At 37.8% G+C, this 72,089-nt stretch overlaps 1 protein-coding gene across 1 annotated transcript; it reads right to left on the bottom strand.

Moving 5' to 3' along the window:
* Positions 1-3,715: 3,715 nt before the first annotated feature.
* On the bottom strand, positions 3,716-38,605 carry LOC127104362 (uncharacterized). Its single transcript, XM_051041543.1, has 3 exons — positions 38,464-38,605; positions 37,062-38,376; positions 3,716-3,872 (listed from the first exon to the last, which is right to left on the bottom strand). The coding sequence occupies exons 1-3, from the start codon at positions 38,603-38,605 to the stop codon at positions 3,716-3,718; spliced, it is 1,614 nt and encodes a 537-aa protein (XP_050897500.1).
* Between the last annotated feature and the right edge of the window lie 33,484 nt (positions 38,606-72,089).

A 72,089-nucleotide genomic window follows, 5' to 3' on the forward strand; every position in this document is an offset into this window, starting at 1 on the left:
TAAATTTGATATGTTACTGCATTTAATGATTTTGATATTTTGGTATAATTCTTGCAAACCCCTTTAGCTTTTGGTTTCTCCATTCTATAATCCTCTTCCGTCAATCGATTATCTTCCAATTGAACTTCTGACTCAGTGGCAACCTTAATCGTATTAGATTCAATTTGATCCACTGAAAGATGGACCTTAGTGCTATACGGATCCAAAGAAGGCCTATTAGTAAATTCCCCAAGTTCAAAATCTCCTATAAGCAACCCAATTTTCGTTGTATGCCTTTGGACCGTGGTCATTGTTCAAAATCTGTTAGCAATATATCCAATGTCCGTTTACCTTGCCACATATTGATTCCAATTTGTCCTTGACTATACCCTTGGAGGCTATTTCTAGCTTATTATTATGATTGTTAACTTTTCTACTATCTTTTCTTTTTCGTTGTATCCTTTTTCCTTCCACATGCATACTTTCTATTACCTCTTTTACTCCCATTTCCTTTAATTCCTCCATGTTTTACTGGCTTGATTAATCTGCACGATTTTTTACCTAATTCTCTTCTTCCATTACTCCTGGAACTTCCTCTTCGTGTAATAATGTGAAGCTTGACCCCATCACTTGCTTGTTACTTTTTTTCGTGCTCTCTTTGAATCATTCAGACTCCTCATTGATCTTGCATGCCTTTTCTATTTCCATTCCTCCCGGTCTTCTGCGCCACAGACAAAGGTTTCACATTATGTTCAACATTCATATTCGTTCCTTGCTTTTTCTTCTATTCTACTTATTTTCTACGTGTTTCTATAACTGCTTGCAATTTGTGTACACACCCTACAGTTTCATGACCGTATCTAGAACATTCGAGACACAACATATGTCGGCCCTCATATTCCACTTTGTAATGCTTTCCTTTAATGGAAAACATTGCAAGAAATGATTTATTCAAATTGACCTGAACGCATAAGCGTGCATATTTCCCTCTTTCTCTGTATATGGTGGTTTTATCAACCTTCACAATCTTTCCATTATGATTCCATACGAAGGAAAGAACATGATGATCATAGTATTTGATGGGAAATCCAGAGATTCACATCCATACAATAACTTGATCAATGGTCTCAAAATTCAGACAAAATATGGCTTTACATTCCCTCACAGTGAGGTAATGAACATAAATGAGCCATTGCCCATTGATAAGTGCAGTTTATTAATATTCTTTGTTAGAGAAAGTAATGAGATAATATTCTTGCCCTAAGTCGATAATGTTCAGAGTTCCACGTTTCACCCATAGTTGATTTAGTCGATTTTCCAGAGCCTTGAAACCGATTCTCTTACCTAACATCTTCACTATAACACCCTTCTTCCAAGGACGTGCAATTCTTTGTTCTTTTCCCTCTTATAAGATGAATTCCAGACACTCAAATTCCCCCACTTGTCGCTTCTACACTTGTAAACCTCCAAAGATGTCTTCAATTGTTACTATCTCATCCTTTTGCATCTTCTCCCCTACTTCATCCGTCGCCATATTTTTTGTAAGAAATTGTGTTGCTTGGAAAGAGTTGTGAGTCTGCTTTCGACTGAATCTCTTTCTCGAGTTGAGATAGAGATTCTTCTTCTCCTCAATCTTTGACCTTCTTCGTTGACTTCTCAGGTTTATCATCTTCTTGCACACTATAGTTTGCATAGGCAAACCCTAAAGAGGAATTGGGCATTAGAGCCCTTTAGGAGGTCACAAAGTTCTTGACAATCTTGATGTTTTTTCTCTTGTGATTTATTTATTTTTATTGAAAGTTTTCATATATTGTATGAATAATTATTTTAATTTTCAATACTGCACCTATTTTTATTTTTTAAAAAATCCTTTCAGATCTTTGAAAATACCTCTAAAACACTCATTAACATTTTCTTTAATTTTTTTATAACTAAAAAATATGTTGAAGCATCTTCAAGTTTTTCAGGATAAAAAGTTATATATTTTGGTAATCTCACTTTTTTTAATCTTATATAACAAATATAATGGTTATTTAGGAGATAAATAAATACAAATTAATAATTATTTCTCTAAATTTGAAATTGCAATTAATATTCACTTGAGTTCAATAACTTTATTAATTAATTACAGTATGCCGTTATTTTAGTATATGTGCATCATAACATATGTTCTTTATCTCACTAAATAACTTTTTTTTATCCATCCTATTGTGATCAATACATTGCTACATTGTTACCGTAGACTTTAACTTAATCTTAATAGTTGGACTGTTTATCAATGCAAATATTAACCTTTCAATTTTAGAATTTTTTTATATTTAGCAAATCATAAAAATTGATTCCCAGTAACTAACTTTAAATTTTTATTTTTATTTTTTTATGTTATGTTTCCCTTTTGTTTTAAAAAGGAGAGGAGAAAGTCACTTTGTCATATTCAAAGAGAAGCATCGGAGGCGACGGAGTGCATTGGCTCGCACGTGGGAGGCAAATATTCGACGAGGAAGAATTAAAAGGGAGATAAATATGTGAAAATATATTGAGGAAGGAGATGGTTTGTCTTTGTGGTGTCTGTAATCAGACGTTGGTTATAATGGATTAAGTCCTTCTTGAGAAGGAGAAATCACCTTGGTAGGGTGGATGTTGAAGGTAGCTTCGTTAACAGTGAACCAGTATAAAAATAACTTTGTTATTTTTCTTGTTTGTGTTTTGCTTGATTGAGTTGGTTTTGGAAAAGCTTTTGTTTTTAGAAACCCAATTCAAACCTCCCTTTCTTGTGTTTCTTGCCACCTTCAAATTGTCGGTGATGTATTGTTATGTATTGATATGTTTATATGTATATTGGTGATGTTATCATATGGTGTTGCATTATGGTAAATAATGAGGTTCAAATAAAAATTATTGGTGATGGTTTTCATATTACATTGTTATGGAATTTTCATGCATCATGTATATGAGAGATAAGGATTGGTGATGAGTCTAAATCAATAATATAACTCTGATGTCTAAATATTGGTGATGAGCTTGTTTAATAACATAACTCTGACATCCAATTGGTGAATAGGTTGGTACCACATGCATTTAGTGACGGGGAGATGAGTATATCACATATACATATCTACTTATGAATTGGTGATGATTGTGATTGTTTTATAAATATGTTAATGATTAGTGAGAGATGTGAATGACATGATCTTGTTGATGTTTTGTGTGTACAATCCCTTATTAGTTTTTCACCGTTAACATATTTTGAGCGTATTCTCACCCCTATTTACTTTTTTTTTTAGTTTTATGTACTCTCTTGGAGTACAAATAATCAGATAGATGAGTAGTTGCTTTTGAGTTGGAGGATGGCGTTGAGGCTTATTCATTCTTTTACTATTTTCCAAGTTATTTAGTTTTTGTTGAGGTCTAATATGTAACATTGGGGACGAGTTGTTTGTTACAGTTTATGTTTTCTCGAAGATGTTTTGGAATTATTTCATTATTCTTTTGGTGTTAAGACTTGTTATGTTAAATGGTGTTTTTATTCTGCTGCATTAATAAATTTGATATGTTACTGCATTTAATGAATTTGATATTTTGGTATAATTCTTGCAAACCCTTAAAAAAGCCTTATTCGCCGCACCACGACAATTCCATATAATTTTTTTGTTTAGATCCCCAATCATGAAGAAATTGAGTTAACAGTTTAGTTACCTTGTTGCTGACTTGGGGTTTCCTCCACCAACACCATATCTCATTCATCTTCATCCTTGGAATCGCCTTTAGCTTTTGGTTTCTCCATTCTGTAATCCTCTTCCGCCAATCGATTATCTTCTAATTGAACTTCTGACTCAGTGACAACCATAATCATATCAGATTCAATTCGATCCACTGAAAGATGGACCTTAGTGCTATACAGATCCAAAAAAGGCCTATTAGTAAATTTCCCAAGTTCAAAATCTCCTATAAGCAACCCAATTTTGTTGTTGTATGCCTTTGGACCTTGGTCATTGTTCCAAATCCGCTAGAAATTTATCCAATGTGCCTTTGACCCTGCCACATATTGCTTCCCATTTATCCTTGACTATACCCTTGGAGGTTATTTCCAGCTTATTATTATGATTGTTAACTTTTCTACTATCTTTCCTTTTTTGTTGTGTCCTCTTTCCTTCCACGTGCACACTTTCTATTACCTCTTTTACTCCCATTTCCTTTAATTCCTCCATGTTTTACTAGCTTGACTAATCTGCATGATTTTGTACCCAATTCTCTTCTTCCACTACTCCTGGAACTTCCTCTTCATGTAATAATGTGAAGCTTGACCTCATCACTTGCTTGTTACTTTTTTCCGTGCTCTCTTTGAATCATTCAGACTCCTGATTGATCTTGCATGCCTTTTCTCTTTCCGTTCCTCCCGGTCTTCTGTGCCACAGACCAAGGTTTCACATTATGTTCAACATTCATATTTTCGTTCCTTGCTTTTTCTTCTATTATACTTATTTTCTACGTGTTTCTATAACTGCTTGCAATTTGTGTACACACCCTACAGTTTCATGACCGTATCTAGCACATTCGAGACACAACATATGTCGGCCCTCGTATTCCACTTTGTAATGCTTTCCTTTAATGGAAAACATTGCAAGCAATGATTTGTTCAAATTGACCTGAACGCATAAGCGTGCATATTTCCCTCTTTCTCTGTATATGGTGGTTTTATCAACCTTCACAATCTTTCTAATATGATTCCATACGAAGGAAAGAACATGATGATCATAGTATTTGATGGGAAATCCAGAGATTCAGATCCATACAACAACTTGATCAATGGTCTCAAAATTCAGACAAAAAATGCTTTACATTCCCTCACAATGAGGTAATGAACATAAATGAGCCATTGCCCTCGATAAGTGCAGTCCATTGATATTCTTTGTTAGAGAAAGTAATGAGATAATATTCTTGCCCTAAGTCGATAATGTTCAGAGTTCCACGTTTCACCCGTAGTTGATTTAGTCGATTTTCCAGAGCCTTGAAACCGATTCTCTTACCTAACATCTTCACTATAACACCCTTCTTCCAAGGACGTGCAATTCTTTGTTCTTTTCCCTCTTATAAGATGAATTCCAGACACTCAAATTCCCCCACTTGTGGCTTCTACACTTGTAAACCTCCAAAGATGTCTTCAATTGTTACTATCTCATCCTTTTGCATTTTCTCCCCCACTTCATCCGTCGCCATATTTTTTGTAAGAAATTGTGTTGCTTGGAAAAAGTTGTGAGTCTGCTTTCGACTGAATCTCTTTCTCGAGTTGAGATAGAGATTCTTCTTCTCCTCAATCTTTGACCTTTTTCGTTGACCTCTCAGGTTTATCATCTTCTTGCACGCTATAGTTTGCATAGGCAAACACTAAAGAGGAATCGGACATTAGAGCCCTTTAGGAGGTCACAAAGTTCTTGACAATCTTGATGTTTTTTCTCTTGTGATTTAATTTTTTTTATTGAAAGTTTTCATATATTATATGAATAATTATTTTAATTTTCAATACTGCACCTATTTTTATTTTTTTAAAAATCCTTTCAGATCTTTGAAAATACCTCTAAAACACTCATTAACATTTTCTTTAATTTTTTTATAACTAAAAAATATGTTGAAGCATCTTCAAGTTTTTCTGAAAAGTTATATATTTTGGTAATCTCACATTTTTTATCTTAAAATAATTATTTATTTTTGTAATAATTATCTGGTTTATCAAATATAATGTTTGTTTAGGAGATAAATAAATACAAATTAATAATTATTTCTCTAAATTTGAATTTGGACTTAATATTCACTTTATTAATTAATTACAGTATGTCGTTATTTTAGTATATGTGCATCATAATCATAACATATGTTTTTTATCTCACCAAATAACTTTTTTTATCCATCCTTATTGTGATCAATACATTCTTACATTGTTACCGTAGACTTTAACTAATCTCAATAGTTGGACTCTCAATGCAAATATTAACCTTTCAATTTTAGAATTTTTATGGATTTAATTGAAATACACTGACAGGTTAAAATGATTTTACACCGTCAGTTAATTTTAGACGTTGGATATTGAAATATATTTGACTTTTATTTTAAAAACCTATAAAATAATACAAACGGGTGAGGGTGATGAATCGATAGTGTAAATCTTTTTACCCTGACAGTGTATAGTAATTAATCCCAATTTTTATTATATTTGGCAAATCATAAAAATTGATTCCTAATAAAAACTGAGTAAATAACTTAAAATTTTTTTTATGTTATTTTTTTTAAAAGAAGGAGAGGAGAAAGTCACTTTGCCATATTCAAAGAGAAGCACCGACGGAGGCGGAGTGCAGCGGCTGGTATGTGGGAGGCAAATTTTCGATAATGAAGAATTAAAAGAGAGATAAATATATAAAAATATATTGAGGAAGGAGATGTGAATTTTATATTGCCATTGCATCCATCAATGCAATGAAATCAAATAAATATATTGAGTTAGAGAGTATTACACAAAAATATTCGTTAAAGATCCACTTCCACGGATGATAATGAATTATATTTAATCATAAAAATTTAATAATAAATGTAATAGTTGATTTTTTTTAAATAACTAATTTAAAAAAAAACGAAAAATAATCAATAATTAAAAAAAATACCAAAATAACCAATTTTATAAGAGGATGCGTCAGATGAATTGGTGTACCCCCTAAGCATGAAGAGGAGGCGCCAATAGCATTGACGCATGCATTGGGCTCCTCATGATGAGACTCCTCTCCGTCATGATGAGGCGCCAATGCTATTGGCGCATGCATTGACCCTCATGAGGAGGCGCCAATGCTCCTGGCGTCTTAGTGTAATTTGTAGCGTGGAGCATCACATGCAGGCGCCATAGGGATTGACGCCCACACTACAAATTGCACTAAGGCGCTAGGAGCATTGACGTCTCCTCATGAGGGTCAATGCATGCACCAATAGCATTGACGCCTCCTCTTCATGGTTAGGGGATGCGCCAATTCATCTGGCGCATCCTCTTGCAAAACTGGTTATTTTGGTATTTTTTTTTGAATTATTGATTATTTTCGATTTTTTTTAAAAAAAAAATTCTGCAATAGTTGTTTGATAATTTTTTTAATATTTAATTATAAAAATTATATTAAAAAATTCTGCAATAGTTATTTGATAATATTTAAATTTAAAAATTATAATAAATAATTATTGAGAACAAAACTTGATTTGATGACTCACTATCAATTTCGAAAGATTATATTAAAAAATCATTTATACTTGAAGATATAAAATAAAAATGCATTAAATATCACAAAATTATAAAATAAAAATTTAAACGGGCAAGAACAAAACTTGACTCAAACACTTTATATGTTACTTATTATCTTTTATAAAATTTTTAACTCTTATTTTGAATTTGAGGCCATGCACCGTGGATCTGCTTGCCCTGGTCAAAGATCGATTTTGTTGTCTCGTTAAACAACTCAATTGATAATGTTCAAATATAAATGCGCGAGTTCGAATTCGTGACATTCCACATATTCATTTTTAAAATAAAATTTTAGCAATTAAATTATTTAATAAAAAATAATTTTTTATATTTATCGTCTCTTTCTTTCAAACGAATTATAATTTGAATCATAATTTCATAACACATAAACATCGCAATTTAGGCAAGTGAGATCACTCAACTCCGTCTCCAATGGAAACTAGTTTTTTCCACCGCTCCTCACCCATTATTGTAATAATGTTTTAAAAATGTATTAAAAATAAAGATAATAAAATGAACTTAAAGGTAAGGAGATAATTAATTTATTATTAAAAATATTAAATGAATAATTTCTCACAAACATTTAATTTTAAAAATCAACATCTTTAATCTATTTCTTATTACTATTTTTATAAAGATTTTGTTATTACTATTATATTAAATTGTAAATTTAATAATCTTTAACATTAAGAATTGAAGAATTAGTTAATTTAGGAAGAAAATAGGTACATACAATACGGAGTGTTGACCGTTGACTGAGTAGCAAGAGACGCCAATTTTGATTCAAACGGAAAATATTGAAATAAAAATATCTAGATCCATCCGGAACGTTATTACTGTGGTTGTCACCGGAGATAGGATTCCTTAAACGAGGAAAAATAGAAAATGATCTACACGGCTGGTGACGTGGCGTTCTTGTTGGGATTTTTTTGGTCTAAACATTAATTAACAACTTTACTATCTTATCATAAATGTAGTCTTGGGTCTTGACCATTGTGGGCCCACTGCTACTCCACTTTTCACTTTCACGCTTCCTTTTTACTTTCCTTCTGTCTAAAAAACCGGACCGGACCGGTCAAATTAACCGGTTAAACTGAGAATTAGACCTGCATCCGGTTTAATCATGTACACAAACCTCTCTGTCAAAAAATTGGAGAAAAAACCGATAAACCAGTAAAAAACCGGATAAAGGCGGTCTAAGAGGTATCTCAGTTTAGACTTTTTTTTACACCCAATTCAATTTATATACAGTAAATTAAAATGTGTTATAACAAAAAGAAATATATAAAAATTGAAAGATTACCACTTTTAGATCAGACAAATAACAAACATAGAATGAGAAAGAAGTGGAAGTGGCGGCTGATTGTTTCCATTAAATAATTATAGAATTTCTTTGAATTAATTATTTTAATAAACCCGGAAGTAATTTTTTTAAGTTTAATGGTGATGTACTGACAGTAAATTTCTTTTTATATTATCATTCAATAAAAAATATATCATTTTATTATGTCATATCAGTATTTTAAAATTTTCAGTCTCATTTGGTGGGATGCATGGTCGTTATTGATTGATAGTGTAAAATAAATTTATACGGTTAGTACATCATCCCTTTTATCTTCTTTTTTTAAAGAATTGAAAATAATTTGATCAAAATTTATTTTTTAGATAAAAAATATGAATAATAGTTAAAATGATATATATTTATGTAATATTTTATTAAAGTTAAATTTAAGAAATTTTAAATGATACCAATATATAAAAAAATTTAAATTATTTGTTCATTCTATATATAATGCAAATGTTAAATTATTTATTATTGTGTTTTTAATTTTTGTAAGATGGTCTTCATATTTTATTAAAATTTTAAATTCACCTCCATTTTTTCAAAAATTGAAAATAAATCCTTAAATATTATCAAATTTTACAAATTAGTTTCTTCAAATTTTTAAAAGTTGCAAATTGTTCCTACTTTTTATATTTTAAATTTGTCTAAAAAATTTAAGTTTATAAAAATGACCTCAGAGATATGACAATGAATCATTTTAATACTCCTTTCAAACAAAAGAATTAGTTTCAATTAAATAATTTAAATTGTTTAAAATTTTAAATTCTGTTAAAAAATTAAATTACCTCATCGAAACACACTCTTAGGATTAATATTATAGAGTTAAAACTATTAAAATTCAATAAATTGAGATTTTATCCTGTTACCCTTAAAATTTGACTTGACACCCTTCATTTTTCCATAATATCCATATTACCGTTGTTAAAATTTTGTCAAAAAGTCTGAACGAAAAATCTGGTAGAACAAATGAAAATTCAATACAAATAAAAAAATCCAATAAGTAATTATACAATTTTTAAAAAAAAACCGGTGTGTGAAAAAACTTATCAATTTTTTAAAATCCACTTTGTTGTATTGATTTTTTTGCAAAACGTAAAAAAAATTGGTAGTTCAAAAGTACCGACTTTTTAAAAATCCTTTTGCAAATACCAAATTTTTAGAAGATGTGCAAAAAATATGGTAGTGTATTTTCAAAGATTGAGATTTTGCCGATAGTTTTGTACGAGTGTCATTGCACCGACCATTTTGTGTGGTCCAGAATGAATCCAAACTTGTATAAATTAGGATCACACGTTATTAAGAAAATCATCTTACAATGTCTCACTATTTGTTTACGGCAGAAATGTGTTTCAATGGGGTGAAACCTTCTATTGAGTTTGGGCTCCCACAAGAACCACCTATCTCACTCTTATGAGATCCAAATTGAATAAATATGTTGTCCGATATCGAAAACAGAAAGGTGAGTAAGATCAAGTTTCTTGCACCATGGATTGATACTGGTGAAAGAGTGAAATACAATTGTGTTGAGTTGAAGAATGATGAAGATTTGAAGGTTATGTGGATAACATATCATCGTAGGTTAACTAAGGGACTGACCGAGTTTGATGCAAAAATTTCTAGATCCATCGACGACATAATCAAGATGTTGAGATGTCCAAAATTATCTCGTAGGGTTTAAGTTTTGTTATTTATTATTGTTTTATTAAGTTATATAATTGTCTATCTAAAGTTATGTTAATTGTCATGTGTTGTGTTATTTGTCAAATGTTAAGTTATCCTGATGGAAGTGACAAAATGTTATCTAATAAAAATTATGATGCAAAAGTCTGAGTAATAATACATATAATATACAAATAATATAGAAATGATAATAATTTCTAAATAGGCCCCCACAGGCTAAGTGTGTTGCATGCGATGCCAAAGTATAAACCTCATCATCTAGGTTTACCAAACCCATGAGGTTATCCATAATGATTGTTACCATCTACATGCGTTGAATGTCATCCGCACCATGTGGAGGCAGTGGAGGTGGCGACATGTTATCAGAAGGTCTCCCAGCATGAGAATCTTTAGCATCATCGTCATGTTACCCAGGTGGAATGATGCAAGGGTGTGATACAGTAAGGTACCACTCCAAGTATCCATCTACACGCTACGCGTGGAACTGAACCTCCACTGCACGATCTCTAATGACACGAGTAGAATCGAGAATGTTCCCAAAAATCATATATTAATGCTCTCATATGGAATCACCAAGAGTGGTCGTGGGATTTATTTAAGGAAAGAAGTTACTGAGAGAATTAATTTGAAATTGGAATTTTTCCCTTTTTTTCAGAGTTAATCGGTTAACACTGAAACAAAATTTAATTTTATATCTGTGCAGAATTTGTCACCAATGAGGTTCAAACCCAGGACCTCCTTGAAACTGTACATGCCTTACCACTAGGTTAGAGAGGTTGTTGTTGAATGCTTATGCAATGAATAAATATTAATCTAAATCTTGATTAAGATAGATTAATGAATTAATTGAGTGGTGTAACTCCGTTTTGGACACGGCCGGATGCGTTAGAAAGATAACGTAAAGGGCTATTATTATTGTTCCATGTTATAAAATATTATGTGATTTATAAATGCCATGAATTTTATCATGATGAAAATTAAATATTGTTGTTATGTGAAAGGTGAAGTAACATGATTAAAACTCTACAAAGATGAGTGAGGAAATCTAGGAGAATGACGTGATTAATAACTTAGAAATATGATCTAGGTTATGGAACATGTGAGATACATGTACGAGGATACGGTATTCATTCGTACGACGCTTATGTGAGGTCGTGGACGAATTGTTGCCATGATTAAGAATGAGACGCATTGTATGGAACATGCCATATTATTATTTGTGTATTATGGTGAATGAAGTCACCTATGATTGATGAATTTGTTATGGTTCGTGGAACCAATGGTTATGGAACCGATCATGTATTCAGAATGTGTGTTTTTCTGTGGTGGTACACATCTCTTGTGGTATGCTTAGATGAGTAAGCATTGGGATGTGGGACCAATGATTCGAGCCTCAATTGGGTTTAAGCCCCAACCATGGCGGACATGGGGGAAAGGTGGAAACCTATGTGGGTTAGAGTCCCATACGGTGAAAGATACCCTAGGTGGGTTAGAGTCCCATACGGGTGATGGTTCTTAAAAGTAGGTTTAAGTCCCATAGGGGAACCGGATATCCATGAAATTCTAGTTATCAGACTTTCGATGTCACACGGGTTGTTATGACATCCAAATCTGCACAAACAAGAATTATGCAGAACTTAAAAGTAAGTGCAGTAAATAACACAAGTAATTGTTTACCCAGTTCAGTCCAACATGACCTACGTCTGGGGGCTACCAAGCCAGGGAGGAAATCCACTATTAGTAGTATTAATTCAAAGCTAAACTCACCCGTTTACAACTCTTCACTTAATCCCTACCCAATGCAATTTCAATCTTACACTAAGATCAGAGTTCCTACTCACTCCCCCTCAATCACCTCAGTGATTACTACCTTTAATCAATATTAAAGACAATTTTGAAGTCACACTTCAAACAATTCTTGATTGTGCTTAACAGCTTTAATCAAGATACACAGCATTCACGCTTAAAAGCTTAGAGTGACACAACACTTACAACTTAATGAACACCCTACACCAAAGCAATCATCTACGAGATAACAGCTTGGTTTACAAGATATGTCTAATACAAGACTCACAAAAATACAGCAGTGAAGTATGATGGACACACTAAATCTTCACGCCTCAAAATCCCCAGTTTTGAATGAAGGAACGACTTCCTTTTATATTGCAGTACTTGGGCCTTTGCACTTGTATTCTCCTGAATTTAAGGTCACGCGAGTTCCCCTAAATTCCACATCTAGGTTACTAACAAATAGGCTATTTGTTAGGTTCATTAAATGTAGCTTGGTTGTTGTTTTCCTGGATTTTCTCTCAGCTGTTGAATCCCTGAAGAATAGCCTGAGAAAAAGCTGAAATAGAAAACTAAACAACCTACAATATAGCATATGCTGTCAGGAGTGAATGTCACAACATTCAGCTTGACATCAAGGACCATATGCTAAGTCTGTTTTTCCTGAAAACAGACTGTACATAATTTGCTGAACTGTACAGGACCAACCTGTCCATTATACAGTAGCAGCTTACAATAAAAAATGTCAAAGCATCCAATTTGACATTTACACATTTAGCCTTAAGTCAGTTCTGTTTTACTCTTGAAGAACAGACTAAGAAATATACTGAAGTGTAGCAGAACTCCACTCTGTTTATTGTTCAGTATATGCTATCAATGATGAATGTCATAACATCCAGTTTGACATTCACACAGTAGGCCTTATGCCAGGTCTGGTATTTCCTTGATAACCAGACTGGAATTAAACACTGAGTTCTAACAGAACACCAACTGTTCTATTCCTCAGTATTTGCTGACAGGGATGAATGTCACCACATCCAATTTGACATTCAACAAATCTTGTATTAGCTAATCCTGCAGTAAACTACTCAAGTGTGTCATGACATCAGTCAAGACATCAGAGTACAGTTAGATATTCTAACCTACAATGCAGTCACACCTTCACACCATGTCATGACATCAGTCAAGACATTAGAATCCAGCTAGTGTTTTACCATACAATGCAGCCAATTAAACACCTACAAACTCCCCCTTTGGCAAATTTTTGGCTAAAACACTTTGATCCCCATAACGGAGTTCATAGCAGCGGAAATCACACATCTAGCAGGAAATAGACCTAGCTAATACACTCAGAGTGTAGCTAATACACTCAGAGTGGCAGCACACTCACACATATGGAAGTTAGGTAAAAACTTCATCACACATCAGCTGCAGGGGAGGGGATCTTGAATCTGTCATGAATATCTGTTTCAACACACTAATCTGTTGTCCTGGGGTATCACCTGTTACTCCCCCTTTTTGTCAAAAATGTTGCCAAAGCAACACTTTAAATTACAGACCACAGAAAAAAAATAGAATTACACACAAATGACAGAATTACAGACTTGGTTTTGTCTCACAGTTTCAACAAAGTTAGCACCCACTTGATCTTGCTTCACAACTTTGATCAAGTAAATACCCACTTTTGCTTTACAGTAGGTACCGCCATATCAGATGCCATGACTTTGTGTCTGACATCCAGAACCACTCCTGCATGAACAATGTCCTTGAACTCCTGCAGGTGCATAGGCCGCCTCACGTTAGGATATCTCCTTAACATCTTGTTGCCACACTTGTTGCAAGTGGCATATCTATGATCTGTTGACCAATCAGAGCATAGTTCCAATTGTTTAATAGGCAAAGATATTAAACAATACGTCCCAAACATCATTGGTTGCTATAAGTTCTCAGAGAGACATATTCCCAGTTTGCCCCTTAAGTTTTCAAACTGAATAGCATCCAGAGCCTTTGTAAATATGTCAGCCAGTTGGAGTTCAGTGGCTACATGTTCCAAGGTAATCACCTTGTCTTCCACCAGATCTCTGATGAAGTGATGTCTAATGTCAATATGTTTGGTCCTGCTGTGTTGGATGGGATTCTTGGAAATATTGATGGCACTGAGATTATCACAGAACAACGTCATGACATTTTGAGTGACATTGTACTCAGTGAGCATCTGTTTCATCCAAACCAGTTGGGAACAACTGCTTCCAGCAGCTATGTATTCAGCCTCTGCAGTGGACAGAGATACACAATTCCGCTTCTTACTGAACCAAGATATGAGATTGTCTCCCAAGAAGAAACATCCTCCTGATGTGCTTTTTCTGTCATCAGCACTCCCAACCCAGTCAGCATTACAGTACCCAGATAGTACAGGTTCAGAACCATGTGAGTACAGCATCCCATAGTCACAAGTCCCATTGATGTACTTGAGAATCCTTTTGACTTGATTCAAGTGGCTCACTTTGGGCTATGCTTGGTATCTAGCACACACTCCAACTGCATAGGAAATGTCAGGTCTACTTGCAGTTAGGTATAGCAGACTGCCTATCATGCTTCTATACAAGCATTGATCAACACTAGGCCCTCCATCATCTTTGGTTAACTTTAGATGAGTAGGAGCAGGAGTTCTCTTGTGCCTAGCACTATCCATACCAAACTTCTTAACTATGTTTTTGGCATACTTGCTTTGCGAGAGAAACATAGAGTCCTCCATTTGGTTGACTTGCATTCCAAGAAAATAAGTCAGTTCCCCAACCAGACTCATTTCAAACTCAGATTGCATTTGGTGAACAAAATGTTTTACCATTTGTTCTAACATTCCACCAAAGACTATATCATCCACATAGATTTGAGCAATCATGATTTTCCCTTCTTCATCTTTCACAAACAGGGTTTTATCTATCCCACCTTTTCTGTATCCATTTGAGGTAAGAAATTCAGTCAACCTTTCATACCATGCTCTAGGAGCTTGCTTCAACCCATACAAGGCTTTCTTCAACTTGTACACATGCTTAGGTTGGTTAGGATCACAGAACCCTTTAGGTTGTTCCACATAGACTTCTTCATTCAAGTAGCCATTCAAGAATGCACTCTTCACATCCATTTGGAACAGTTTGAACTTCAGAATGCATGCTACACCTAACAGCAATCTGATGGACTCAAGCCTAGCAACAGGAGCAAACGTCTCATCAAAGTCAACCCCTTCAACTTGAGTATATCCTTGAGCTACTAGTCTTGCTTTATTCCTAGTAATTACTCCTTTCTCATCAGACTTTTTTTTGTAGATCCATTTGGTACCAATGATATTGGTCCCTTCAGGTCTTGGAACTAACTCCCATACTTCATTCCTCTTAAACTACTCAAGTTCCTCTTGCATGGCATTGATCCAGTATTCGTCAGTCAGGGCTTCTTTCACATTCTTTGGTTCAACCTTGGATACAAAACAGGAATTTGAGCTTATTCCCCTTGACCTGGTAGTCACACCACTATTGGGATCCCCTATGATAAGATCCTTAGGGTGGTCTTTCTGAATTCTGATAGATGGCATTTTGGTGGTTGCATCTACTTCACATTCAGGAGGAGGTTCCTGTACTTCTTCAGACTTGACTGGAATGTCTGTTGAACTGTCAAGGAATGTTTCCACATCCTCTATGACATCGATTCCTTCCTCTTTATCATCCACAATAACATTTATGGATTCCATCAGGACATTGGTCCTGTAGTTGAACACTCTGTAAGCTCTGCTGTTAGTGGAGTATCCTAGAAATATACCCTCATCACTTTTGGGATCCAGTTTCCTTCTCTGTTCACGATCTGTGAGAATGTAGCATTTACTTCCAAAGATATGAAAGTACTTCACAGTGGGTTTTCTGCCTTTCCATATTTCATACAGAGTGGAGGAGGTTCCTTTTCTCAAGGTGACTCTGTTGTGAACATAGCAGGCGGTATTCATAGCTTCAGCCCAAAAGTGCATAGGGAGCTCCTTTGCATGAATCATAGCTCTGGCAGATTCTTGAATAGTTCTATTTTTCCTTTCAACTATCCCATTCTGCTGGGGAGTTATAGGGGAGAAGAACTCATGACTTATTCCTTCAGACGAGCAAAACTCATCAAACTTGGAATTTTTGAATTCCGTACCATGATCACTCCTAATTCGGACAACACAGCTGTCCTTTTCCCTTTGGAGTCTGATGCACAGGTCTTTGAAGACATCAAATGTATCTGACTTCTCTCTGATAAAGCTTATCCACGTGTATATAGAATGGTCATCAACCACCACGTATGCATATCTCTTTCCACCCAGTCTTTCAACCTGCATAGGTCCCATTAAGTCCATGTGCAACAGTTCCAGAACTCTGGAAGTTCTAGGATGTCCCAACTTCGGATGTGACATCTTGGTTTGCTTGCCCACCTGGCATTCTCCACAGACTCTTCCTTCATCAATAAGCAGCTTTGGAATTCCTCTGACTGCTTCCTTGGATATGATCTTCTTCATTCCCCGTAAGTGGAGATGTCCAAGGCGTCTATGCCACAGCTTCACCTCCTGTTCTTCCTTGGCTGAAGAGCAGATTGTGGAGAAGTTTGAGACTTTAGGTTCCCACAGATAGCAGTTATCTTTGGACCTGGATCCTCTCATAACTTCCTGATTGTCACCATTCGTCACAATACATAGCTCCTTAGTAAACTGAACATAGAACCCTTGATCACACAACTGGCTTATGCTGATGAGGTTAGCAGTTAGTCCTCTTACTAACAACACATTATTCAGTTTTGGAACTCCAGAGCAGTCCAGCTTACCCACACCTTTTATTTTTCCTTTAGCACCATCACCAAAGGTCACATATCTGGTAGTGTGAGGTTGAATATCTACCAATAGATTTTCCATACCAGTCATATGTCTTGAGCATCCACTGTCAAAGTACCAGTCTTCTTTGGTAGAAGCCCTTAGAGCTGTGTGAGCTAACCTAGCATACCATTGTCTCTTCTTGTTTGAGACATGGTGCCTATATGTCTTATGCTTAGGCCTGACATGATGGACTTGGTTCGAGTAACCATGAAGCCTGTAGCAGAAGGCTTTTATATGCCCAAGCCTACCACAGTGGTGATATCTCCATTTCTGGAATTTCCTCTTCTGATGATTATTCATCCTGGTACCCCGATGTTGAGACATTGGATGTGACCTCCGTTTGGATTTCTGAACTTTAGCCTTTGGGCGATTGTGTTCAGCTGAGGATCTTTTCCCAAGGCCTAAACCAGATGTGGTTCCAGACTTCTGTCCCACCTTTAGGATCTCTTCCAAGGTGTCAGTTCCTTTATTCATCATTCTGATGGATTTAGTCATCTGATTCAGCTTGGAGGTCAGCTGGGTTATCTCACCATTTAGACCCTCTATGGCCGTCAGATGCTTCTGTCTCTCATCTTCCAGCTCCTTGATGAGTTTCTTCTGCTTTTCTCCTTGTACACGCACTTCTGCACTGGTGACACATAGCTTCTTATAAGCTGCAGCAAGTTCATCAAAGGTCAGTTCATCTGCACTTGAGTCATCATCAGTGGCACAAACACTGGTTAGTGCAGTGACATGTTTAGCAGATTCTCCTTCAGATTCACTTTCAGAATCTCCTTCAGACCATGTGATAGCTAGCCCCTTCTTTTGTATCTTGAGGTAAGTAGGGCATTCAGCTCTGACATGTCAATACCCTTCACAACCATGACACTGGATTCCCTTGCCTTGGTTGAACTTTTCTTCAGAAGTTGATCTTTTCTTGATGTCAGGCGAGATGTTCTTGACATTAAGTCTACCTCTTTGATCAATCTTCTTCACGAACTCGTTGAACTGTCTCCCAAGCATGGCTAAGGCTTCTGATATGCTTTCATCACCTCCAGTATATCCTGCTTCTGACTCCTCTTCAGCATTAGATACAAAAGCTATGCTTTTCTTTTTCTTTTTAGCATTCTCACACAAGCCCATTTCAAAGTTTGGAGAGAACCAATGAGCTCATCCACCTTCATATTGCAGATGTCCTGAGCCTCCTCTATGGCTGTGACCTTCATAGCAAATCTCTTAGGCAGGGACCTGAGAATCTTTCTTACAAGTTTCTCTTCAGCCATTTTCTCACCTAATCCACCAGAGGTGTTTGCAATTTCAAGAATATTCATGTGAAAGTCATGAATAGTCTCATCCTCTTTCATCCTCAGATTTTCAAACTTGGTGGTCAGCATCTGAAGTTTGGACATCTTCCCCTGGGAAGTACTTTCATGAGTTATCTTGAGGGTATCCCAAACTTCCTTAGCTAGCTCACAGTGGTGTACCAGCCTGAAGATGTTCTTACTGATTCCATTGAACAATGCATTCAAGGCCTTAGAATTTCCAAGGGCTAATGCCTCTTGCTCCTTGTCCCATTCTTCTTCAGGAATTTGCACACTGACTCCATCTTCACCTGTCTTCGTTGGATGTTCCCATCCTTTGTTGACAGCTCTCCAGACTTTGCTATCTAGAGACCTTAAGAAGGCTATCATACGAGGCTTCCAGTCATCATAGTTAGAGCCATCCAACATGGGTGGTCTATTTGAGTGTCCTATATCCTTGTACATGGTACTAGAAAGTAACTTCCCTAGATCTCACCCAGAAATTAACAGGCAGGGTGCCTGCTCTGATGCCAATTGAAATTCTAGTTATCAAACTTTCGATGTCACACAGGTTGTTATGACATCCAAATCTGCACAGACAAGAATTATGCAGAACTTAAAAGTAAGTGCAGTAAATAACACAAGTAATTGTTTACCCAGTTCAGTCCAACATGACCTACGTCTTGGGGCTACCAAGCCAGGGAGGAAATCCACTATCAGTAGTATTAATTCAAAGCTAAACTCACCCGTTTACAACTCTTCACTTAATCCCTACCCAATGCAATTTCAATCTTACACTAAGATCAGAGTTCCTACTCACTCCCCCTCAATCACCTCAGTGATTACTACCTTTAATCAATATTAAAGACAATTTTGAAGTCACATTTCAAACAATTCTTGATTATGCTTAACAGCTTTAATCAAGATACACAGCACTCACGCTTAAAAGCTTAGAGTGACACAACACTTACAACTCAATGAACACCCTACACCAAAGCAATCATCTACGAGATAACAGCTTGGTTTACAAGATATGTCTAATACAAGACTCACAAAAATACAGCAGTGAAGTATGATGGACACACTAAATCTTCACGCCTCAAAATCCCCAGTTCTGAATGAAGGAACGACTTCCTTTTATATTGCAGTACTTGGGCCTTTGCACTTGTATTCTCCTGAATTTAAGGTCACGCGAGTTCCCCTAAATTCCACATTTAGGTTACTAACAAATAGGCTATTTGTTAGGTTCATTAAATGTAGCTTGGTTGTTGTTTTCCTGGATTTTCTCTCAGCTGTTGAATCCCTGAAGAATAGCCTGAGAAAAAGCTAAAACAGAAAACTAAACAACCTACAATATAGCATATGCTGTCAGGAGTGAATGTCACAACATTCAGCTTGACATCAAGGACCATATGCTAAGTCTGTTTTTCCTGAAAACATACTGTACATAATTTGCTGAACTGTACAGGACCAACCTGTCCATTCTACAGTAACAGCTTACAATAATAAATGTCAAAGCATCCAATTTGACATTTACACATTTAGCCTTAAGTCAGTTCTGTTTTACTCTTCAAGAACAGACTAAGAAATATACTGAAGTGTAGCAGAACTCCACTCTGTTTATTGTTCAGTATATGCTGTCAATGATGAATGTCATAACATCCAGTTTGACATTGAGACAGTAGGCCTTATGCCAGGTCTGGTATTTCCTTGATAACCAGACTGGAATTAAACACTGAGTTCTAACAGAACACCAACTGTTCTATTCCTCAGTATTAGCTGACAGGGATGAATGTCACCACATCCAATTTGACATTCAACAAATCTTGTATTAGCTAATCCTGCAGTAAACTACTCAAGTGTGTCATGACATCAGTCAAGACATCAGAGTACAGTTAGATATTCTAACCTACAATGCAGTCACACCTTCACACCATGTCATGACATCAGTCAAGACATTAGAATCCAGCTAGTGTTTTACCATACAATGCAGCCAATTAAACACCTACAAACTCCCCCTTTGGCAAATTTTTGGCTAAAACACTTTGATCCCCATAACGGAGTTCATAGCAGCGGAATTCACACATCTAGCAGGAAATAGACCTAGCTAATACACTCAGAGTCTATCTAATACACTCAGAGTGGCAACACACTCACACATATGGAAGTTAGGTAAAAACTTCATCACACATCAGCTGCAGGGGAGGGGATCTTGAATCTGCCATGAATATCTGTTTCAACACACTAATCTGTTGTCCTGGGGTATCACCTGTTACTCCCCCTTTTTGTCAAAAATGTTGCCAAAGCAACACTTTAAATTACAAACTACAGAAAAAAATAGAATTACACACAAATGACAGAATTACAGACTTGGTTTTGTCTCACAGTTTCAACCAAGTTAGCACCCACTTGATCTTGCTTCACAGCTTTGATCAAGTAATCACCCACTTTTGCTTTACAGTAGGTACCGCCATATCAGATGCCATGACTTTGTGTCTGACATCCAAAACCACTCCTGCATGAACAGTGTCCTTGAACTCCTGCAGGTGCATAGGCCGCCTCACGTTAGGATATCTCCTTAACATCTTGTTGCCACACTTGTTGCAAGTGGCATATCTATGATCTGTTGACCAATCAGAGCATAGTTCCAATTGTTTAATAGGCAAAGATATTAAACAATACATCCCAAACATCATTGGTTGCTATAAGTTCTCAGAGAGACATATTCCCAGTTTGCCCCTTAAGTTTTCAAACTGAGTAGCATCCAGAGCCTTTGTAAATATGTCAGCCAGTTGGAGTTCAGTGGCTACATGTTCCAAGGTAATCACCTTGTCTTCCACCAAATCTCTGATGAAGTGATGTCTAATGTCAATATGTTTGGTCCTGCTGTGTTGGATGGGATTCTTGGAAATATTGATGGCACTGAGATTATCACAGAACAAAGTCATGACATTTTGAGTGACATTGTACTCAGTGAGCATCTGTTTCATCCAAACTAGTTGGGAACAACTGCTTCCAGCAGCTATGTATTCAGCCTCTGCAGTGGACAGAGATACACAATTCTGCTTCTTGCTGAACCAAGATATGAGATTGTCTCCCAAGAAGAAACATCCTCCTGATGTGCTTTTTCTGTCATCAGCACTCCCAGCCCAGTCAGCATTACAGTACCCAGATAGTACAGGTTCAGAACCATGTGAGTACAACATCCCATAGTCACAAGTCCCATTGATGTACTTGAGAATCCTTTTGACTTGATTCAAGTGGCTCACTTTGGGCTCTGCATCATCTTTGGTTAACTTTAGATGAGTAGGAGCATGAGTTCTCTTGTGCCTAGCACTATCCATACCAAACTTCTTAACTATGTTTTTGGCATACTTGCTTTGCGAGAGAAACATAGAGTCCTCCATTTGGTTGACTTGCATTCCAAGAAAATAAGTCAGTTCCCCAACCAGACTCAATTCAAACTCAGATTGCATTTGGTGAACAAAATGTTTTACCATTTGTTCTGACATTCCACCAAAGACTATATCATCCACATAGATTTGAGCAATCATGATTTTACCTTCTTCATCTTTCACAAACAGGGTTTTATCTATCCCACCTTTTCTGTATCCATTTGAAGTAAGAAATTCAGTCAACCTTTCATACCATGCTCTAGGAGCTTGCTTCAACTCATACAAGGCTTTCTTCAACTTGTACACATGCCTAGGTTGGTTAGGATCACAAAACCCTTTAGGTTGTTCCACATAGACTTCTTCATTCAAGTAGCCATTCAAGAATGCACTCTTCACATCCATTTGGAACAGTTTGAACTCAGAATGCATGCTACACCTAACAGCAATCTGATGGACTCAAGCCTAGCAACAGGAGCAAACGTCTCATCAAAGTCAACCCCTTCAACTTGAGTATATCCTTGAGCTACTAGTCTTGCTTTATTCCTAGTAATTACTCCTTTCTCATCAGACTTGTTTTTGTAGATCCATTTGGTACCAATGATATTGGTCCCTTCAGGTCTTGGAACTAACTCCCATACTTCATTCCTCTTAAACTGCTCAAGTTCCTCTTGCATGGCATTGATCCAGTATTCGTCAGTCAGGGCTTCTTTCACATTCTTTGGTTCAACCTTGGATACAAAACAAGAATTTGAGCTTATTCCCCTTGACCTGGTAGTCACACCACTATTGGGATCCCCTATGATAAGATCCTTAGGGTGGTCTTTCTGAATTCTGATAGATGGCATTTTGGTGGTTGCATCTACTTCACATTCAGGAGGAGGTTCCTGTACTTCTTCAGACTTGACTGGAATGTCTGTTGAACTGTCAAGGAATGTTTCAACATCCTCTATGACATCGATTCCTTCCTCTTTATCATCCACAATAACATTTATGGATTCCATCAGGACATTGGTCCTGTAGTTGAACACTCTGTAAGCTCTGCTGTTAGTGGAGTATCCTAGAAATATACCCTCATCACTTTTGGGATCCAGTTTCCTTCTCTGTTCACGATCTGTGAGAATGTAGCATTTACTTCCAAAGATATGAAAGTACTTCACAGTGGGTTTTCTGCCTTTCCATATTTCATACAGAGTGGAGGAGGTTCCTTTTCTCAAGGTGACTCTGTTGTGAACATAGCACGCGGTATTCATAGCTTCAGCGCAAAAGTGCATAGGGAGCTCCTTTGCATGAATCATAGCTCTGGCAGATTCTTGAATAGTTCTATTTTTCCTTTCAACTATCCCATTCTGCTGGGGAGTTATAGGGGAGGAGAACTCATGACTTATTCCTTCAGATGAGCAAAACTCATAAAACTTGGAATTTTTGAATTCCGTACCATGATCACTCCTAATTCGGACAAGACAACTGTCCTTTTCCCTTTGGAGTCTGATGCACAGGTCTTTGAAGACATCAAATGTATCTGACTTCTCTCTGATAAAGCTTATCCACGTGTATATGGAATGGTCATCAACCACCACGTATGCATATCTCTTTCCACCCAGACTTTCAACCTGCATAGGTCCCATTAAGTCCATGTGCAACAGTTCCAGAACTCTGGAAGTTCTAGGATGTCCCAGCTTCGGATGTGACATCTTGGTTTGCTTGCCCACCTGGCATTCTCCACAGACTCTTCCTTCATCAATAAGCAACTTTGGAATTCCTCTGACTGCTTCCTTGGATATGATCTTCTTCATTCCCCGTAAGTGGAGATGTCCAAGGCGTCTATGCCACAGCTTCACCTCCTGTTCTTCTTTGGCTGAAGAGCAGATTGTGGAGAAGTTTGAGACTTTAGGTTCCCACAGATAGCAGTTATCTTTGGACCTGGATCCTCTCATAACTTCCTGATTGTCACCATTCGTCACAATACATAGCTCCTTAGTAAACTGAACATAGAACCCTTGATCACACAACTGGCTTATGCTGATGAGGTTAGCAGTTAGTCCTCTTACTAACAACACATTATTCAGTTTTGGAACTCCAGAGCAGTCCAGCTTACCCACACCTTTTATTTTTCCTTTAGCACCATCACCAAAGGAACCTCCTCTCTAGGTTACTAACAAATAGGCTATTTGTTAGGTTCATTAAATGTAGCTTGGTTGTTGTTTTCCTGGATTTTCTCTCAGCTGTTGAATCCCTGAAGAATAGCCTGAGAAAAAGCTAAAACAGAAAACTAAACAACCTACAATATAGCATATGCTGTCAGGAGTGAATGTCACAACATTCAGCTTGACATCAAGGACCATATGCTAAGTCTGTTTTTCCTGAAAACATACTGTACATAATTTGCTGAACTGTACAGGACCAACCTGTCCATTCTACAGTAGCAGCTTACAATAATAAATGTCAAAGCATCCAATTTAACATTTACACATTTAGCCTTAAGTCAGTTCTGTTTTACTCTTGAAGAACAGACTAAGAAATATACTGAAGTGTAGCAGAACTCCACTCTGTTTATTGTTCAGTATATGCTGTCAATGATGAATGTCATAACATCCAGTTTGACATTGAGACAGTAGGCCTTATGCCAGGTCTGGTATTTCCTTGATAACCAGACTGGAATTAAACACTGAGTTCTAACAGAACACCAACTGTTCTATTCCTCAGTATTTGCTGACAGGGATGAATGTCACCACATCCAATTTGACATTCAACAAATCTTGTATTAGCTAATCCTGCAGTAAACTACTCAAGTGTGTCATGACATCAGTCAAGACATCAGAGTACAATTAGATATTCTAACCTACAATGCAGTCACACCTTCACACCATGTCATGACATCAGTCAAGACATTAGAATCCAGCTAGTGTTTTACCATACAATGCAGCCAATTAAACACCTACAATCCACCGTGAAAGTCGAATCATACGGACATGCGTGAACCAAGCCTTGGCCTAGACGTAGGTCCGGTTGGGGATCGATGTTGCGTGAATCTGAATAATGATCGTGGTTGAGTTATGAGAACTCAGATGCATGTTACCATACAATTGCGAGATAGTCCCCCCATCGCTCAAGTCTTTGTTCCCTTGTTGACTTGAGTTGGATATGAGTTGAACATTGATTAGAACCCTATAGAGCCGAGTGGACCCATAGGATAGGAGAACTCACTGAGATTATTATCTCATCCCATCATTGTTGTTATTTTTTCAGGTATTCTTTACAGGTTGAATCTAAGAGAAACTGTTATGGATGTTTCAAGGGTTGCTGTTCATTATGATCTTCCGCTGTGGATTTGTGTGCAATGAAGATATTGTACATAGTTCTTAGATTTTTATTGTTTAGGCATTATTGTATAACATGTTCCATTGATGTTTTAGTTTGAACATGTATATATATTGATGCCATTAGGCACATATGTTGTGACAATACCAAAATTTAACACTTGTATGATATTATTCTAGATATATATTATACGGGTTGTTACAGTTGGTATCAGTATTCCTGCCTCATATGTGTGTTTAGCCAACATGATTCTTAATATCACTGTATATAGTATTGGGCCTGATCAACCTAATATTATGTGCATGGTAGGTAGGATCATGGTTGAGCGACCACGAGGACTCCGAAGTGTGGGTTGAACTTGCGCTTTGAGAATAGGCTCAAGCCAAGAGTTAGAAAGTAAGGAGAACTAGATGGCCCAGTTGAAGTTTCAGAGGCGTTGTGATTTGGGTATTATGGAATTGAAGAGTAGTGTATCATCCAAGCGATTCTGCGGTGGTAACAACGTTAAGAAGTTAAGGATCTCTATTGGATAAATTATCAGAGCTTTGAGAGAGGTGTGAATTGCTAGTGGAGTAAGATATACTCACTAACATGGAATAGTATTGCGAGTGATTCTGTATGGTAAAGGGGAAGGGATGGTTATGTTACGCATGTCATAAGGTCTGGAAGTGAGGTAGTGTATTAATGTTTCAGTTTCTAAGGCCACTAAAATATTTTTGAAGAACAAGAGTACTTAATGGAATATATATATTTGGAATGGTACCTTGCAAGTGATTGAAGACTTGAGGGATAAGGACGTTCAGTTTTGTTGGGAGCCTAAGGTAGTGGTGAAGTCTAAGAAGAGACTCGAGGACATGGTTGCCTATTCCAAGTGAAACATGTATGGACCAAATGGGGGTTAGAAGATAAACCAAGTATGTTCAGTTTTAGAAGGGAGATCGGATTTGAGATAGCTCGTCAGCGGTTCAGTGTTAGTAAGAGACCATTATGGAATGATGAGTTACCTAAAGATCAATTATAAGAGTTTGTGTTGGAGGCCGATAGCGCATATTATATAGTAATGGAAGCTCCAGTGGGATTTGGTTGTATGAGAACTGGTTGAGGATAAGAGCAATTAAGTTGGATTTAAGGACTTCTAGTAGAATGGTTTTGTAATTGGAACGGAGAGAATTACCATAGGGAGACAAGTCAACACCGAGTGCGGAAGTAGTGTGGATGTTGCAATACAACTGTTGTAATGGGGCATATTTTAGATAGAGGCACAATGGGACCATTAAGATTCATTAAGACAAAGTTATGGGCGTGTAGTTGATGATTGTTCACATCGAGGATTTCTAGAGTATGTAGTGTGTAACACCCGAGGTCGGAGAGGCCGAAGAGTGGTTACATGTAACATCCGAGGGCGATGGAGTGGTTGTCGATGCATGATGCATGACAATGAGACACTCCTAGCAACTTCTAGGGGAAAAACCGAATTCACATCGGAATGAGAGGGATCCTGAGGCTGTGCAGGTATGAGACTACATGGTTGAAAGAAGGCTTATAAGGATTAATTGGTACTACCTATATCAACAAGATGCATCTTCTTTTCGGTATCCTAATCAATAAGAACTCCGTAGTTAAGCGTGCTTGACTTGGAGTAGTATTGGGATGGGTGACCTTCTGGGAAGTTTCCTGGAAAGCGTGCGAGTGAGGACAAAACATGTTGAAAAGGCCCGTGTTGATTTGTGGGGTTAGTTGATAATCCTGAAAGCAGTCTGGGGTGTTACATAGTGGAATAGAGGAAGTTAAACCTTGGTGTTAAGAGAAGTATGTGATAGCCGTATTATGGTCACAAGTAAGTGTAATGGATTCCTTGTCTTGAGATGGATGTAAAGTAACATGCATTTTTTGAGCAGTGAGTCTTGTATTCTAAGAATTTTAGTTGATGATAGCCAACAAAAGATAAGCTAAGCTGGAGCATGTGGACTAAGTGTAGAATGTGGAATATTTTATGTTGCAAGAGTTTATTGGGAGGCAATGAGGATTATTCGTGGGAAGTTATAGAGACAAGTAACCCCGGTATAATGCAGTGTGTAGTAGGTATTGGTTTAGAAGAAAATTCCAGTCATAAGTGCGTGGCAATGATAAGGTTCATCTTAAGTGCATTTTATTTGGATTGAAAGAGTAATATTGGCTTATTGGAAGTCTGGTTGTTATTTATCTTCTTGAGAAGTATTTGGTTGGTTGGTTAGTTGCGGAGTATAAACGTTCACACCGTGTTGGAGCTAAGGATGTCCTAAATGTCATAAGTGTACCTTTGTGGATGTACAAATTGAGGATGGAGTTGCAAGTCACCACAAGTCAGATTGGTAGTTTTGAGATTGGGATTTCTGAAGGTGTAGTGCGTAGTTGGTCATCTGAGGAGATATCATGGAAGTCAGACGCGTAGGAAAACCAACCTGGTAGACCATGCTCGGTTTAAGTAAGTATGGGAATTACCACTATTATGATTATGAATAACTATACGGAACAGACTTGGAAGAGACCTACTAAGCAGTGATCTGAAAGAAATTAGCTAGGTATGTGGTATAAATTGATAAGGTGTGAAGTGGTTGGTCACGGTATGAAATTGATTAACTCATTTGGATTCATAGCCTTAGATGTAGACTCCCTGAGAGTGGTAATGGATGTGTACGATGATACTCTACCCTACTGGAAGGATTCATGAGTTTTACTTCCCAGGAGGGACGAGAATCAGTTATTCCTAAAGTTAAACATGTAACTCGGACTGTATGTTAGTAAGGGCATGAGCTAAGATTATGGAAGATGGGACAGGATGATTGAGATGAATGATTTTGGATACGAAGTGATGTCATCTCTAGATATGTGTGAAGTATATTTTTGTGTGACTCTATGAGGTGTATGGACACTCATAGTTATGTTCTAGATTGCTTAAGTTCCTTAGAAGTGGTGTCTCATTGATGAGTTAAAGTTCCTTGATGGTGTTATGTTGTTTTGGTCATGACCATGTGCCAGGAGAAATCATGAATGAATCAAAACCCTATGAGAGGATTTAATATGGAATATAGTAACCAGAACCGGATGTTGTCAAACTAATTTGGTTTAGCTGCACCAAACACATGATGAATTTGGATGTTCTATGTTTTTATGGTTGTAGTAATGTAACCCCTGGATACCTATCTTCTGAAGAGTGTTGGTCTTATTCTACACTTTTGTGAGTCATCAAGGAAGTTATTCTACTAATGGAAGTCGGTAAGGTTCTAGTACCATTTTGGACAGTAGGCACTCTGAGGGTAAGTGTGTTTCTTTGAAGATTGTTAGCTAAACAGTAGTGCCTAGGAATCCCAAGTGTTCCACTGTCGGAGTCAGAGTAGCATAATTGAAGGTGATGGATGAAAGAGCTCAATCAAGTCTATGGGGATCATGGAGATAGTAACTCGTAAGAATGGAGGTAAGGATGAGAGTAAGACAATCTCGTGCTAATGGTTCTATCTCATTGGAGTAGTACGAGAGAAGTGAAGCAGTTGGAGTAAGGGCTTGTAGCATACAGTAATAAATCAAGGGAAGTTTATGAGATTATCAATAAATGGATTACAAAGTTGTCGCATTTGTTGAAGGAATAATAAGAAAAGAGTAGTCAATATTGTTTGTGGTCAGGGAATCAATAAATTTTCTTATGAAGAATTAATGAGTATTGATTAACCAAGTCCAAATAAGGTGTTGTAATTATGTTTTGTGTAATTTAGTGCAAGGAAGGGAAGTCATGGTTTCCAGGAAGGAAGTGACCCACTGATGTTGAGCGGTATATAAGAGGAATTAAGTGGGAGAAAGTCTAAATGTTAATCCAATATCAGAATGAGATTGTGATGGAAATCAAGAAGTTTCGAGAGTTCATGAAAGAAGGAAATTTGATAGCAAAGACAAGTTAGAAGAATGAGTATGTCAGGGACTTGGAATCGAAGAGAGGTCAAGTGTTGGTTTAAGACGTGGATACAAGGATTGTTTGTTTGTTGAGTGAAGGAAATTCGGGGGCGAATTTCAATTTAAGGGGGGGAGAATGTAATATCCCATATTCCCTTAAATGCTCAATTAGTTGTCAGTTGAGATCAATTGAGTTCCTATGTAAATTATCTATTATCATTTGTAACGATTGGAGCTCCTATGTGCTCTAAATGTTGTCAATTGGGACCAATAGAGTAACCAATGAACCCTGAAGGGATTAATTATTAATAAAGAGACAGACTGATATTAAAAAGTACAAGAGAGGACATTTTGGTAACATTAATAATTGGTCAATTGGTACTGGAAGACAAAATATCAATTGGGATATTTTGTATTACTACTTGATATATAAATATTATATATGTGTTTTGTGTGGTTAGAAAGAAAGAAAAGAAGAAGTGGATAAGAAGAGAGGTGGTAGGTAGGATAGAAGGAGGGAGAGAGTTATCAGAAAAGGGAAAAGAAGAGAAAGAGAAAGAAAGAGGAAAAGAGAAAGAAAAAGAAAGAAGAGAAGAGAAAGAGAAGAAGAGGAAGGAAGAAGATGGAAAATCATCTTCATCATCACCAACTTCGTCTTCTTCTACTAGGTGAGTTCTTAGATAGTTTTAGCATTGGGGGAAAGTAATCTATATTTGTGGGGTTCGAAAAGGTTTAGGTTAACCGGTTAACACTAAAACATAATTTAATTTTGTATCTGTGCAGAATTTGTCACCAATGGGGTTCGAACCCAGGACCTCCTTGAAACTGTACATGCCTAACCACTAGGCTAGAGAGGTTGTTGTTGAATGCTTATGCAATGAATAAATATTAATCTAAATCTTGATTAAGATAGATTAATGAATTAATTGAGTGGTGTAACTCCGTTTTGGACACGGCCGGATGCGTTAGAAAGATAACGTAAAGGGCTATTATTATTGTTCCATGTTATAAAATATTATGTGATTTATAAATGCCATGAATTTTATCATGATGAAAATTAAATATTGTTGTTATGTGAAAGGTGAATTAACATGATTAAAACTCTACAAAGATGAGTGAGGAAATCTAGGAGAATGACGTGATTAATAACTTAGAAATATGATCTAGGTTATGGAACATGTGAGATACATGTACGAGGATACGGTATTCATTCGTACGACGCTTATGTGAGGTCGTGGACGAATTGTTGCCATGATTAAGAATGAGACGCATTGTATGGAACATGCCATATTATTATTTGTGTATTATGGTGAATGAAGTCACCTATGATTGATGAATTTGTTATGGTTCGTGGAACCAATGGTTATGGAACCGATCATGTATTCAGAATGTGTGTTTTTCTGTGGTGGTACACATCTCTTGTGGTATGCTTAGATGAGTAAGCATTGGGATGTGGGACCAATGATTCGAGCCTCAATTGGGTTTGAGCCCCAACCATGGAGGACATGGGGGAAAGGTGGACACCTATGTGGGTTAGAGTCCCATACGGTGAAAGATACCCTAGGTGGGTTAGAGTCCCAAACGGGTGATGGTTCTTAAAAGTGGGTTTAAGTCCCATAGGGGAACCGGATATCCACCGCGAAAGTCGAATCATACGGACATGCGTGAACCAAGCCTTGGCCTAGACGTAGGTCCGGTTGGGGATCGATGTTGCGTGAATCTGAATAATGATCGTGGTTGAGTTATGAGAACTCAGATGCATGTTGCCATACAATTGCGAGATAGTCCCCCCATCGCTCAAGTCTTCGTTCCCTTGTTGACTTGAGTTGGATATGAGTTGAACATTGATTAGAACCCTGTAGAGTCGAGTGGACCCATAGGATAGGAGAACTCACTGAGACTATTATCTCATCCCATCATTGTTGTTATTTTTTCAGGTATTCTTTACAGGTTGAATCTAAGAGAAACTGTTATGGATGTTTCAAGGGTTGCTGTTCATTATGATCTTCCGCTGTGGATTTGTGTGCAATGAAGATATTGTACATAGTTCTTAGATTTTTATTGTTTAGGCATGATTGTATAACAAGTTCCATTGATGTTTTAGTTTGGACATGTATATATATTGATGCCATTAGGCACTTATGTTGTGACAGTACCAAAATTTAACACTTGTATGATATTATTCTAGATATATATTATACGGGTTGTTACATCCAAATTGAAGAAGACACCTCCCAGGTAAGTGTCTAGCCACTAAGGCCTCCCATCTCAAATAACCTGGAAAAAAAGTGTCATTAAACTTATGATGCAGTCTATGGTCTGCGCAGGGTGTCTAGATGACATCATCTACAATTAGCACATCAATCCTCTTCTCATACTCCATAACACCTCCTGGGTGTGCATGCCTAGACTTCTATCTCTTGGCCCATGTGGAGCCAAGAATGGTAGGAGGAACCCACCACTCACAAATGGAGGAAAATGTTCATATATCCAACTGACATAGGGAAGACTACTAAGATAAGGAAGATTAATAAACAACCACATGTACTTTGCATCAATATATACATGAGAATTATCCTCTAAGATAGTACATCCTACAAGATGTAACATGTATACCCTAGCGTTTGCCTCATACATAGACTGACACACTAGGTCACCATACCTATCCCATAGCCAAGATAGGAGAAACTGGGCACACATGTTAAGCCTAATCTTTAATATCATCAGCTCCTCAATAACTCTCAAGTCCTGTACAACAGTAATACGTGTTAGCTGATGGCTAATGAGAGGACCGGTGAAGAAACTACCTTCCAGGGGAAGATGAAATAGAGAGGAGACATCATTTGAGGTAATCTCATCTCACCAAATGGAAGACGGAAGGATATGTCTCCTTATGCCATTGCTCATCAAACACTATTAGTGTAAGAACAAATTTAATATCTACAATTTATCTCTAAGATTTTGATGATAACAAAGGAAGAAACAAAAATGGTACCCTAATAAAGTTCATCTAAGTGTGCAGGACTCTAATCAAAAAGAAGTCAGATACACATTCATCAGATATAGACATAAGTTCAGAATGACCACTTAGAAGATACTCAAGCAGAAGCTCTGACTCTGATTAAAGGAAGTATACAAAGCGTAAACAAAACAAGAGACATTAGACACTCTGAAGCGAAAGAGTGCACTCTAGGATCTAAAGCTTTTACACTCTGACGTAATCATTAGGAGGACATCAATAACCTCTGAAGAAAGTCAGTTGTAAGCAACTATATGAAGATGTACTTGCAGAACAGAAACTCTGATATATGAATCTTCTGATTCAGAAACGCTCTCTAAAGACTTAGCTATGAATACTTCCACTTATGGCAAGAATCTAATTTTGGAAGAAAATTATAACACCCCAAAACTGCTTTGGAAAGAATACAGAGATTAATGACATTAATCATCCATCATTGCCAAAGATTCTCATTCAACGGACTCCTCATCAACTCCTATATATAGGATGTATCACTTCAAAAAGACAACAACGGAAACACACGAGAATACAAACACTACTTTCATATATTTTATTCATTCTCTTTCTCACACGAGTTGCTGCTCTAAAAAGTGAGAACAATTCTTTTGCTCTTACCTTGTGTAATATCTGCTTACCTAGAAGCACTAAGCATTACTGTAATTCTATTTATTTGTTGAATTCTCCTCAAGTGACTTGTGAAGTCTGTAAACTTGAGAGGGCTAAGAGATATTTATCCTCTTAGATGATCATTATTGTAATCTTTCAAGATTAATGGATTAAGTCTTTATTGAAGGCGAAATCACCTTGGCCGGGTAGACTGGAGTAACTTTGAATTTCAAGCCAACCAGTATAAAATTCTGTGTTGATATTCTTTATTTTTCGCGTGCGTTTCATTTCCAAAAAGTTTTTATTATCAGTTAAAACAATTCAAACCCCCTATTTCTTGTTTTTCTCTACCTTCAATTGGTATTAGAGCTTCGACTCTGTTATTGATTTTCTAATCAAACACTTAACAATGTAGAGAGATCCAGCGTGAGAAAAACACTATGGCCAACACCAATGAAAGAGATAGTGACAATGTTAAACCTTCAATCTTTGATGGAGAAAAATTTTATTACTGGAAAGACAGAATCGAAAGTTTCTTTCTGGGTTATGACGCTGATCTATGGGACATAGTTACTATTGGCTACATACCTCCTGTATCTGATGTTGGTATCGCTATTGCCAGAAACAAGATGACAGATGATCAGAAACGTGACTTCAAGAACCATCACAAAGCCAGAACAATACTGTTGAATGCCATTTCCTACAATGAATATGAAAAGATCACCAACAGGGAAACTACCAAAGAAATACTTGACTCCTTGAGGATGACTCACGAAGGAAATTCACAAGTCAAAGAGACAAAGGCTCTGGCTCTAATTCAGAAGTACGAAGCTTTCAAGATGGAGGATGATGAAGTTATAGAGGTAATATTTTCTAGATTTCAAACTTTAATTGCAGGACTCAAGGTTTTGAATAAAGGCTACACAACTGCAGATCATGTCAAACAGATTGTTAGAAGCTTGCCAAAGAAGTGGATACCCATGGTCACTGCATTAAAATTATCAAAGGATCTGAACAACATAAGCCTAGAAGAACTCGTTAGCTCCCTCAGAAGTCACGAGATAGAACTTGAGGAAGATGAGCCCCAAAAAAGAACAAATTTGTAGCCCTGAAATCCAGATCTGAGAGACGTAAACCAGAAAGGAACAAAGCCCTTCAAGCTGAAGAAGAAGACAATGACGACTCTGAAAAGGAAGACTCTGACGATGAAGAAGAGTTATCCCTTCTGACCAGAAGAGTGAAACAACTCTGGAGAAAAAGGAATAACAACTTCAGAAGACCAAGACCCAAGGGAGATCGCTCAGAATCAACTTCCAGAAGCAAATCAAACAAAGAGGTAACACATGCTATGAATGTTGATCCGCTGTCGCACACGGGTCAAAAACGAGTAATAAAATATAGTAAACGGGAAGCGACACCTCGAGTATCGTATCGCAAGGATTCTTGTATTATTGTTAACCCAATGGAATCGATTTAAGGGGGTTTTATGTTTTAGTGGTTGATTTAGAAAACAAAGCAAAAAAAAGTGATTAAAATAAGCGATTATAAAATAAGCCAATCTACTATTTTCGGTTTCCGGCTAATCATTGGTTTTTACCTACTAATTCGCTAAGCGGCTTAGATTTCCATTCGATTCAAATTCGATTGACAAGCGCAATAGATATATGACATATTTATATTCCTATATTCCGAATTAAGCAAACGGATAAATACAATCGTGAATTAAGAAAACACGATTTACAAACGCAATTTAACGACAAAGCGACGAAAACGACGATTAATAGTTAGGAATGCAATCATACGAATTTAATCAAAACCATTCCGCAAAATACAGATTAAGCAAATGAAATTTCATAGAATAGAATTGAAAGAGAATGAAATTAAATTGATTGAATAAAAACCTCAAAGCCTTGGAAATTCGGTTACAGCAGATTGACTCTAGGAGTTAGTTCCTCTTCATGATCGCAAAAAAGCAAAAAGTTATCATGAATAATGTGTGTTTGCTACAGTATCGCAGCTGCCCTTTTAAACAGAATAAGGGTTTCACTTATAATTCAAACTGGATCGGAAAACCTAAATTTGGCCCAACAAATGGCCCAAAAGAAATTATTTCCTAAAATACGAAGCTTTAACGAATTATTTGAGACGTCTGCACTCCGAATCAGCTTTTGGCTTCAACATGAAAGTTGTATCCCTTTCTCTTAGCTTTTTCCAACACATGTTAGAACGCGCAAAACGGTATCCCGTAGCTCAAGTTATGATCTAAACAGTCGACAAATATCAAATAGGTGCTAAAACTGAAAATAGGAAACGAAAATAGATTAAAGGCAAACATAAACTTAAATATAAAAACATAATAAAATATTAAAATAAGTAAAATAAACTAGATAAATGCCTAAGTACAATTATAGCAGAATGTGCATCAAAATACACTGATCAAATTCCCCCAAACTAGAACTTTTGCACTCCGAGCAAAATTACAATTTCAAAACAAAAGGAAAGAAAATAGAGCATGCACTTCCAGAAATTTTCAAGATACAAGGTATAATCATAATTGTAAGTCTAAGCTTCAAGAACATGGTGTTAGTAAGCAACTTTTTATGACATTCAAAGCAGATAGAAAAACAGATTACCAAAAAGTACATCAACAACAATAAGATCCTCACAGGCTATAATTCACTCAACTCTCAAGTGTTTAGATTAACTGTTTACACTCAAAGCACAACATGAAAATTAGTACTACCATAAGCTTGAAAAGACTCTAACATCTACAATTGAAATACATGCACACAAAGATCAAAAGGACTTTTATTTGGTTGTAACGTGGCCAAGGTAAGGGTGAGATAAATCCTAAGGGGTACTAGACTAAAATTCAAAGAGATAAAAGAGACTTGAAAGAAACTGCGGGAGTTGAATTTATAAAATATTTCATTCACTTAAACAACTTTATAGCAATTGTTTTCTCTTCTCCTTCCTTTTTTTGAAGGAGTATGTATTGACATGTATTGAAATATTACAAACATAATTTCTTTTTTTCTTCCTCTTATCCTTCTATTTTTTCATTCCTTTTTTTCTTTTCTATTTTATTTTTCTATTTTTTTTCTTTTTCTACCATCTTCTGAAATATTACAAACATAATTATTCAACCCCACACAACTCCAAACAAGACTCTTTCAACCCTTTGAATGGGGTGATAATATTGTTTTTCACTTCTCGGCTTGTAATGAGTTTTAAACAAAAAAGGGAGAATAGGCTCTAGGGGGTTTCAAACAAGGGATGAAATTATTTCAGGATTGGCTTTTTGGATTTTTGGCTAAAAAAACAAAAAAACAAAAACAAAATTGCCTTTATCATATCAATGTGCACAAGTAAACAACAACATCAACAATAGTCAATTCAAGTTCTAGAGACTAACAGACATGAGTGAATCACACAAGAAAGAAAGAGATAGATTTTTGTATGTTATCCATATAAGGCTCAAAGCTCACCAGGGTTAATGATCTACTACTAAAGATATACAATTTAGAGTTTAGTCATACCTATCATACTAAAAATGCACAGCAAATTTTTCACATCACACCACAAGACTTTAGTCAATAAAACTAAGAAAAATACTCATAATTGTAACTCAAAAACCAAAGAAAAAAAACATGCAATTTTTTTTAAGAAAGCAAACAAAAACCAAAACAGAGAAAAAAACAAATAAAACAAAACAAATAAATGCCCCCCCCCACACACACACACTTAAAACATACATTGTCCTCAATGAAAGAGCATAAATATAAAATAAGAGTGAGAGAAAGGAAAGAACACACCCGAGGAGTCAATATGGATAAGTGATTGCATAAGCAGCCTTTCCTAAAGAGAGCTCTTCTACAGTCTCTTCTTCCAAAGTCGGGTTCTCATGGAGTAGCTTTGGGTAGTGTCCATTGACCTTGAAATTTTGATTAGTGCATTTGCCTTGTATTCCAGGATAAAAAAAGTATCTTTGATAAGTAAAAGTATTGAATGGACATGTGAAAGTGGTCTCCTTTTTCACAACATCAAGAATTAAAGGATTACGGGGCTGCCTCACTACTTTTGTTTCATCTTTAAGTGAGATCCTATGCACACATATGGATGAGATAATATCACGAGTGTCAGCCCAGGTCCATCTAATTCCCTTCTTATATTTCTGCTTAAGTTGAAGCTTTGATGAATAATATGAATCCTCGGGAAGTGGTTTAGGCTCTAAAGAATGTGGATGTTCAATGGATGGTATGTTTGGGGCAGCCAGAATGTCAAGAGCTTCAGCCACATAAACAACTCCGTTTTGTACTATCACCCTGCAAGACAACATCAATCTCAGCACAAACAACACAAAGGTTAGTGTCAGTACAATCATCACATGAATAAACATCATAAAACCCAGATAGAGATGGAAAATCAAGTGATTTTTTTATAGAAAAAGTGTCATCAACCAACTCAGATATCAATTCAATATGAAAAACATAATGCTCCTCCAAGGGATATTTCATGGCATCGAATATGTTAAATTTTGCGACAATGTCACCAAATTCCATGGACATGGTTCCATCGTCGACAACAATTTTTGTTTTCGCCATTTTCATGAACGGTCTGCCTAAAATGATAGGCGGTCTGCTTGAATTTGTTTCCTCATACATGTCTAGAATGTAGAAATATGCAGGAAAAATCAAGTCATTAACTTGAACAAACACATCTTCCACTACTCCAATAGGGCGAGCATTACTTCTGTTCGCTAGTTGAATGATTAAACCTATATGCTGTAAAGGACCAAGATCAAGGTTATTATAAATAGAAGTAGGCATAACATTAATGCCTGCTCCCAAATCAAGTATGCAATTGTTGAATTTATTATCCCCAATGGTACATGGAATAACAAAAGTTCCTGGATCCTTGCACTTTTGGGGTATTGCCTGATTGAGGGATGAAACTGTAGCTTTTTCAGGTGAATGTTTAGGCTGAATAAGGGCTGAAATGTTTCGTCCCAAATTTTCTCTCTCATTGCCCTTCAACCTTTTCTTACTTGTGCACAAGTCTTTTAGAAATTTTGCATACTTTGGAACCTGCTTAATAACACCAAGAAGCGGAATGTTTACCGCCACTTTTATGAACACATCTAAAATCTCTCTCTCCTTGTCTCCATCACCAGTCCTTTTATTTTTCAGTATTCTATGTGGGAAGGGAACTGGTGGCACATACTCCTTCTCTTTTTCTTTTTCCGTTTCTACCACAACAGAGGGTTCAATTTCTATCACAACGGAAGAAGGTTCAGGTGTTACCTCAAGAATTTTTTTATTTTTTTCTAGGGCTGGTTCTGTTACCTTTCTGGATCTCAACAAAATTGCACTCACATTAACATTAAGACCTTTTGGATTCACAATTGTTTGGGCAGGAAGTTGGTTTGATCCTTGCGCTTGCCGCATGGCATTCATCGAAGTGGCAAGTTGTCCAATCTGTGTCTGCAAAGTCTGAATACTGGAATTTGTTTGTTGCTGAAATTGGAGATCGTTAACAGCCATTTGTTTGACAAGATCCTCCAATGAAGGTCCAGAAGGTACAAAGGTGGAGACTTGGGGAGTGGTCTGTGGTTGTGGCAGGGGTATGACTAATTGTTGTTGGGTGGGCTGCTGGTTTCCATATCGAAGGTTTGGATGGTTCCTCCAATTGGGATGATATTTGTTGGTGGACAAGTCAGGAATGTTGTACCCTCTCTGATTGTTGCTTTGGTTAAAAAAGTTAGCTGCACATGCTTGAGGCAACTGAGTGACCGAATCATCTTGAAGTATAGGACATGTTTCAGTTGGATGTTCAATAGAGGTACAAATACCACACAACTTTGTTGTTTGAGGTTTACTCACTGCCATTTGTTTCACTAAAGAAGCAAGTTCTTCAATTCTGGTTTCTAAAGCCTTGTTGGAAGAGGAAACCTAAATGTCATTCACACCTTTTGTTTGGACCATAGAATTATTTATGGTTGTGAATTGTTGGGAGTTGAGTGACATGTTCTCAATCAGGGCTTTAGCAGCAACTGGAGTTTTATCACCAAGTGCCCTATCACTAGAAGCATTAAGAATGTTTCTATCCATTGGTAACAATCCCTCATAGAAATACTGAATAAGCAGTTGTTCGGTAATTTGATATTGAGGGCAGCTGGATACTAATTGTTTGAATCTCTCCCAATACTCAGCCAATGACTCATTTCCCTGTCTAATACCATATATATATTTTCGGATTGATGCAGCCCTGGAGGCAGGAAAGTATCTCTCTAGGAAGACTCTCTTCAAATCATTCCAAGTCGTGGCAGAATTCAGCTCAAGATAATATAACCAATCCTTGGTAGCACCCTATAGTGAAAACGGGAAGGCTCTTAGCTTGATGTGATCTTCGGTGATTCCTTCAGGTCTCAATGGTGTAGAGCAAACAACCTAAAATTCCTTAAGATGCTTATGCGGATCCTCACCTGCAAGACCACTAAACCTTGTCAACAAGTGTATTAAACCAGATTTCAACTCAAAAGGAACAGTAACATCAGCATATTCAATACACAAACCATTGTAATTCATATCAGGAGCAGCAAGTTCTCTCAGAGTTCTTTGGTCAGCCATATTAAACTCAATAGAAAAAAAAATCAACAAACAATGAGAAAACACATAACTAATTCAACAATGCAGCAACAAATAGGAAAATACCGACAATGTCCATATTAAGAACAAACAATTGAAATACGAAAAAAATGATTAAAATAAAATACAAAAAATACAAAAACACACAAATTAATCTAATAACGTCAATTAAGAATTTTGAGAATTTTTTCATAATTTTTTGAAACTACCAAAACAGAAAATAAATCATAAAAAATAGAAAAATAGGGAATTTCGATTTTTTAGGGTGGCGTCCACTATTTAGCCCCTAAATAGAGGCTTTCGATCCTTAATTGTTTCCTAATAAATTGACAAATAATCGGAATAATCTGAGACGATTTTCTTAAAAACATAATTTTTTTTCCTAAACCGCAAAAAGACCCGAACGCAAGAAAGTTAAGGCAAAAAAATGCTAAAAAAAACACCTATAACTATAATAATGGTTAGACTATAATAATGGTTAAAATCTACAAGAGTCCCCGACAACGGTGCCAATTTGATCCGCTATTGCACACGGGTCAAAAACGAGTAATAAAATATAGTAAATGGGAAGCGACACCTCGAGTATCGTATCGCAAGGATTCTTGTATTATTCTTAACCTAATGAAATCGATTTAAGGGGGGTTTATGTTTTAGTGGTTGATTTAGAAAACAAAGCAAAAAAAGTGATTAAAACAAGCGATTATAAAATAAGCCAATCTACTGTTTTCGGTTTCCGGCTAATCATTGGTTTTTACCTACTAATTCGCTAAGCGGCTTAGATTTCCATTCGATTCAAATTCGATTGACAAGCGCAATAGATATATGACATATTTATATTCCTATATTCCGAATTAAGCAAACAGATAAATACAATCGTGAATTAAGAAAACACGATTTACAAACGCAATTTAACGACAAAGCGACGAAAACGACGATTAATAGTTAGGAATGCAATCATACGAATTTAATCAAAACCATTCCACAAAATACAGATTAAGCAAATGAAATTTCATAGAATAGAATTGAAAGAGAAAGAAATTAAATTGATTGAATAAAAACCTCAAAGCCTTGGAAATTCGGTTACAGCAGATTGACTCTAGGAGTTAGTTCCTCTTCATGATCGCAGAAAAGCAAAAAGTTATCATGAATAATGTGTGTTTGCTACAGTATCGCAGCTGCCCTTTTAAACAGAATAAGGGTTTCACTTATAATTCAAACTGGATCGGAAAACCTAAATTTGGCCCAACAAATGGCCCAAAAGAAATTATTTCCTAAAGTACGAAACTTTAACGAATTATTTGAGACGTCTGCACTCCGAATTAGCTTTTGGCTTCAACATGAAACTTGTATCCCTTTCTCTTAGCTTTTTCCAGCACATGTTAGAACGCGCAAAACGGTATCCCGTAGCTCAAGTTATGATCTAAACAGTCGACAGGTATCAAATAGGTGCTAAAACTGAAAATAGTAAACGAAAATAGATTAAAGGCAAACATGAACTTAAATATAAAAACATAATAAAATATTAAAATAAGTAAAATAAACTAGATAAATGCCTAAGTACAATTATAGAAGAATGTGCATCAAAATGCACTGATCAAATGTAAAGAAATAGGTCATTACAGAAACGAATACCTAAAGCTTAAGAAAGAAAGCTCCAGAAGAGAAAGTTTCAAGAAAAACTCCTTTAAAACTAAGAAGGGACTCATGGCCACCTGGGACGACACTGAATGTGATTCCTCTGAATCATACTCTGAAGAACAGGAAAATGTGGCATTCATGGCTACCACTTCTAGAAACTCATTAGATAGAGAGTCTAATCCTGAAGAGGTATTTTCTGATCTTTCTCGCTCTGACCTTGAATCATGCATTTCTGAATCTCTAAACTCATATCAGAAACTTAAACAAAAAATTTAAAGCATTAAAAAGGGTCCTTGGAAGAACCATTGAAGAATGTGATAAGCTTGAGATAACAGTTTCTGAATTAAAGGATGATATTTTGACTCTGACAAAAGAAAAAGAATCCACAAATAAATAATGTCTAAAACTTGAAGAAGCTTTATCTCAAGCCCCACAAACTTCCAACACAATTATATATAAATATGAAAAAGCTTTTCAAAAGTTTTTGAAAAATGGGATATAAAGAAGCAGAATGGCTTCTATGATTTATGGAGTCAGTCAGAATAAGAAAAGAGGAATATGATATGATTATAGTAAAGACAAATCTTCTACTGATAACAAACCTAAATCCCCTTTTTCTTATCATTACACACATGCACAAGCACAACGTTTTACTAATGCTAGAAAACCCAAAGTCTTAAGAAACTCTGGGAGAACTAATCACAAAGGATCCAAAAGATTCTGGGTACCAAAGGATAAGATAGTTTATGTTACAGATATCCTATGCAGCAGAGTTAAGACACCAATCATGGTACCTGGACTCTGGGTGCTCGCGACACATGACGGGAAGAAAGCATATGTTCCAAAGCCTGGAACTTAAGGATGATGACTTCGTAGGTTTCAGAGGAAATCATAAAGGAAGAATGAGAGGCTCCGGAACTATTGGTAATGGATATCTTCCCTCTATATCTGATGGTCTCTATGTAGAAGGATTAATGCATAACCTGTTATCAATAAGCCAATTAAGTGATAACGGTTATGATGTAATCTTTAATCAAAAAACATGTAAAGCAATTAATCAGAACAATGGAACAGTCCTATTCACTGGCAAGAGGAAAAACAACATTTACAAAATAAATTTTTCTGATCTAAAAGATCAAAATGTAAAATTTCTAATGCCTGTAAATGAAGAGCAATGAGTATGTCATAGAAGCTTAGGCCACATTAGCATGAGAAGACTCTCTCAGCTAAATAAACTCGAGTTAGTCAGAGGTCTATCTAAGATGAAGTTTTCTTCAGATGCTCTGTGTGAGGCATGTCAGAAAGGAAAATTTTCAAAAACATATTTTAAAAAGAAAAATGTTGTTTCCACCTCTAAGCCTCTGGAACTTCTTCACATTGACCCTTTTGGACCTGCTAAGACAACATCAGTCAATGGAAAGAAGTATGGACTGGTCATTGTTGATGATTTTAGTCGCTGGACATGGGTAAAATTTCTAAAGCACAAGAGTGAGTCTCACCCTGTATTCACTAACTTCTGTTCTAAAGTGCAAAATGAATTTGACTCTAAAATCATCAGAGTCAGAAGTGATCATGATGGCGAATTTGAAAATAAGTTTTTTGAAGAACTGTTTGATTCAAATGGAATATCCCATATTTCTCCTGCCCTAGAACTCCATAACAAAATGGAGTTGTAGAGAGAAAGAATAGGACACTCCAAGAAATGGCCAGAACCATGATCAATGAAACAAATATGGCTAAGCACTTTTGGGCTGAAGCAGTAAATACATCGTGTTATATTCAGAATAGAATCTTTGTAAGACCTATTCTAGAGAAGACTCCCTATGAACTATGCAAGGGAAGAAAACCAAACATTTCTTACTTCCATCCTTTTGGATGCTCATGTTTTATTCTTAACACTAAAGAACATCTGAACAAGTTTGACTCAAAAGCACAAAAATGTATTATGTTAGGATACTCAGAACGCTCTAAAGGCTATAGAGTATACAACACAGAAACAAAAGTTGTGGAAAAATCAATACATGTTAGATTTGATGATAAGCTTGACCCTGAAAAGTCAAAGCTAGTTGAAAAACTTGCAGATTTGGAGATAACTCTTGCAGGTTTTGACGAAAAGTCTAAAGCATCAGAAGAAGACGAGAAGCAAAGTCCAGAAGCAATTGAAATCTCAACTATCCAGAAAAGATCAAGAAATCGACCAAACATCTCTGAAGAATTGATTTTGGGAAACAAGGATGAACCTGTCAGAACAAGGTCGACATTCAAAGTATCTGAAGAAACTCTTCTGGGTTTAGTATCTCTGATTGAGCCTACTTTTTGTGATGAGGCACTTCAAGACAATGAATGGGTTATGGCAATGAAAGAAGAACTTGATCAATTTTTAAAGAATGGCGTATGGGATCTTGTCCCAAAACCTAAAGGAACTCATATTATTGGAACAAGAGGGGTATTCAAAAAAAAAATTGAATGAAAAGGGAGAAGTAGTCAGAAACAAAGCACGACTGGTGGCACAAGGTTATAGTCAACAAGAAGGCATTGACTACAACGAAACCTTTGCTTCAGTCGCCAGGTTAGAATGCATTAGTTTACTTGTATCATTCACAGTAAATCACTCCATTAAATTATATCAGATGGATGTCAAGAGCGCATTTCTTAATGGTTATATATCAGAAGAGATGTATGTTCATCAACCTCTAGGTTTTGAAAACTCTAAATGTCCAGAACATGTTTTTAAATTGAAAAAATCACGGTATGGTCTAAAATAAGCTCCCAGAGCTTGGTATGAAAGATTAAGCAACTTTCTTCTAAAACATGACTTTATTAGGGGAAAGGTTGACTCTACACTCTTATGTAAAAACATCAGAAATGATCTCATGATATGTCAGATATACGTTGATGATATAATTTTTGGTTCAGCTAACCCCTCAGTTTGTCAAGAATTTTCGGAGCTAATGCAGGAAAAATTTGAAATGACTTTGATACAAGAACTAAAATTCTTTCTGGGAATTCAAATTAATCAAGCTTCAGAAGCTACATATGTATATCAAAGTAAATACATAAAAGACATTCTGAAGAAATTTGAAATGTCAGAATGCAAACCAGCAAAGACACCCATGCATCCAACCTGCATTCTGGAGAAAGAAGAAGTAAGTCAAAAGGTCTTTCAGAAGCTCTATCGTGGTATGCTAGGCTCTCTCCTCTATCTGACGGCTACACGTCCTGACATTCTTTTTAGTGTATTTCTTTGTGCCATATTCAAATCAAATCCAAGGGAATCTCATTTAACAACAGTTAAAAGAATCCTAAGGTATCTGAAAGGAACCCCTAACATTGGCCTGATGTATGAGAAAACATCAGAGTATATGCTTTCTGGATATTGTGATGCAGATTATGCAAGGGACATAATGGAATGCAAAAGCACATATGGGTGTAAGACCCTAATTTTGACCCTAATATCCCTCATGGCATCATATCGTTGCTCAGTACATTGCCTCAGGGATCATAGCATGTTTGGCTCCTTAACCCTAGGTTGGGACTTGTGTGAGTGGTTTGTGACCATCAAGCATGCTTGTATTGTATATTATTGCTTTTCTTCTTTTGATTACTAACCAAAAGCACAAAAATATGTCACTAACTCTTTTCGCTTTGAAGCTCAAGTGATCATGTGCCCCAATGCTCCTAGGAGGCACCTAAGCCCAATGAAAGGGCTATATGAAGATGAGAAAAAGCATGACAATGGTCCACAAAGTTCCTAATCATCATATATGTCTCCCAAGCATCTCAATTTTCCAATTTGATCAAGATAACCCAAAGGGCTTGAGGATTGTTTCCCAAGGAAACCCTAATTCAACTGTGCTTCAACTGTGCCTTGCCCATGAAGCAACCTCAACCTATGATCAAATTTAATCAAGTGAAGTTCTTTCATTCATTATTTTGTGCATATATGATCCTATTTGAGGATCCTCAATCATTTATTCATCAAGATTGAAAGTTTGGCCTTGAAACGTTGACCAGTCAAAGTCATCTGACTAATCTGAGTACCATTGAGACATAACTTGTGATGTGTTTGTCAAATGAAAATTACCACAAGAGAAAAAATGTTCTTAAGAACAATATGAATAACTTTCATGTTCATCAAAAATCCATTTGAAACTTGGAAAGTCATAATTCATTTCAAAACATTATAGGTCATTTTGACTAAAACCCTAATTTTGGGTCAACTTACCAAGGGCATAACTTCCTTAATTTTTAGGATTTTGAGGTGAAACCAAATTCATTGGAAATATTTAGATCTCTACTTCAAATATTATGTTGCACAAAATTTCATAATCCTAAAAGCAATACATGTGATAATACAAAACATTATAGTTCATCTTGGACCTAATCCATTGAATTTGAAAAAGTACCCAACTTCAAATGCCCATAACTTTGTCATAGAAAATCCAAATGATGTAAAATTGGAGTCTAAATGGATCATATTGAAACTATATACAATGTTTGTGTTGGAGGTTTTTCCATTTGAAGCATTCATCATGGAAACAAAGGGGTTTGAATAGGCATACTTTTGGTGAAAATTTTCAAAGGTGACTTACACATGTTTTGTACCCAAATCTTCTAGGCCAGTTTTCATTAATTTCCAAATGCCAAATGAATTTTTGCCCAACATGACTTTTGTTCCTTATTTCAAGGGCTTTCCAACCATTACTCACATTACTTTTTTAGACTTACTACTGATGAGTTTCGAAGAGCTCTTCATTTAGGTACATTTTGGTTTTTCATGATGAAACTTAATGTGCAAGCTAGTTCCACTTCATGTACACGTCCAATTCCATTCCAAATAAACTCAGCATGGTTTTGCACCCATCATTGGGCCTCACATGCGCTTGTACAGGCCCATGCATATCCATTTCCATTTGCCATGCACACATGAGAAGTGTGATCATTTGAAACCCTCAGCTATAAATAAGAGCTCCCTCTCATTCATTCATCAACCTTTTGGAGATCTGAAATGCTGCAACACCAAAATCCTAACCAATACCAAAGGAATTTTCCAGATTTTTTCCTCACTTTCAAGCTTGAAATTCAACATCATTAGTTGATTTTCAAAATTCAATTCCTTAGCCTATCATCTCCACTGCATCCCTAGAGTAAAGAGAAGTCAGGATCTTGAAGTTTTCGTGGCTTAAAGAGCTCCAATTCAGAGGAAGAACTTCAAACTTTTTGGATCTAGAACATGCAATTCAATATAGTATTCTCTTGTTTGTGTGGTTTTCTGAAGTCCTCATACTTGAGGCAAGCCAATAGTGGTTTCAATTTTCCATTTCGTGCACTTTGAGTTTGAACACCATGATCTTCCATTTCACATTTCTCTCAATATAGGAAGAGTGAGGAAGATATATGGATATAGTGTTGATCTCCATCACAAGAGCTTCATTTCCATGACCTTGTTTTTAATTTTCACGAAATTTTTATTTCCTGCAACTGGTGGCAGGATTCTGGTAACTCGCCGGAGAAGACGGTGGTTTCCACCACCATCATAACGTGTCTTGCTTCCTGGCCATTGGATCTGGATGCCACGTTATAATCTCATGCGTCCATTGTGTTTACTTCTTTTAATGATTTATGCAGCACGTTTGACTTGGCCACACCATGCGCCCTCACATCTGGATCCTTCATTAATGTCACATCAATTAATGAATCTGATCCTGTGGCGTTGGGTTTTCCATTATTTCTATTTTTCATTTTTATTTTCAGTTAATTCCTTTTATTTTCAAAAATTCATAAAAAATTTATTTGAAGTCAGAAAAATATGAGACCAATTCCAAATTTTTTCTTGAAAAATCTAGTTTCATATTTTGATATTTTAATATTTTTGTGACTTTATTTAATATTTTTTTTGTGAGTTATTTGGTTTTTAATAGTTTTAATTCATTTTAAAATACTTTCTGATATTTGAAAAATCCAAAAATATTTTCTTAGCATTTATGGATCATGATAAGTCAATGAAAAATAGTCTCATCAATTTCTTATTTGATTTGAGATTTATTTGAGATTTTAATCCATTTTGTGCTATTTTTAATTGTTTTTAATTGCTTTCTGATTTCAAAAATTATTGAGAAAATTAGTCAAAGCTTTTTTGACCATGTTAGACCTATGAGAATTTAATTGGACTTGTTGAAGTTGATTTGAATTGAATTTAAGGTTTGACCTTATTTGATTATTTTTTGTTTGCATTTTATTTTAATTCAAAAAATACGAAAAAAATATTGTTGACTTGTTGACTTGTAATCTTCATTTCTTTTCTGTTTGGTGTTGATTGATGTTGGTTTGATCCACATTTGATCAATTGGATTTGATACTTGTCTTATTTTCCCATCCTTTTCACCTTTATCCCATTCTTTCCATCATTGGCCAATGAGTTAAGTTTCTTATGGTTGGTCTTGACAAATGAGAGGCTTAACATTCTTTGATCCAAACCAAACTCAACTTGATCCATGATGAAGTGAGTTGTTTTATGTCCAAGATAGATTGCTTCTTGGTCAAGCAAATAACCTAAAGACAATACAAGGCCCTTCCACTTTTGTTTTGGCATGGCAAGTTTATGGAGTTTGGCTTACTAGTCATAATCTCTAACTTGTGTTTATTTGCCTATATTTTTATTGACCGGCCTCAGATAGGTGTGACTACTACATTAGTCCACTTACGATTGCTTAACATAGCGCTACTTTGTCTTATGATAAACTAACATAACTTCACTAATTACTAACTTTAATTTGAGCATTTAATTTCTTGCCCTTTACTTTTAATGCCATTTATTTCTTGCTCATTTATTCATATTGCTTTTCATTTTGCTCACTTGAGCACATATTTTATGTTTATGTCATTTTTATTTTGCTCATTTGAGCTCACTATTGTATATAAAGATATTTCTATCTTGTGTTTGCTTTGTTTTTGTTTTGTGTGAACCTAATACAAAAGGAGAAAAGACTTAGAATTAGGACATACCTATGCTTAAAGGAATTCAAGAGCAACTAGGCCTCATGCCTTTAGAGTGCTAAAATTGTTGAAGAGCAACTAGGCCTCATGCCTTTAGAATGCTAAAATCCAAAGTTGACTTCAAAGGACTTCTCCTCCAAACTTATTCTTTGTCCATTCCCCTTATTTGTGTTGTGAACTTTTTGATGTTTGCTCTTGTGTGATAGGGATACTACCTTGAGATTGTAAAAAAAAAGGACCATTATCATGAGTAGCCATGTTAAGAGACAAGCCAAATGGAGATCTTAGGAGCTTAAGTTCAAATTGTTTGATTGCTTGTTTGTGTGCTAAGTCCAAAGGAAAGAAGCATCTTGAGTCATTTCTATGATTTCAAGAAAAGGAACTCCAAGGGTTTTTGTTTCCCCTCTTATCTTTGTATGCTTTAGGAATAACCCTTCTTTCCTTCTCCCCACTCTAACCAAGCCAAAAAATCATTTTCAAAACTTTGACTTTATTTCAAATTAGAAACCTAGGCCTTAAGCCTTTGACTTTTTCCAAATCATTTTCATCAATACTCATTGTGAATAAACTTTAATCCAACTTTGACTTCATTTTGTAAATAAGTCTAACTTGTCAATACTACCCATTTCAAGTTGTTTCGTGGTTCCAATGGCCACTTTGTTAAAACTTTTCAAAAACATTAGTCATAGGTTTGAGTTATCATAGTGGTTGATGTAAATCTCACCTCATCCTTAGTGTTGGATTATAAGCCTTCCATGCTTATTATAGGGTTAACCCCTCACTAGTATGTTAAGGCCTTCCTCACATGGTGGATTGTTGGTTTATGTTGAGTTTTCTCCCTTTGATAACAAAAGACCTTAAGGCTTTTGATTAAAATCAATTCACCAATCTTTGAGATTTTTACCCCGAACTACGAGGTTTTGATCCTCCTTTGTGATGGTACATAGGCAATGGGTTCATCCATTCAAACAACAAATTTGTAAATATAATCTATTCTCTTCTCATACCTCCAATCTTTTGTACAAATATTTTCACAAATACCAACCTACAACACATGTTTGCAAAAATGGTTCCCTTAGAGTACTAAGGATGTTTTGGGTGCGTAAAACCTTCCCATTTCATAACCAACCCCCTTACCTAGATCTCTAACATTTTTAGTAGTTTTTGATTTGAAAAACTTCTTACCTTGGCTTTTGTTCGCTTTTTAGCCTTTCCTTTGGACAAATAAAAGTGCGGTGGCGACTCGGATTGTATGTTTACTTTTGGTTTAGTCAATAAACCTAAAGGTAACGAAAACCCCGCTACAGAAAAATGGTGACTCTGCTGGGGAAGTTTCTTCCTAGTGGGTTTAGCCTACTTTTTTGCTTATGTGTGTTGTATGTTTATATTTATTTGTGACATATTTTTGTGCAAATTTGGGATGAATGTATTGTTTGTAATGTATGAATTGCTTGATATATTAATTTCTTGTATGCTTGGTGGTTTCTTATGAGATGAGTTCTATATTCGAACTCGAGTGCACTTATGATAGGAGAATGGCATATGTGTGGAGTTATTCCTTAACAAGTTAACTTGTAAGCCCATTCACTTGGTGAAGGTCTTATTGGGATCAATAATGTCACACGAGTAGTCGTGGTTAGGCATTACTCTTTCCAATATAAACCTTAGAAGCCGAGGCGATTGTTACGTAGTGTGAAGGTCATTCAAGTGTAAGACTTGAGGCGATTGTTACGCGATACTACACTCATTAGAGTCTCTCTTGAGAATATTTTTGGAGGATGAGTAGTCGTTTTATCCGAAAGATAGGATGATGACTATGGGAACATTTTTAGAACATGATTGTCAGGTTTAACTATAGTACACTTCCATTGGGTGGTTCTTAACCGAGACTCCATGCTCGTGACTTGCAACAAACCCGTGATTCGCGGTTGATCCGTTCTTGTATATCCTCAATATCAATGGAACTTGGGTGTTGATAAGGTGTAAACCATAATCCACCAAAATGGATGATTGATATTGACGATGACTTGAGCCATCCCGTGACCTTTGTGCGGTGTGACTTGCTTGATCCTTGAGTGTGTTTGTTGCATCCATGCATTCATGCATTCATTTGCATTCATGTCATCAACAATAAAGATTTTTCAAGGAACTTAAGAGGTCTACTTGTAAATTTTCAAACATGGATAAGCAAAGAAGGAATACGAAGAAGTACAGTTTCAGACAACCCGACTTGAAATAGTTAAGGAGTTTGACATCCTATGTATTAGAGCCTTTGGAGTTCAAAGCTCGCCATGGGAAGCTTTTGTCTATTCTTTCTACCAAGGTGGATGAAGGTCTGATGAATGTGTTGGTGCAGTTCTACGATCCTCTGTATCGATGCTTCACTTTTCCGGATTTCCAGCTTTTGCCTACACTTGAGGAGTATGCTTATCATGTGGGTATACCTATTCTTGATCAGTTGCCGTTCAGTGGTTTAGAGAAGATTACATCTTCTCAAGAGATTGATGACATGCTTCATGTGGATGTATCTAACATTGTTGCCAATATTACTACCAAAGGTGGAATTCAAGGTCTCCCATATGATTTTCTAATTGCCAAAGCTACTTTGTTTGGGAAGGCCATGAGTAAGGAAGCTTTTGAAGCCATATTTTTACTCCTCATCTATGGGCTAGTGTTATTTCCCAACATCGACAACTTCGTGGATGTGAACGCTATTAGGATTTTCTCTTATCTTAATCCCGTTCCGACTCTGTTGGGTGACACTTATTTCTCTTTGCATATGAGGAATGCAAAGGGTGGTGGTTCCATTGTATGCTGTCTGCCTCTGTTGTACAAGTGGTTTATTTCGCACTTGCCTCAGACGCTTGCCTTCAAGGAGAACAAGGGATGTCTACGGTGGTCTACGAGACTTATGTCTCTCACTAATGATGATATCTCTTGGTATAACCGTGTTTATGATGGTGTTCAGATTATTAACTCTTGTGGTGAGTTCTCCAATGTACCTCTTCTTGGTACATGTGGTGGAATTAACTACAACCCTGCTTTGGCTCGCCGTCAGCTTGGGTTCCCCTTAAAGGATAAACCTAACAACATTTCATTGGAAGGCTTATTCTTTCAAGAGGGTAAAGATCCCCAAAACTTGAAGGATAGGATGGTCCGCGCTTGGCGCAAGGTTCATAGGAAAGGGAGGAATGAGCTTGGTCCGAAGAATTGTGTTGCTTTGGAACCTTACACCTCTTGGGTAAGGAGGAGAGCTCTCGAGTACCACATGCCGTACGAACATCCGAGACCTACCCCTGTGGTTATGGTTGGGCCTTCAACCCTCCCTAATCAAGGAGTAGAGGAGTTGAGGGACGAAGACCGGTCGCGTGCTAGGGTTCGTGAGTGTGAGGAACTTCTTCAGCAGCTCAAAGATAAGGATGCAATGATAGAGTTTCTAGAGCATCAAGTTATTGACGAGCCTGATGATGTGGTTACTTCTCTTCTTCCTCACTCATCTAGGTTTTGGAAGAGGAAGTATGGTCAGCTTGCTAAGGAGAAAGCCGACATGGAAGCAGCTTATGAGAGAGAGGTGAAGAGGCTTCGTGCTACATATCTTCCGATCTTGAAGGCTTTGGATGATTGCTTCTAGGGATCCATAGGATGTCTATTCTCCTTTTATCTTGTATTATATTTGGTTACCAAAATTGTACTACTTCTTTGGTGTAAAAAGTTTCCAAATATTATATCTCTATGAGTATTCCATGTATGTCTTAAAAGTTCAATATTTTTCAAATATTTGCAAATAGATCTCTAAAAAAGTTCCTCTGATTAAAAACAAATCATGTGCACAAGCATTGCATGCATCATATGCATAAGCATGTTTTGTTCCGAGCTCTTGACCAGTGGTCTAACTCTTTGCTCTTCATTTATTTTAAAGACAAGCTGACGCACCAGTATAACACCAGAGCAAATCATCCAAAGATAATGGAACATCTCGAGCAAGAGAACAGGGACCTGAAGGAAGAGATCTCTAGACTGACTACCATGATGGAGTCAGTTCTGGCCGCACAAAGTCAAGCTTCACCAACTCCTGCAACTCCTCCCACGAGGACGGTCATTTCTGAGGTAGCTATTTCAACGGTGCCTGCTGCTACCGCCCACTTTGCTCCAACTATACCAGCTGGGTTCCCTTGGGGAATGCCATCCAATTTTATACAAGAGGGCTTTGCTCCCACTCTTGCTTCTATGCCGGCATCTAGCTCGGTCCTATCTGTGCCACCTCCCGTTGTGCACACTCTCCCACGTGTAGAAGACACCATTTATCATTCCGAGCCATCTGAGGGCCCAGACGTATATGAGAAAATGGATGAGATGAAAGACCAATTCCTTGAGCTGTGCAAAGAACTGAAGACTTTGAGGGGTAAGGACCTCTTTGGGAAAAGTGCTGCTGAGTTGTGCTTGGTGCCCAACATTAAAATCCATGTTAAATTCAAAGTGCCTGACTTTGAGAAGTACAAGGGAAATACATTTCCACTCAGCCATATTGTGATATATGCTCGCAAGATGTCAACACAGACAGACAACGATCAACTGCTGATTCACTACTTTCAGGATAGTCTGACAGGTGCTGCGCTCTAGTGGTATATGGGGTTGGAGAGTGCAAGCATCCGCACTTTCAACGATCTAGGCGAGGCCTTTGTAAAACAATATAAATATAATATGGACATGGCTCCAGATAGGGACCAATTGAGGGAAATGTCCCAGAAAGACAAGGAGACCTTCAAGGAATACGCCCAGAGATGGCGAGAACTGACAACTCAGATAGTGCCACCCCTGGAGGAGAAGGAGATGACAAAGATCTTCTTGAAGACTTTGAGCTCTTTCTATTACGAGCGCATGATTGCTAGTTCTCCCTCAGACTTCACCGAAATGGTGAATATGGGGATGAGGCTAGAAGAAGGGGTCCGTGAAGGACGTTTATCTCGTGATGATGGTTCCTCAGCAAAGAAGTATGGAGGGTTTGCTAGGAAGAAGGAAGGGGAGACTCATGCTGTGTCTTCCCATGTTAAAAGAAGGCCCTCTATGAAGAGGAGAGAAGTCCGTCCAACCGTCAACCAACACCAGTTGGCTCATATAGCACATGCTTTCAGAGAAGTTCAACAACAACAGGCTTACCAGCCTCGCAATAATAACAACACCAGCACCAGCAACTACGAGAGGAAGAGGGTAACTTTTGACCCGATCCCGATGACTTATGCTGAACTTTATCCTTCTTTAATCGATAGGAAGCTGATAACTCCTCGTGATCCTCCTGCTGTGCCAGCCAATCCCCAATGGTGGTACAAGCCCGAACTTCACTGTGTGTATCATTCTGGTGCCCCCGGACATGACGTGGAGAACTGTTTTCCTTTAAAGACCAAGGTGCAAGACCTTGTAAGGAGTGGGATACTGTTCTTTGAGGACGTGGGCCCAAATGTGAAGAAGAACCCATTGCCCGAGCATGGGAAAGCAGCTGTTAATATGGTTCAGGGGTGCCCTGGCAAGTACAAAGTCCTTTATGTGAACGACATAAGGCAATCCTTGGTTGAAATGCATAAGCTATTGTATGAACACATCCATTATGAGCATGATCATGATAGGTGCCAGGTATGCACTATCAATGAGAGAGGATGTCGTCAAGTGAGAAAGGACATCCAAGAGATGATAAATCAAGGGACGATTGAGATACTTCAGAATCGTAATGAGGATGAAGTTGATGTTATCACTCATGTGTTTAAAATTCCTGAGCCTGTTGTTATCAAGTATGATGGCAGCAAGAAGAAAGTATCACCAGCTCTTGTGATTAAGCCAACGGGTCCTGCCCCTTATGTATCAGATAAAGCGGCCCCATACCGTTATAATGCAGTCATGTTGGAAGATGGAAAGGAGGTGTCGTTGCCCTCAACCTCTGTTGTGAGCATTTCTGACGTTAGTGGAGTGACCCGTAGCGGTCTTGTTTTCTCGGCTCAGCCGAAATCCCACGAAGACGTTGTGAAGAGAGCTGCTATTAATCCTGCCAGTCCCGTGGGGACTTCTTCTTCAAATAATTCTATTCCTACTATGAAGGGTGTTGACCCTGTTGTTGATAAATATATTAAAACTCCTATCCTAGTTGGCCAATTTGGCACATTAAGAGAGGATGGTGATGAGATGCTGAGGCTCATCAAAAGGAGTGAGTATAATGTTGTGGATCAGTTGCTACAAACTCTGCCAAAGATATCTGTCTTATCTTTGTTGATGAATTCAAAGCCACACCGTGAAACATTGCAAAGGGTGTTGGACGTGGCATACGTGGATCACGATGTCATAATTGAGCAGTTTGATAGCATTGTTGCAAATATAACCGCTTGCAACAACTTGAGCTTCTGTGACGCTGATCTGCTCGAGGGGGGAAAAACCACAATTTGGATTTACATATATCCATGAATTGTAAAGACGATGCCCAGTCCAATGTGTTGGTGGACACAGGGTCATCACTCAATGTATTGCCAAAATCCACTCTTGCTAAACTTTCATATCAGGGGCCTCCCATGAGGCAGAGTGGAGTGGTAGTGAAGGCGTTTGATGGGTCACGCAAAACTGTGATTGGTGAATTAGAACTCCCGATCAAGATTGGACCTAGTGATTTCCAGATCACTTTCCAGGTCATGGATATTCATCCGTCATACAGTTGTTTGCTCGGTAGACCATGGATTCACGAGGCAGGCGTCGTGACATCCACCCTGCACCAAAAGTTGAAGTTCGTTAAGAACAAGAAGCTGGTGGTGATAGGGGGAGAGAAGGCTCTTTTGGTCAGCCATTTATCTTCCTTCTCCTATATTGATGCTGAGGATGAGGTTGGGACTCCATTCCAAGCCTTGTCTATTGCTGAACCTTCTAGGAAAGGACTTTCTTCATTTGTCTCCTATAATGATGCGAAGTTGGCCATTGAGCATGGCGCAACTACTGGTTTGGGGAAAATGATCAAGTTGGAAGATAACAAGTCCCGGGCTGGTATAAGGTACTCTTCTGGTGTTTCCAATGATATTGGGCTGTTCCAGAGTGTAGGGTTCATCCACACCGTTGAAGATCAAGAAGTTGCTGCCATTGCTGAAGATGATGAAGAGGAAGACATTGGCAACTTTGTCATACCCGGAGGAATCTGCAATAATTGGATTGCTATTGATGTTCCAACAGTTATCCGTAAGTCAACGTAATGTGTTCATTTTGTTTAAAAACCCTTCTCCCATGCCAAAAGGAGAAGTGAAGACATTGTTGGCATGATTTGATTAATACAATGATATTCATTCAATAATCGCATGTTAAATGTTTGTTTTCCAAATTATTTTTCCTTTTTGTTTTTTGCATGAAATTGGTGATCACCATAAAACCCTAAAAAAGAGAATAAAATCAATCTTTTCATCTGCATAATGATTTTCCTTGTTTGAATTCTAAAATCTCTTTTATACTCAAAATCATTATGCAGGTTAATCAAACCCATTGAACATAATGATCCAACATCATCTCCCAACTTTGAGTTCCCTGTATTTGAGGCAGAAGAAGATGATGTTGAAGAGATTCCTAATGAGATTACCCGACTGCTTGAGCACGAGGAAAAGATCATTCAGCCGCATCTTGAGAATCTAGAAACAGTCAACTTGGGGTCTGAGGATTGCATTCGTGAAGTGAAGATTGGGGCACTCCTTGAAGAGTCTGTTAAGAAGGGAATGATTGAGTTGCGACGAGAATATGTCAACGTCTTTTCCTGGTCGTATGAAGACATGCCTGGTCTAGATACTGATATCGTGCAACATTTCTTGCCGTTGAAACCCGAGTGTGTGCCTGTGAAGCAGAAGCTCAGAAGAACTCATCCTGATATGGCAGTGCAGATTAAAGAAGAAGTTCAGAAGCAAATTGATGCGGGGTTTCTGGTGACTTCTACATATCCTCAATGGGTGGCCAATATTGTGTCTGTGCCTAAGAAAGATGGAAAAGTCCGAATGTGTGTGGATTACCGTGACTTGAATAAAGCTAGTCCAAAAGATGACTTTCCTCTACCATACATTGATATGTTGGTAGACAATACAACTAAATTCAATGTCTTTTTCTCTATGGACGGATTTTCCGGTTATAATCAGATTAAAATGGCACCCAAGGATATGAAGAAGACAACATTCATCACACCTTGGGGAACATTTTGTTATCGAGTGATGCCCTTCGGTTTGAAGAACGCCGGAGCCACGTATCAACGCGCTATGACTACCTTGTTTCATGATATGATGCACAAGGAGATTGAGGTGTATGTTGATGATATGATTGCGAAGTCGAAAACGGAAGTTGAACATGTAGAGCACTTGTTGAAGCTTTTTCAGCATTTGAGGAAGTACAAACTCCGCTTGAATCCAAACAAGTGTACATTTGGAGTCCGTTCCGGCAAGTTATTGGGCTTTATTGTCAGCGAGAGAGGTATTGAGGTGGATCCTACCAATGTCAAAGCAATACAAGAGATGCCTGCGCCCAAAACTAAGCAGCAAGTCCGAGGTTTTCTTGGCCGCTTGAATTACATTTCGTGATTTATATCCCACATGACTACCACATGTGCGCCTATATTCAAGCTCCTCCGAAAAGATCAGCGTCATGATTGGACCGAGGATTGCCAAAAGGCCTTTGATAGTATCAAAGAGTATTTGTTTGAGCCTCCGATTCTATCTCCGCCTATTGAAAGGAGACCATTGATTATGTACTTGACTGCGCTTGATGATTCCATGGGTTGTGTCCTTGGTCAGCAAGATGAATCAGGAAAGAAAGAATATGCAATATACTACTTGAGTAAGAAGTTTACTGACTGTGAGTCTCGATACTCAATGCTTGAGAAGACATGCTGTGCTTTGGCTTGGGCTGCTAAGCGCTTACGCCAGTATATGTTGAATCATACGACTTGGTTGATATCCAAAATGGATCCAATCAAGTATATCTTTGAGAAGCCTGCTTTAACTGGGAGAATTTCCCGTTGGCAGATGTTGTTGTCCGAGTATGATATTGAGTATCGAGCTCAAAAAGCTATTAAAGGTAGTATCTTGGCTGACCATTTGGCGCATCAACCAATTGGAGATTATCAATCTGTGCAATACGAATTCCCTGACGAGGAGATTCTGTATTTAAAGATGAAAGATCGTGATGAGCCTACGCTCGATGAAGGGCCAGAGCCAGGTTCCCGATGGGGTATGGTATTCGATGGTGCTGTCAATCAGTATGGAAATGGTATTGGGGCAGTGATTATTACTCCTCAAGGCACACATTTTCCTTTTACAGCAAGGCTAACTTTCAAATGCACGAATAATATGGCGGAGTATGAGGCTTGTATTATGGGTTTGGAAGAATGTATTAATCTTAGGATCAAACATCTTGATGTTTATGGCGATTCGGCCCTGGTTGTTAATCAGATTAAGGGTGAATGGGAGACGAATCATTCCATATAGAGATTATGCGAGGAGGATTTCAACTTTCTTTACTAAGGTTGACTTCCATCATATTCCTCGAGACGAGAATCGGATGGCGGATGCTCTTGCTACACTTGCTTCAATGATTATAGTAAAGTATTGGAATGAAGTTCCAAACATTACTGTGATGCGCTTGGATAGACCAGCTCACGTCTTTGCAGTTGAAGAGGTGAAAGATGATAAGCCATGGTATTATGATATCAAGTGTTTTCTTCAAAGTCAGACTTACCCGCCTGGGGAATCTGTTAAAGATAAGAAGACTTTGAGGAGATTATCTGGCAGTTTCTACCTTAATGGCGATGTGTTTTACAAGAGAAATTTTTACATGGTTTTGCTCATATGCGTGGATAGACACGAAGCATACTTGTTGATGACTGAATTCCATGAAGGTTCATTTGGTACTCATTCCAATGGACATGCTATGGCTAAGAAGATGTTAAGAGCATGCTACTATTGGCTGACAATGAAGTCTGACTGCTGTAAGTATGTGAAGAAATGTCACAAGTGTCAGATTTATGCGGATAAGATTCATGTTCCCCCGACACTCTTGAATGTTATTTCCTCACCATGGCGTTTCTCCATGTGGGGAATTGACATGATTGTCATGATTGAACCTAAGGCGTCGAACGGTCACCGCTTTATTCTCGTAGCCATTGATTACTTCACCAAGTGGGTTGAAGCGGCATCGTATGCAAATGTGACCAGGCAGGTGGTTGTGAAGTTTATCAAGAATCAACTCATATGCCGATATGGTGTGCCAGACAAGACCATTACTGATAATGGATCTAACTTGAACAATAAGATGATAAAAGAGCTGTGTAGCGAGTTCAAGATTGCACATCATAGTTCTTCTCCCTATAGACCCAAGATGAATGGGGCTGTTAAAGCTGCTAACAAGAACATCAAGAAGATTATTCAGAAGATGGTTGTTACGTACAAAGATTGGCATGAGATGCTGCCATTTGCCTTGCATGGCTATCGTACATCTGTCCGCACTTCAACAGGGGCAACCCCTTTCTCTCTTGTGTATGGCATGGAGGTTGTGCTCCCTGTAGAGGTTGAGATCCCATCAATGAGAGTTTTGATGGAAGCCAAGTTGACTGAGGCTGAATGGGTTCAGAGTCGTTATGACCTACTGAATTTGATTGAAGAGAAGAGATTAACTTCCATGTGCCATGGTTAGTTGTATCAGCAAAGGATGAAGAAAGCCTTTGATAAGAAGGTCAAGACTTGTTTGTTCTGAGAAGGTGACCTCGTGCTCAAGAAAGTCTTGTCATTCGCGCCCGATTCCAGGGGCAAGTCGACTCCAAACTAGGAAGGTCCATACGTTGTTAAGAGAGCCTTTTCAGGCGGCACTTTGTTACTCACAACTATGGATGGGGAGGATTTCACTCGTCTTGTGAATTCAGACGCAGTCAAGAAATACTTTGCCTAAAAATAAAAACAGAATAGCTCGCTAAGTTGAAAACCCGAAAGGGCGGCTTAGGCAAAAATGAGAGTCTCGGTGGATTGAAAACCCGAAAGGGCGATCCAGGCAAAAGTTAGAGACATGAAAAAATATATATATATATATATATATATATATATATATATATATATATATATATATATATATATATATATATATATATATATATATATATATATATATATATATATATATATATATATATATATATCCCGCTAGATTGAGTACCTCACCCTGGGGCAATCTAGGCAAAAATTAGGGATTTGGCAAGTAACTGCATCTTGACAAGACTTTGTTCTACAACTGTCTGTCAAAGATTCTCACTCAGTCATCATCAACTGAAGCTTCGAATACAGTGGATTTAGAGTTGGTAGAGAAATGGTCATTATGTTCAATGTAGCCCTTTTTCCATGTAAATCACCAATTTCAAATTTGTAAAGATCCATGGAGTCTCGCCATTTGCAGACTACCATTCTATTAAATAAATTTGAGCCTTTATCCAATTCTTTGCACTCTTATTTGTTCCTGTTTAACAAGTGTTTGCATATTTTAATTGAGGAATATCATTGTTTTAAACAAATAAAGTTTTCATAAATAAACTGTTTTAAACAAAATGAACATTCACAATGACCGAAAGGGTAAGCAGGATGTCCTCAATGCTCTCCTAAGGATAGTATGATTTCCAAAGGATAAGACACTTGTTCATGTTCTGGCATTCTTATATCCTCTTCATCAGCTTTCAGTTGTCTCCCCGTGAGCGCAGAAAGAACAGTACGTCATCAGCTTCCCAGAGGGTCTGGTATGAGAGGTTCTCTCTGATGGCAGTAGGTTTATCTATCTTATTGGATTGCTTTCTGCTAATAGAATTTGTGGATGTTCATCCAATGCATTCCCGGATAGTTTGTTTGTGCATACATGCTTGTTTCCCCCGCGGAGTATGAGCAATCCATGATTGGGTATATGGTTGATCTGTGGATGATCCCTTCTGTTCCCGTTTTTGCCTTGATCTTTTAGAGATGGGTATCCCTATATATCAGGCACTAGCATTTGTGTTTTATTAATTATATGGTTGTCATCCTTTGTGTGGACTGGCCTAAAATCCCTTATAGATTGATAAAAGTTGATATGCTATTCTACTCACGAGGAGGTTAATCTTTCCCCAGTACGAGTAGAAGTTCCCAGCGGAGTAACCATGTGTTCCTTGCAGAGCTATTTTTCCAAATGATTGTCTCCTCAACAGGAAGTTGCCTAGAGCAATTGACGAAGAGCTTGTCTCCCTTTTCATCCCCAGCATGTCGTTTGTTGACAAATGATTCATTGCCGATTATCTCAGCCAGGGTAATTCCTTTGAGAACATTTGCGGTCTGTTCCCAGTAGGATTGCCAGATCAGATTTTGATGGTAGTATCCCCTCTGAGTCTGAAGATTTCTTCTAGAATTGAGAGATGGTGTTGAAGATGTTTATTTTCTTCCCCAGTAGGGAAAAATGCTCTTTCTCCCCTCAGCAGAGTTTCCTCTCCAGCAGATAGAAGGGAGTGTTTTGATTGATGTGTATCCGATTGGTGGTTGTTCCCCACGGAGTTTCACATCACTCCTTGATAAGTTCCCCAGTAGAGTTTCCTCTCCGACAGATCTTTTTGTTTGTCCCCAGCTGTGGTTGACATCTTCCCGTGGTTTTTCTTCTTCCCTGGATAATCCCCACCAGAATTGAGTTTTCTGTTTGCTTCGCTTCTTTCGCTGCTCCCGAATACATCTTCTTTGTATCCTCATCGAGTGTAGATTTGAGATAAGGTTTGATACCCCTGATGATTTATTTTCATCCTGCTCGGGTTATTTCCAGCTGAGCTCTCCAGAAGGCTTTGCCCTTCTTGTTGAGATGTTATGTCGGGTGTTTGCTTGTGATTCTCGGACTTGTCTGTGTTAGATATGTCTGTTTGTCAGCATTAATCATACACAAATCATGCATATACATGCATAATCATAACATTCAGATATTCATGTTGCATTCTTTGCCATATATCCTTACTTGTTATTCGCTGCTATTGGTGAAATATTCTTCCCCAAGCAGATATAGGGTCAGCCCCATAGGCAGAAAGTGTCTATCTTTTTCTTCTTTATTCCCCACTGAGTTACGTCCTCGTGGATGATTATTGTTTCAGTTTCCTTCCCAAGTGTGTATTGGGATGGGAATTACTCCCCTGAGTTATATCCTCATCGGGTTGAGTCTTGTTTGATTGTGTCCTTCTAGTTTGTTCCTAGACTGACTCCTTTCTTGTTATCCCCTGCAGTTCCCTGTGGATTAGTTGTTCAATTACTCAGTAACTAGTAATTGTTCATCCTTTCTCCAACGAATTTTTTGTGGCCTTCTACCCAGTAACCGGTAGTTGTAAGTCCTATTTCTGTGGTTTTCTACCCAGTAACCGGTAGATGTAGTCCCCTCTTTGTTGGTTATCTTTACCCAGTAGCCGGTATTGATATTCCTTCATTTCTGAGTATATCATCCAGTAACCGGTGATATATCTCTTGGATAATTGCTTTTCGCAGACAATTTATCCCCTGTGAGTCATCTTTCATTTACCCTTGTTTGGTAATGATTGTTTCTCCTTCAGATTGGTCATCATTTTATACCCAGTAACCGGTATCCCGATGTCCTTTCTTTTCGGTCGTTTTATCCTTTATTAACCCAGTAACCGGTTGTGGATAATCTTCCATGCGAGTATGTTATTACATTATGACGATAATAGATAATATATCTCATGCGCTCTTCAGTCAAAGTCTTTTTCTTCCCCAGTCGAGTAAGATTCGTATTTCCTTATGGAATCGAATGTCCATCCTGTAAGTCGAGTTTGTTTTCCCAGCCCTTCTTTCGGATGATAAGTGTCTTGGATATGTTCCCAATTCACGTCTAGTTCACCTATTATATGGCCAGTAACCGGTATCCCTGGTGTTCCTTCCTTCTGCTCCTTATTATGACTTTTTGTCCCCTATAGAGTCAGGTTTTCCCCTGAGTGTATTGTTCTCTCACCCAGTAACCGGTGTTTTGATAACATGTCTCACTTTGAGTTTATTACCCAATAACCGGTAATATCTCGGTGTTGTTTCCTCAGCTGAGTCCTTCGTGGACATCCCCGCCTGAGTCCGGATTTTTATCCGATGTATCCTTTGTGGATAGTTTTGCTGTATTGGCATATCCCCCAATACATGCATTTTTGCGTCAGCTCGAGTCTTTCCATCGATTTATTTTCGTGGAATCCCTTCGTGTCTCCCAACAAGTCTTCAAGTCGTGACCTGCTCACGCATTTTTACCTTATTTCCCCCCAGAGTCTCTATCTCCCTAGTTAGTGTGTTACTCCTATGAACCTTCAGTTTCTCCCGATTTCTTCCCTTCGTGGCAATTATTCACCATGAAGATTTTATTTTGCATGCATACATTTGCAACATGAGGTCTCTTAGGGACCAAAATTCATCTCTTTGTTATTATTTAAGCCCATTCTATCTCGTCGAGATGAAGATTTTTGTAGGTGTTTAATTGGCTGCATTATATGGTAAAACACTAGATGGGTACTAATGTCTTGACTGATGTCATGACATGTATGTGTGACTAATTGTAGTTACTGCAGGACTAGCTAACACAGGATTTATTGAATGTCAAACTGGATGCTGTGACATTCATACCTGTCAACAGATACTAAGTAATAGAACAGCAGGTGTTCTGTTAGAACTTAGTATTTATTTCCAGTCTGGTTATCAAGGAAAGACCAGACCTGGCATAAGGCCTACTGACTGAATGTCAAACTGGATGTTATGACATTCATCATTGACAGCAGCTACTGAACATTAGACAGAGTGGTGTTCTGCTATACTTCAGCATGTCACTTAGTTTGTTCTTCAAGAGAATAACAGAACTAAATTAAGGCCAAATGTGTAAATGTTAAGTTGGACACTTTGACATTTATTAATGTAAGCTGTTACTGTAGTATGGTCATTTTGATCATGTACAGGTCAGCAAAATTGTACAGTCTGTTTTCTGGAAAAACAGACTCAGCATATGGACCTTGATGTCAAGCTGAATGTCGTGACATTCATGCCTGACAGCATATGCTATATTGTAGGTTGTTCAGTTTTCTGTTTCAGCTTTTCTTGGGCTATTCTTCAGGAAGTCAACAGGTTAGAGAAAATCCAGGAAATCAACAACCAAGTTACATTTAATGAACCTAACAAATAGCCTATTTGTTAGTAACCTAAATGTTGAATTTATGGGAACTCGTGTGACCTTAAATTCAGGAGAATACAGGTGCAAAAGCCCAGGTACTGCAATATAAAAAGGAAGGCGTTCCTTCATTTAGTTTCAGGGATTTTGAGGCGTGAAGATTTTGTGTGTCCATCATACTTCACTGTTGTATTTTTGTGAGTCTTGTATTAGACGTATCTTGTAAGCCAAGCCATTATCAAGTAGATGATAGTTGTGGCATAGGGTGTTCATTGAGTTGTAAGTGTTGTGTCACTCAAAGCTTTTAAGCGTGAGTGCTGTGTATCTTGATTAAAGCTGTGAAGCACAATCAAGAGTTTTTGAAGTGTTACTTCAACTAGTCTTTAATAGTGTTTAAAGATAGTAATCACTGAGGTGATTGAGGGGGAGTGAGTAGGAACTCTGATCTTAGGTTAAGATTGAAATTGCATTGGGTAGGGATTAAGTGATAAGTTGTAAACGGGTGAGTTTAGCTTTGAATTGATACTACTAATAGTGGATTTCCTCCCTGGCTTGGTAGCCCTCAAATGTAGGTCATGTTGGACTGAACTGGGTAAACAATTACTTGTGTTATTTACTGCACTTACATTTAAGTTCTGCATAATTCCTGTCTGTGAAGAATTGGATGTCATAACAACCCGTGTGACATCTAAAGTCTGATAACTAGAATTTCAATTGGCATTAGAGCAGGCACCCTGCCTGTGAATTTCTGGGTGAGATCTAGGGAAGTTACTTTCTAGTACCATGGACAAGGATTTAGGACACTCAAACAGACCACCCATGTTGGATGGCTCTAATTATGATGACTGGAAGCCTCGTATGATAGCCTTCTTAAGGTCTCTAGATAGCAAAGTCTGGAGAGCTGTCAACAAAGGATGGGAACATCCAATGAGGACAGGTGAAGATGGAGGTAGTGAGCAGATTCCTGAAGAAGAGTGGGACAAGGAGCAAGAGGCACTAGCTCTTGGAAATTCCAAGGCCTTGAATGCATTGTTCAATGGAATCAGTAAGAACATCTTCAGGCTGGTGCACCACTGTGAACTAGCTAAGGAAGTTTGGGATACCCTCAAGGTAACTCATGAAGGTACTTCCAAGGTGAAGATGTCCAAACTTCAGATGCTGACCACCAAGTTTGAAAATCTGAGGATGAAAGAGGATGAGACTATTCATGACTTTCACATGAATATTCTTGAAATTGCAAACACCTCTGGTGGACTAGGTGAGAAAATGGCTGAAGAGAAACTTGTAAGAAAGATTCTCAGGTCCTTGCCTAAGAGATTTGCTATGAAGGTCACAGCCATAGAGGAGGCGCAGGACATCTGCAACATGAAGGTGGATGAGCTCATTGGTTCCCTCCAAACTTTTGAAATGGGCTTGGGTGAGTATGCTGAGAAGAAGAACAAAAGCATAGCTTTTGTATATTATACTGAAGAGGAGTCAGAAGCAGGATATACTGGAGGTGATGAAAGTATATCAGAAGCCTTAGCCATGCTTGGGAGACAGTTCAACAAGTTCGTGAAGAAGATTGATCAAAGAGGTAGAACCAATGTCAAGAACATCCCGTCTGACATTAAGAAAAGATCAATTTCTGATGAGAAGTTCAATCACGGCAAGGGAATCCAGTGTAATGGCTGTGAAGGGTATGGACACGTCAGAGCTGAATGCCCTACTTACCTCAAATTGCAAAATAAGGGGTTAGCTATCACATGGTCTGAAGGAGACTCTGAAAGTGAATATGAAGGAGAATCTGCCAAACATGTCACTGCACTAACCAGTGTTTGTGCCTCTGAAGATGACTCAAGTGCAGATGAACTGACCTTTGATGAACTTGCTGTAGCCTATAAGAAGCTGCGTACCACCAATGCAGAAGTGCGTGCACAAGGAGAAAAGCAGAAGAAACTCATCAAGGAACTGGAAGATGAGAGACAGAAGCAACTGTCTGTCATAGAGGGTCTAAATGGTGAGATAGCCCTGCTGACTTCCAAGCTGAATCAGATGACTAAATCCATCAGAATGATGAATAAGGGAACTGACACCTTGGAAGAGATTCTAAAGGTGGGACAGCAGTCTGGAACCAAATCTGGCCTAGGATTTGGGAAAAGATCCTCAGCTGAACATGAACGCCCAAAGGCTAAAGTTCAGAAGTTCAAGCGGAAGTCAAAGCCAATGTCTCAACATCGAGGAACTAGGATGAATGATCATCAGAAGAGGAAATACCAGAAGTGGAGGTGTCACCACTGTGGTAGACTTGGTCATATAAAAGCCTTCTGCTACTGGATTCATGGTTTCCCTAACCAAGTCTCGCATGTCAGGCCTAAGCATAAACCATATAAGCGCTATGTTCCCATCAAGAAGCAACAATGGTATGCTAGGATAGCACACACTGCTCTAAGGGCTTCTTCCAGAGAAGACTGGTACTTTGACAGTGGATGCTCAAGACATATGACTGGTATGGAAAATCTACTGGTAGATATTCAACCTCACACTACCAGCTATGTGACCTTTGGTGATGGTGCCAAAGGAAAAATAAAAGGTGTGGGTAAGCTGGACTGCTCTGGAGTTCCAAAACTGAATAATGTGCTGTTAGTAAGAGGACTAACTGCAAACCTCATCAGCATAAGCCAGCTGTGTGATCAAGGGTTCCATGTTCAATTTACTAAGGAGCTATGCATTGTGACAAATGGTGACAATCAGGAAGTTATGAGAGGAACCAGGTCCAAAGATAACTGTAATCTGTGGGAACCTCAAGTCTCTAACTTTTCCATAATGTGCTCCTCAGCCAAGGAAGAACAAGAGGTGAAGCTGTGGCATAGACGACTTGGACATCTCCACTTACGGGGAATGAAGAAGATTATATCCAAGGAAGCAGTCAGAGGGATCCCAAAGTTGCTTATTGACGAAGGAAGAGTCTGTGGAGAATGCCAGATAGGCAAGCAAAACAAGATGTCACATCCGAAGCTGGGACATCCTACAACTTCCAGAGTTCTGGAACTGTTGCATATGGACTTAATGGGACCTATGCAGGTTGAAAGCCTTGGTGGAAAGAGATATGCCTACGTGGTGGTTGATGACCATTCCAGATACACGTGGATAAGCTTCATCAGAGAGAAGTCAGATACATTTGATGTCTTCAAAGATCTGTGCATAAGACTTCAAAGGGAAAAGGCCAGTTGTGTGGTCAGGATTAGAAGTGATCATGGTACGGAGTTCAAGAATTCCAAGTTTGATGAGTTTTGCTCATCTGAAGGAATAAGTCATGAGTTCTCCTCCCCTATAACCCCTCAGCAGAATGGAATAGTTGAAAGAAAAAATAGAACTATTCAAGAATTTGCCAGGGCAATGATTCATGCAAAGAAGCTCCCCATGCACTTTTGGGCTGAAGCAACGAATACCGCGTGCTATGTTCACAACAGAGTCACCTTGAGAAAAGGAACCTCCTCCACTCTGTATGAAATATGGAAAGGCAGAAAACCCACTGTGAAGTACTTTCACATCTTTGGAAGTAAATGCTACATCCTCACAGATCGTGAACAGAGAAGGAAGCTGGATCCCGAAAGTGATGAGGGTATATTTCTAGGATACTCCACCAACAGCAGAGCCTACAGAGTGTTCAACTACAGGACCAATGTCCTGATGGAATCCATAAATGTCATTGTGGATGATAAAGAGGAAGGGATCGATGTCATAGAGGATGTTGAAACATTCCTTGACAGTTCAACTGACATTCAAGTCAAGTCTGAAGAAGTACAGGAACCTCCTCCTAAATATGAAGTAGATGCAACCACCAAAATGCCATCTATCAGAATTCAGAAAGACCACCCTAAGGATCTTATCATAGGGGATCCTAACAGTGGTGTGACTACCAGGTCACGGGGAATAAGCTCAAATTCCTGCTTTGTATCCAAGGTTGAACCAAAGAATGTGAAAGAAGCCCTGACTGACGAGTACTGGATCAATGCCATGCAAGAGGAACTTGAGCAGTTCAAAAGGAATGAAGTATGGGAGCTAGTTCCAAGACCTGAAGGAACCAACATCATTGGTACCAAGTGGATCTACAAAAACAAATCTGATGAGAAAGGAGTAATTACTAGGAATAAGGCAAGACTAGTAGCTCAAGGATACACTCAAGTTGAAGGGGTAGACTTTGATGAAACATTTGCTCCTGTGGCTAGGCTTGAGTCCATCAGATTGCTGTTAGGGGTATCATGCATCCTGAAGTTTAAGCTATTCCAAATGGATGTGAAGAGTGCATTCCTGAATGGCTACTTGAATGAAGAAGTCTTTGTGGAACAACCTAAAGGGTTTTGTGATCCTAACCAACCTAAGCATGTATACAGGCTGAGGAAAGCCCTGTATGGGTTGAAACAAGCACCTAGAGCATGGTATGAAAGGTTGACCGAATTTCTGACCTCAAATGGATACAGAAAAGGTGGAATAGATAAAACCTTATTTGTGAAGGATGAAGACGGCAAAATCATGATAGCTCAAATCTATGTGGATGATATATTCTTTGGTGGAATGTCAGAACAAATGGTTCAACAATTTGTTCACCAGATGCAATCCGAGTTTGAAATGAGTCTAGTTGGAGAACTGACCTATTTCCTTGGAATGCAAGTAAACCAAATGGAAGACTCTATGTTTCTCTCCCAAAGCAAGTATGCCAAGAACATAGTTAAGAAGTTTGGCATGGATAATGCTAGGCACAAGAGGACTCCTGCGCCTACTCATCTGAAGTTAACCAAAGACGAAGGAGGCCCTGGTGTTGATCAATGCTTGTATAGAAGCATGATAGGAAGCCTACTTTACCTAACTCCAAGTAGACCTGACATTTCTTATGCAGTTGGAGTATGTGCTAGATACCAAGCATAGCCTAAGGTGAGCCACTTGAATCAAGTCAAAAGGATTCTCAAGTACATCAATGGGACGTGTGACTATGGGATGCTGTATTCACATGGTTCTGAGCCTGTCCTATCTGGGTACTGTGATGCTGACTGGGCTGGGTGTGCTGATGACAGAAAAAGCACATCAGGTGGATGTTTCTTCTTAGGAGACAACCTCATATCGTGGTTCAGCAAGAAGCAGAATTGTGACTCTCTGTCCACTGCAGAGGCTGAATACATAGCTGCTGGAAGCAGTTGTTCCCAACTGGTTTGGATGAAACAGATGCTCACTGAGTACAATGTCACTCAAAATGTCATGACATTGTTCTGTGATAATCTCAGTGCCATCAATATCTCCAAGAATCCCATCCAACACAGCAGGACCAAACATATTGACATTAGGCACCACTTCATCAGAGATCTGGTGGAAGACAAGGTGATCACTTTGGAACATGTAACCACGGACCTTCAACTGGCTGACATATTTACAAAGGCTCTGGATGCTACTCAGTTTGAAAACCTAAGGAGCAAACTGGGAATATGTCTCTCTGAGACCTTATAGCAACCACTGATGTTTGGGATAAATTGTTTAATATCTCTGCCTATTAAACAATTTGTACTAGGCTATGATTGGTCAACAGATCACAGCTATTCTACTTGCAACAAGGGTGGATACAAGAGGGTAAGGAGACACCCTACTGTGAGAAGGCCAATGTACCTGCAGGAGTTCAAGGATGCTGTCCATGCAGGAGTGGTTCTGGATGTCAGAAACAAAATCATGGCATCTGATATGGTGGTACCTACTGTAAAGCAAAAGTGGGTGATTACTTGATCAAAGCTGTGAAGCAAGATCAAGTGGATGGTAACTTGGTTGAAACTGTGAAGTAAAACCAAGTCTGTAACTCTGTCATTATTCTCTGGTTATGTTGTTGGCTTTGGCAACATTTTTGACAAAAAGGGGGAGTAACAACCCCTGACAAACAGAGTGGGTCTCTACAACAGACTCTCATGACAGATTCCCTCCCCTGCAGCTGCTGTGTGTTGAATCTTAGATTTAACTTCTGTATGTGTGCTGCTTTGTGAAGTTTTTATTTAACTTCCATGTGTGTGAGTGTGCTGCCACTCTGAGTGTATGAGCTAGTATTGATTCCTGCTAGGTGTGTAATTCTGCTGCTATGAACTCTGTTATGGGGATCAAAGTGTTTTAGCCAAAAATTTGCCAAAGGGGGAGTTTGTAGGTGTTTAATTGGCTGCATTATATGGTAAAACACTAGATGGGTACTAATGTCTTGACTGATGTCATGACATGTATGCGTGACTACATTGTAGTTACTGCAGGACTAGCTAACACAGGATTTATTGAATGTCAAACTGGATGCTGTGACATTCATACCTGTCAACAGATACTAAGGAATAGAACAGCAGGTGTTCTGTTAGAACTTAGTATTTATTTCCAGTCTGGTTATCAAGGAAAGACCAGACCTGGCATAAGGCCTACTGACTGAATGTCAAACTGGATGTTATGACATTCATCATTGACAGCAGCTATTGAACATTAGACAGAGTGGTGTTCTGCTATACTTCAGCATGTCACTTAGTTTGTTCTTCAAGAGAATAACAGAACTAAATTAAGGCCAAATGTGTAAATGTTAAGTTGGACACTTTGACATTTATTAATGTAAGCTGTTACTGTAGTATGGTCATTTTGATCATGTACAGGTCAGCAAAATTGTACAGTTTGTTTTCTGGAAAAACAGACTCAGCATATGGACCTTGATGTCAAGCTGAATGTCGTGACATTCATGCCTGACAGCATATGCTATATTGTAGGTTGTTCAGTTTTCTGTTTCAGCTTTTCTTGGGCTATTCTTCAGGAAGTCAACAGGTTAGAGAAAATCCAGGAAATCAACAACCAAGTTACATTTAATGAACCTAACAAATAGCCTATTTGTTAGTAACCTAAATGTTGAATTTATGGGAACTCGTGTGACCTTAAATTCAGGAGAATACAGGTGAAAAAGCCCAGGTACTGCAATATAAAAAGGAAGGCGTTCCTTCATTCAGTTTCAGGGATTTTGAGGCGTGAAGATTTTGTGTGTCCATCATACTTCACTGCTGTATTTTTGTGAGTCTTGTATTAGACGTATCTTGTAAGCCAAGCCATTATCAAGTAGATGATAGCTGTGGCATAGGGTGTTCATTGAGTTGTAAGTGTTGTGTCACTCAAAGCTTTTAAGCGTGAGTGCTGTGTATCTTGATTAAAGCTGTGAAGCACAATCAAGAGTTTTTGAAGTGTGACTTCAACTTGTCTTTAATAGTGTTTAAAGATAGTAATCACTGAGGTGATCGAGGGGGAGTGAGTAGGAACTCTGATCTTAGGTTAAGATTGAAATTGCATTGGGTAGGGATTAAGTGATAAGTTGTAAACGAGTGAGTTTAGCTTTGAATTGATACTACTAATAGTGGATTTCCTCCCTGGCTTGGTAGCCCCCAGATGTAGGTCATGTTGGACTGAACTGGGTAAACAATTACTTGTGTTATTTACTGCACTTACATTTAAGTTCTGCATAATTCCTGTCTGTGCAGAATTGGATGTCATAACAACCCGTGTGACATCTAAAGTCTGATAACTAGAATTTCAATTTTAACCTTCATATCTCCAGTTAGAATGATCTTAAATAGGGGCATCTGTAAGACCCTAATTTTGACCCTAAGATCCCTCATGGCATCATATCATTGCTCAGTATATTGCCTCAGGGATCATAGCATATTTGGCTCCTTAACCCTAGGTTGGGACTTGTGTGAGTGGTTTGTGACCACCAAGCATGCCTGTATTGTACATTACTGCTTTTCTTATTTTGATTACTAACCAAAAGCACAAAAATATGTCACTAACTCTTTTTTCTTTGAAGCTCAAGTGATCATGTGCCCCAATGCTCCTAGGAGGCTCCTAAGCCCAATGAAATGGCTAGATGAAGATGAGAAAAAGCATGACAATGGTACAAAAAGTTCCTAATCATCATATATGTCTCCCAAGTATCTCAATTTGCCAATTTGATCAAGATAACCCAAAGGGCTTGAGGATTGTTTCCCAAGGAAACCCTAATTCAACTGTGCTTCAACTATGCCTTGCCCATGAAACAACCTCAACCTATGATCAAATTTAATCAAGGGAAGTTCTTTCATTCATTATTTTATGCATATATGATCCTATTTGAGGATTCTCAATCATTTATTCATCAAGATTGAAAGTTTGGCCTTGAAAAGTTGACCAGTCAAAGTCATCTGACTAAACTGAGTACGATTGAGACATAACTTGTGATTTGTTTGTCAAATGAAGATGACCCTAATAGAAAATATGTTCTTAAGAACCATATGAACAACTTCCATGTTCATCAAAAATCCATTTGAAACTTGGAAAGTCATAATTCATTTCAAAACATTATATGTCATTTTGACTGAAACCCTAATTTTAGGTCAACTTACCAAGGGCACAACTTCCTTAATTTTTATGATTTTGAGGTGAAACCAAATGCATTGGAAATCTTGAGATGTCTACTTCAAATGTTATGTTGGACAAAATTTCATAATTCTAAAATAAATACATGTGATAATACAAAACATTATAGGTCATCTTGGACCTAATCCATTGAATTTGGAAAAGTACCCAACTTCAAATGCCCATAACTTTGTTATAGAAAATCTAAATGATGCCAAATTTGAGTCTAAATTGATCATATTCAAAATATCTACAACTTTGATGTTGGAGGTTTTTCCATTTGAAGCGTGCATCATGGAAACAGAGGGATTTGAATAGGCTTACTTTTGGTGAAAATTTTCAAAGGTGACTTAAACATGTTTTGTACCCAAATCTTCTAGGCCAGTTTTCTTTAATTTCCAAATGCCAAATGAATTTTTTCCCAACATGACTTTTGTTCCTTATTTCAAGTACTTTCCAACCATTACTGACATTACTTTTTTGGACTTACCACTGATGAGTTTCGAAGAGCTCTTCACTTAGGTACATTTTGGTTTTGCATGATGAAACTTAATGTGCAAGGTAGTTCCACTTCATGTACACATCCAATTCCATTCCAAATGAACTCAGCATGGTTTTGTACCCATCATTGGGCCTCACATGCGCCTGTACAGGCCCATGCATATCCATTTCCATTTGCCATGCACACATGAGAAGTGTGATCATTTGAAACCCTCAG

Source organism: Lathyrus oleraceus, chromosome 7 (assembly GCF_024323335.1).
Source record: "Lathyrus oleraceus cultivar Zhongwan6 chromosome 7, CAAS_Psat_ZW6_1.0, whole genome shotgun sequence".
Lineage (NCBI taxonomy): Eukaryota > Viridiplantae > Streptophyta > Magnoliopsida > Fabales > Fabaceae > Lathyrus > Lathyrus oleraceus.

Bases quoted from the DNA above. Each gene is read 5' to 3' on its own strand.
- LOC127104362 (XM_051041543.1), bottom strand. From the start codon at position 38,605: ATGGATAGAAACATTCTTAATGCTTCTAGTGATAGGGCACTTGGTGAT. The intron at 38,377-38,463 runs GTGTGAATGACA...AACAAATGGCAG, and splicing joins TTCTATGGTCCAAACAAAAG to TGAGTAAACCTCAAACAACA. The intron at 3,873-37,061 runs GTCCATGGAATT...GGATCTGTATAG, and splicing joins GTTGTCGACGATGGAACCAT to CACTAAGGTCCATCTTTCAG.